General features: G+C 34.6%; 1 long non-coding RNA gene across 1 annotated transcript; it reads left to right on the top strand.

Annotated features, from left to right (window-relative positions):
- Positions 1-29,193: 29,193 nt before the first annotated feature.
- On the top strand, positions 29,194-37,868 carry LOC119864377. The gene is made up of 4 exons (XR_005373757.1): positions 29,194-29,405; positions 29,832-29,984; positions 35,384-35,484; positions 36,909-37,868. It is a non-coding gene; the product is annotated as an uncharacterized LOC119864377 (long non-coding RNA).
- Positions 37,869-72,089: the final 34,221 nt, after the last annotated feature.

Raw genomic sequence — 72,089 nt, forward strand, 5'->3', positions numbered from 1 at the left:
ATGTTTTCATATGTTTCTATTTGCTGATGGACCTGACGATGCATCGCATCGCTGCAGAGGAACTTAGAGTGAATAATGGTTGACCATCTGGTTGCAAACTTTGACAGTCTTTGAAGATAGTAGTTCATAGGGAGCAAGGAGTAAAGAAAATAGAGTTTTACCAACTGTATCAAAGTTATATGGGAGTAAAAGGGTTGCCTACTAATGAAGATAATTACCTCTTCTTGATAAGAGATGAAGGCACAAAGCTACAGCTGGATAATAAAAAATTCTTCTAGAGCAGAACAGCATAAAATTATATTCAATTCAGGTCCCATGCATTATTAACTCCCTCAAAATTAAAGCATTTCTTTTAGTCTCTGGTGAGGCAGAGGCATGTAATGGAAAGACCACAGGCTTTGAAGTCAGATAAACATGGATTCAAAATCCAGCTCCATCATCTATGAGTGTGTGATTTGGAGCAAATCTCTTAACTAATCCTCATGTTGAAAATGAAGACATAGCTACCTAACTCACAGAGTTTCGAATGGTTGGGGAAAAGATGAATATATTATGTGAACACCACAGTAACTTGTATTCAATATTCCTTGAACAAATATCTGTTGAGTGCTACCACGTGTGAAGCACTGTGCTAGTGCTGGATCATACAAAGGTGACTGAACACAGATTAACACCTCCTCCCTCTGTGTGGCTTATAGTCTTATAAGAGAGACAGTCACGAATCAGGCAACTACAGAAATAATGTGAATGTAACTATCATGGTAAGTGCTGCAACAGAAACAAAGATCACGTGACTATTTGATGTGTTCAGCGAGGTCATGGAGGTATCTACAAAGTGACAACTGAGCTGATATTAGAAAGATGCATTGGCGTTCACTGGGTGAAGAAAAGTAAAAACAGCAACAAAGGTATGCATCACACACAGAGACACTGAAGAGATAGGATAAGATCATTAAGATGGGGAAGTCTTATAGTATGTGCATAAGGGCATAAATGAAAGCAAGCACTTTCCCCTTTGTATGCATTGCTTCTAGGATCTTCTGTGTCCGATCAACATGAAAACACTAAACAGAACTTTTCTCTGTCCTTAAGATAGCCTTATCTATGTAATGAGGTAGACTTAAAAGCATTGTGAGCTACTTCTCAAGCATATCAACATGTATAATGACTACTCCTTGTACACCTTGTAATGGGATAGAAATGGGATAGGAACAAGAATGATCTCTGGGCAATGGGCAGGAACTGGATCACTAACCTTTAGGTGCCAGAAACAGCATGGCACAGGCCCCTGGACTAGCTCTCTCTGAAGGAAGTGATTCTCTCTCACGTTCGCAGCCCCTCAAGACTCCCCCACAACTGTTAAGATCCATTTTAACACCGGCTCTTGGCTCCTCACGTGAAGAAAAGGGCAGAGATTCTCTTAAACTTGTGGATAAGTTAACTTCCTTAACTTATTCTATATGTCAGAAGAATCTAGGTTATGTCAAACTAACAAAAACCCATAAAATGGTGTGAGACAACACACATTTGTTCCTTGCTCCTTTTTCATGACTTTCATGGGTCAGCTGGGGATGCTGCTCCACATTATCTTCATTTTGGGAGGTAGGCTGAGGGAATGACCATCACCTGGTACGTAAATGCATGGCACAACCATACAAACCTCATTGGCTAAATCAAGTCACACAGACATATCTGATTTCAAAGGAGCAGAGAAGTGCAATTCTAGAATGTTTCTGGAATGAGGAGACCAAAATATTGATAAATAATCTTATTGACTGCATATAGTTATTATCATTGTGGATTCAAAGAACTAAAAATGACTTTGTCATACCTACTTTCAGGGTTTCTTTTTAACCTGTATTGTGACTTATTTGCCATTTCTTTACTAACTCCAGGGTATTTATTAAACAACTTCCAGCTACTGATGTTTATTTTCAATGATTCTCCTATAGTATACATATCCTGTTCATCTTCTCTTGCCTTATAACTCTCTCCAAGCTAATGCTTCCTGGAACTGATAGAATGCAATCAAATAAACTTACTAATCAAAATAGCATGTTACATGGGTATAGGGAAATATTTAAAAGTTACTTTGACAAATAATTTTTCACTTAACCACAACCAACTTGGAGGTCACTAGTGTCCTCATTTGATAGGGAAAAAAGCTGAAATGCAGATAAGCTTAGGGTAGAGTCAAGCACTAATAAACAATAAAGTCCAGATTTGAAGCTATGTCTAATAACAAGAAATACACTCTTTCCATTGTACTACATGTTCTCAAATCTGACACCTACTTTTCATTATGAAAATCTGTGTATATATAAACTGTTATTCTACAGATCACACAACAGAAAGCAAACAAAAGCTTAGGGGCTGATAAGTTACTGGTTGGTATGCACACTCCAGAGACTCTACTTCAAATTCATTAACTAAATGTAGGCACTCAGAGTCCCAGTGCATTAACCTCATCAGACATTGCAGATAATAACTGACCCCACCCAAATCACAGGATACGGGAAGTATTGACATAAAATAATGGAGTCACATCTTCTAAGTAGTAAAAGGATTAAAATACAGTCAGAGATAAAAGAAGTAAAATACCCTTTCAAAATGTAAATTACTTCTTCCATAGCAACAATGATAATGTACTAATTCTAAGAGTCAAATAAATTATTCAAGGACACTGCCATTTAGTTTGTTTCTTGACTCCATAGGGAAAAAGTAATTATGTCTAGCCTAGCCAAGCCTATGATAACAGATGGCTATAAGGGAACAAAAGTGAAGGTAATATCTTCAAAAATCTACCATGATGTTTCATATTTTAGTGAAAAATGTCTTTGGAAGGACTTTAGAATCAATCAGTCTGAGGTTCTCATTTTATATCTAAAGAAGTTGAGACCTAGAGAGGTTAAATACTTTTCTTGAGGTCACATAGTTTGTGGCAGTACTTAACTTAAAGGCAGAAGGCATATTCCAACCATGAAAAGGCTGGGAAGAAAACTACCAATTACTTAGCATGTTCTTTGATACTTTATTCACATTGTCTCACCTCATGCTCAAATGAGCACAATGGAAAAGGTATCATTTTCTCTTCTATTATAAGTATATCAGGAAGCTGAAGGTAAAATAACTGGCCTGCATTCACATAGGAAAAGGCAGACCTGAGACCAGTTCTTTTTTTTTGCCCCCAAAGATGGGTGTTTTCTCCCACACCAAAAGCCCTGTGAGTGCATGCACTATCTGCTAGTGTGGGTGTTCAAGTCTGGATGACATTTTGCCAATGGTGCTATTTTAAGGGATTACTGCTTGTTTTAAAAGATTTTTGACTAAAGTCTCTTCTAATGTTATCATTCTGGGATGTCTGATTAATGTGTCTGTAACTTCTTGAAGCGCTGTCTTATTTGAGGGGTTAGTTAGATAATTGAAATAATTCAGGGGTCATTAAGATGATTGAAATTGTCTTCCTTGATTACTGTTCCAGGCCTTTAAAATGCATCTGAATGCAAGGGCCTTCTATAGAGGAGTTTCCTGAAGACTAAAGGAGGGATTGTCTTCCAGATTTGTAATGGATTCTCTTAGTGAGAAAACAGTTGCTACTGTGCTTCTGAAAAGTGGATAATCAGGTCTTCCCAAAGGAGCAAGGCCTCTTCCACCTGGCCATGCTCACCATAACACACCCTATCAATATGATTGGGGATAGATATAATACCCAAGAGGCAGCTGAATGATCCAACTACTCCTTTCTTAAGACTGGCCCCTTGCCTTGCTGCCCTCTTCTAAATGCATGTTGGCTTTGTCTTTTCTGTTTTAAGGGGTTGCAGTCTGGTCTAGATTGGGGGCACATGTGAAAGGACAGAACCACCCAAGCAGTCCTGCTGACTCACAGCAAAGAACAGCAACCTGCCTGACACTTTAGGCTTGATTACATTTCTGATACAGTGCCTAAACCTCACTGCATTTTCTGGAGAGGGTTTTTCCAACATGCCAGAGACTACAAACTACCACCCACACCCACAACCTAAATATGACCTTATCACCTCCAGCAGGAGAGCTTCTGACTAAAGGATTAGAGGAATAGAGGATTCTATTAGCCTAGGCATGCCTTTTTTCATATATATATATATATATTTTATTGAGATACAACTTAACTTTTTTCCAGTTTTACTGAAATACAGTTGTCACACAACATTGTGCAAAGTGGAAGGTGTACAATGTGTTGATTTGATATATGCATATATTGCAAAATGATTATACTGCCCTGGCATTAGCTAATAGTCCATCCTGTCACATGATTGTTTGGTTTTTGGGTGTACATAATATAGTGCTACAGTTCTATGTCTTTGGATGAATTTATACATCTAGGTTACTGCCATCCTAATTATACATGAAACATCCCCATCCCAATATGTTTGTTTAGTGCTTCTTTCTGCTCAATTCCAACCCCATGGGTGCTTTTGTGTCTTTTTTCTTTCACAGAGCATGTTTTGAAACGCATCCATGCTGTGCAGGTCTTGTATCTGTCTCTTGTATGGGAATCATTGCAAATCATTACAGTATGTGACCTTTTGTGTCTAGCTTCTCTCATTAAGTTCTTTGTGGAGATGAAGAGCCAAAAGAATTAACAGTGAAGCTTGTCGAAAGAATTTGAGATTCCATAATGGGACAAAGGGAGTAGATGTTAGGATCTTGGCAGCAGCCAAAATGGACTATTTTGTGGCCAACAGAATGGTCTGGGAGCAAAATTGGGGCATATGCTGAGTTGGAAGGAAGGTATTGGATGATCTGTATAAACCAAGGAAAGAGGGTAGGCACCATCATGGGATCCTGGAGGTGCATCCATATTTCTCTTGGAAGAGCTGGTCCTGACTTCCATCCCAGCTAATTGCTGTCGTTTGGCTTTCTTCTTTTGCTCTATGGTTCTAGAACCAAACCCGTAGTACCGTGGGATGTATCTCCAGTTTGAGTACCATGGGATGTATCTCCAGTATGGGTATGGCTCATATCCATACTTGGCTCATACCGAGGAGTATGGGTTCTTACTGAACAGGAATCCCAAATCTGCCCATTGTTTCTCAGTAAACATTGTTCATTTTCTTCGTGAATACTTATGGTGCTTTCCTTTAGGAAGTTCCCCTGCACCTGACATCCTGAGATCTAGGACAGTGCTCTGATCCTGTGTCAAACCTGGGCATGGGTTCTGGATGAAAAGTTATTTACAGCATTCCCAATCTCATTCGGGAACATTCTGAGAATAAATAATGGCTACAAAGCATATGCAGTTATCCAAAGGCTGTTCTCAAGAGCAGCTAGGGTTGCCCTACAAAGATCAGTCTTTGACTATCAAGAAGAGACAAGACCCAATCTATGGTCAACATAAAGATTTCATTCTCTTCCTCTCCCTGCTCCTCATTTGCCATCCCTCGGTACTGATGCCCGATCAGAACCCAGTTCAGATCTCTCAACTGCATTCTTCGAGGGAAAAACAGAAGGTCCATTGGTGTCTGGTACTTTGTCACTGCTTGCAGTGAACTAGGAAGAAAAAGACTAGGGAAGAGTGGTAAGTCAGACAGTGTAACCAGAGACCTATTATAATAAGCAAGAACCAACTGGACCCCTCCAAGTTCCAAATCAAGTTTCACTGAGCTTCACTATCCATATTAAATATGTGAAATAGTGAAAAAGATTTAAAAAGAAAAAGAAAAAAAGAAAAAGATTTTAAAACTCTTAATAATTTTTTTTAGAGATTTGATGAGCTCAAAAAGTAGTAATCTTACATTTGCACGATGCTTTATTATATACAAAGATTGTTCATTCCTTCTTTGAATCCTTTCAGATAGGAAAGATGGGTATTATTTTTATTTAAAAAATTAAGAAACGAAAGGCCACAGAGATGGGAAATGTTTAAGGTCACACAGGAAGTAAATTTTGAAGCAGTCAATAAATGCCTTTTTCTATTTCCTCTCACTCCCTTCCCCTGTCAAGTTGTATTTCATCTACAAAGTAGTCATGAGCTGTGCTTTTCCTTTTGTATCTTTTGACTTTTTTGAGGGATACCTATACTGATCTGCAAGTTTAATAAGAAGCACTGTAATTATTTTCTCCCTTCGTACTTGTCCAAAAGGAAAAGTAACTTATATTTCTGTTTAATTCTGTGGGTGGTCTCATTCTTTAAAAATCAAATGCAGTGTGTTTGAAGTTCTGACCCTTTTTTAAAAGCTAGGGATGTTTTTGTTATTGTTGTAGTTGGAAAGCTGACTCTGACATTTTAGCTATAGAAAAAAATGTTGAGGGATCCCTGGGTGGTGCAGCGGTTTGGCGCCTGCCTTTGGCCCAGGGCGCAATCCTGGAGACCCGGGATCGAATCCCACGTCGGGCTCCCGGTGCATGGAGCCTGCTTCTCCCTCTGCCTGTGTCTCTGCCTCTCTCTCTCTCTCTCTGTGTGTGACTATCATAAATAAATAAAAATTAAAAAAAAAAAAAGAAAAAAAATGTTGATAAATCTGTTACGTTTGTCACCTTACCAAAACCAAGAAAGGTAGGAAACGGAACAGCTGTAGATATCCTAATAGAGACTGTCAGACAGAATAAGTATGAAGAGAACTCTGTTGATGTTAAGGCTTTTGATATGACCCTCCAGGCAGAGGTGGTTCTGGCAAGAGAATTATTCCTTTGTACCACTTTCAAGTAGAAGCTCTAGTGAGTGCCCACATCCAAAATATGTGGATGACTGAAAGGACTTTTCCCCAAAAGAAGTTTCTTTTCCATCTAAAATGCCTATTCTGAATTAATGATTATAATCTCCATGGTACAGAATTAAATTCAGTGGAAGAGAGAGCACATCCTAAAGTTAGCAGTTGCAGAAACAGGAACCAAAATGATGGATCAAAAGCGATCACTTCATGATATTTATATGTTGCATTTTAAACTGGATTTCATATAGCTCTGACAAAAATAACTTGAAAAAAGACTATTCTTGGGTTAAAAAAAGAAAGCCAAATAGTGCCTGTTTGGGGAGTTGATGGGAATTATGGGAAAACAATAAAATTTTCACTTAATATTTATCCCCAGAGAGCAGATACATGAAAAATATTTTATCAAATACGGTGAGTTGAATTCCCTCTGTTATTTTTTCTCCCCAAATCAGTTAACTGTTCTCAAATGATATATGTTTCCTTCCCAGAGTATTCAATTTTTAATTTTCATACTTAAATGCATTTTTAAAATTTGCTCAAGTATCCTAAAGGAGACCATTAACTTGATAAATTGATTTATGGTCTTTTCATATTTTGTAGGTTTTTGTGTGGTTTTTTTTTTTTTTTTCACATAGAGGCACATGAACACTAAGAAGCTATTTAACAATTTAGGTTTCTCAATGTATTTTAGGATATCATTTCCTTCTTAGATAAATGTGCTGATTTGCTTAGCACTGCTTCAGAAAGCACACAAAGCAATTTGAAAAATATGCAAATATTGTGTTGTTGTTGTTTTTTAACATTACAGGAAAAAAAATAAACTATGTCCTACTTGAGCATACTGCCCTTTTTACTTTTGAAGAAAAGAATTCCCAGATCCTTACAAAAAATGCCAGCTAAATAACAGTATAATTGAAAATTTCCAAAGGAAAAAAAAAAGTTATTTCCAGTCAATCTTCAGTGGAAACCACAGGAGAATTTTCCAATAAAACAGACATAGCAATCAGAAGAGCTAACAGCTTTTTTTTTTTTTTAGTAACATTAAAAATATTTAAATGACTGTAGGCAGTTATAAACAATAATTCCCTCAGATATCTATCTTGTTCTCCTGTTGATTCTTCCTTCCAAAGAAGTAGATGGATCAAATATAACTGCCTAAGGAAGTGTGTGACTAAATAAGTACTTTTTACATTTTGAACTCAGGTTTTTACTCTTGAATATCTGTTTCTTAAATTCTGCTGGTTTGTATTATCCTTATGGTTAAAATTCTCCCAGCTCCTATCTCCAATAAGATGGTTATTCACATACATATTTTCATATCTTCATCTTCTCTACCCTTATGAGGACATGTAATATCTGAGCCTACAAAAAAAATTTTTTTTTAAATATCTGAGCCCACAACTAAAAGGTTGCAGGGAGGTGGGGATGTACTTTCCTCTCCAGAAAAGACATTAAACAAGAGCTTACCAAAGAATATTTTGAGACCTAGTTTCTTCATTCAAAAAATGTAAAAATAATGAGCCTGGTCCTCTTCAACAAAGTCTTGCAATTTTGAATATTTGTAAAGAATTAAGACCTAGGAAAGACTAATATCTAATAGCAACATATAAACCTTGATTTTGAGTTTTCTACCTATATGATGTCAAAGCAAAAATTATAACAGAAATAAACAAACAGGCAAAGAAGACTTTATTCAAAGCTATTGAAATAGACAAGAGAGGCCAGAATTAAGTCTGATCTCAAACCTACTGGAACAAAGAGCAGTAGGGCTTTTAAAGGCTGGAGTTAGAGGGAGGGCATAGGCCATCTGTGTTTGCTAACTGGCTTTACTCAAAGAAAAAGGAAACTTCCAGGGATCCCTGGGTGGCTCAGCGGTTTAGTGCCTGCCTTTAGCCCAGGGTGTTATCCTGGAGTCCCGGGATTGAGTCCCACATCAGGATTCCGCATGGATGGAGGCTGCTTCTCTCTCTCTTTCTCTCTCTCTCATAAATAAATAAAATATTAAAAAGAAAAAGGACACTTCCTCACCTTTTGGACAGAAGATAACTTTAACAACTTGGAGCAAGACACCCACCAAAGTTTCTAAAGTAAATATTCTAAGAAAAGTGAATTTAGGGGTCTCAAGTAAGAAAGAAGCCTATCTAAAGTTTAGTCAAGTTGAGGGATGATTATCTTGATAAATAATTACATAGATATAGATATGTAGATATAGTTATGGATGACACAAAATGGCTTATAAATTCAACCTTCTTTTCTTAGACACGAATTTTATCTTGTTATTATCCAAGAGAGTAGAAATATAGTTTACAATACATCTTTCCTGGGGTGGATCTCTAATAGGAGTAAGAACAAAGAGTTTTCTTGTTCTTAAGAACTATAAACAGCCACAGCTTCTAAAAATTTATATTCCAAGTATCATTTAAAAAAAATACTTCAAAATAGCAATTCTAAAGTTCAGCATCATGGGGGCAGCCCAGGTGGCTCAGTAGTTTAGCGATGCCTGCAGCCCAGGGCCTGATCCTGGAGACCCGGGGTCGAGTCCCACGTCAGGCTCCCTGCATGGAGCCTGCTTCTCCCTCTGCCTGTGTGTGTGTGTGTCTCTCCCTCTGTGCCTCTCATGAATAAATAAATAAAATCTTTAAAAAAAATAAAATAAAATAAAAATAAAGTTCAGCATCATGGTTATAGTCACAGACTGAAGAATTAGACTGTTTGGGTTCAAATAGCAATTCAACTATTTATTAATGTGATCTTGGGTAATTACTGTGTCTCAAATTTATTTTTTTAATTCTTTTATTTTTGTTTTTTGGGTTTTTTGGGTTTTTTTTGTTTTTTTGTTTTTTTTTGAGTGAGACAGAGCAGTGGGGGAGTGGGAGAGAGAAATGGAAAGAGAGAATCTTAAACAGGCTCCACGCTCAGTACAGAACCCAATGTGTGGTTCAGTCTCATGACCCTGAGATCATGACCTGAGACAAAATCAACAGTGGGATGCTTAAATGTCTGAGCCACCCAGGTGCCCTTTTATGCCTCAGATTTATAAATAAACTGAATAATAATAATAATAATAATAATAATAATAATAATTCATCACTGGATATTCAGTAAGGTTGAGTTTATAAATGTAAAATACACAGAACAGTGCCTCATATATAATAAGTATGTTATGAGAATGACCTTTCTATTTCTAGTCAAAGAAGATTTGCAACTAGTGTTGCATAGCAGAGCCCTTCTCATCTTTGGTACTACAGAACTCTGAATCAGCTTTTTTCAGGATGGCGATCAATATCTTCAATACTTTCCTCTAACTCTCACTAGGTGTCATTGTATTTATTCATACATCTCTAGGATAGATCATCTTAAATGGTAAATTCATAAATATCCCTGAACAGAGTTCAGCATACTGAATGATAAAATCATACCTATTGGAATAATGAAAGCAAGTCTCATGTTGCTGACATGAAATCTAGAATAATAACAATGGGTGGATTTTGGAAGTGCAAGATACCAACAATTCATCATAGACTAACCCTCATGAGACATCACAAGAGTCTTAAATGGATTCCAGCCAAAGAAACTCATGATGCCTACCTCTCCTTAATGATTTCCTAAGCTTCTGGCATAAGTGAAAAAATAATATAGAGTAGAAAACACTACAAACACTACTTTTTATAGTTGGAATCCTAGTTCTTTCAATTGCTATCTATGTGATCTGAGCAAGTTAATTAACTTTTTTGAACATCAGTTTGATCATATCTGTGTTTAATTTTTTAAGAATTTAAAAATAGTAATACATTTTAAAACATTTAGCATAATGACGTATATTAAATGCTTTCTATTCTGGTGCCGAGTTTTCCTCTCCCTTTGCATCTTTATGAAACTCTCTAAAACAAGTTCATTCGTTCATTCAGTCAGTGGTGTGTTATGCCCTCTCAGCATAAAGTCCTAGGAGTACAAGGGGCAACACAGCAGACAACAGATACTCCTTCACAGAAATTGTGCACCCAACTGGGAATGCATGTAAGTGAATAATGAAAACTGAATGTGATAAATGCCACAAGAAGGAAATGCAGTGTTCTGTGGAGGAACCTAACACCTAATCTACTCTCGGATGGTCAGGAAAGACTTAGACAATGAAATCTTCAAAACTGAGCCTGGGTGGCTCAGCGGTTTAGTGCCACCTTCTGCCCAGGGCCTGATCCTGGAGTCTCAGGATCGAGTCCGACGTTGGGCTCCCTACATGGAGCCTGCTTCTCCCTCTTCCTGTGTCTCTGCCTCTCTCTCCCTCTCTCTCTCTCTCTCATGAATAAATAAATCTTTAAAAAAATAAAAAGAAATAATCAAAACTGAGGTAGTGTTTTTAATGAGAATAAATAATATTCCTGAGGCATACAGTTGGGGAGGAAAGTGGTGAGGATTGAAGCTAAAAAAGTAGGTATTGCCCAAAGGAGGAAGATATACTTAATTTGTGTAAAAAAGTTTGGATATTATCTCATTGGTAATGGAGAAATAAGCCAATGATTTAAGCTGAGAAATGATATAATCATATTTATATTTTAGGAAGATAATTGTAGCTATAATACAAAAGATGAAACAAAAGGGAAGAGGTAAGTTAGAATCATTGGTAATACTTGAGGCTGGACTTTCAGGTTGTCTGAACTAGGGTACTAGAAGTAAATGTGTAGAGAAGTCAATGAACTCAAGACATTTTCTAGAGATGCAATCAAGATGAACAAAGATGGGAAATCAAGGACAACATCTAGGTTTCTAGTTTGAGCAACCAAGGAGAATCATTCTCTACAATGGGGAATGATACAGAGAGAAAAAATGGAGTTGAGGGGGGTCAAGACAAAAAATCCATCTTTTGACACATTAAATTTTAGGTGTAGGTGGGGCAAAAGGTGATAATGACAAGAATTCAAATATATAGTTCCTGAACTCTATGTCAGAATATAGATAAATCTCAAAATTGAGTGGTAGATGAAAGTATCTAAGCCCAAACTACAGAGTAACAGAAGATATGGACACAAGACAAAATACTAAGGAGCTCCAAAATTTAAGAGTCAAAATAAATAAATAAATAAATAAATAAATAAATAAATACACACACACACACACACACACACACACACACACACAATAACCCCTATTGATGGCTAGGAAAGAGAGAGCAAAGAGGTAGGAGAAATACTATGCACATATGCTATCAGAGAGGCAAGAAAACACCATTGCAACCAGACTGAAGTAAAGAAACTTTTAGGTAAATCAATTTTTTTAATTGATCGGGCGTTACATAATGTAATGTAATATGCTTTATTCCTGACAACTTTCCATGCTGACTGCTAAGCTTCTTACTTGCCAGCAGTCAAAAGACAGTTTTTAAAAGATAAAGACCCAAAGTAATAAAATGGAAAACAAAAATAAGAGACAAACAATAAATAATGCAAGACAAAACAATAACCAAACCACAATTACAATGACTGAAATCTGCTTCCTTAGATGTTTGTGATGAGTAGCCAGTTTTCATTCTAACTCATCCCTGGAGAAAGTATTAGTCCTTTAGTTTTTATTTACATAATATTAGAATTTGATCTCACTCCGGAGGATACAGCATAGGCACAGGTACATTTCTAATGTGTGCCAATGTGAAACCATAGCTATTAGGGTTAATTCATCAAGCCCAATGTAGATAAATTCCTAATCTGTCAAGTGTTATGAAAATAAAATTACTATAAAAACAGTAAAATTTTTGAGGGAACAAATTCTGTCAGAGTTTGCATGTTTATTTCAATTAGAAAATCCATGAAGATAAAATAGTAATGCACAGACAGAACAATTTTCTCCAAATCTACTGCTTTTCCCTAAAGCTTTTAAAGTCTTTTCAGTCGTTTAAAATAGCCCCAATATATTTAGGGTGAGAAGTAGGGGAGGGCAGGTAATATATACACAGGAAGCTTTTTGTGACATAAGGGTGATAAATTTTATAAATAAGACCTTTTGGTACCTTAATAAACAAGGATAGTCAGATGGAATCTACGAGAGATAGAAAAAGGAGGCAGACTGTTATAAAGAGAAGAGATTTTAGAGCCAAGCAGACCTTGTTTTCAATCCGTTTTGCCACTTGTCAGTTAGATGGCATTGGCAAGTTTTTTAACCTCTCCAAGCTTTAGTTATCGAACTCTTAAAAAAAAAAAAAAAAAAAAAGGCAGTATCCTCCAGCAACATTCTAGAGATTAAGGGTAATATAAACATATGGATTAAAGATAATGTAAATATTTAAAGATAATGAAAATGCCAATGTAAAGCAACTAGCATGATGATTTGCACTCAATAAATAAGTTATTATATATTTTTAGAATTACTAGTTTATAAATTGTAAAATTTGTGTAAGTACATTACCATATTCAATAAATATTGTCTTGCACTGAGCCATGTGATGGGGATGAGGAGCTAAACAAGGCTGACAAGATCCTCTCCCCGGTAATTTAAGTTCTAGTGTACTCCCCCAGATCTGCACATCACTTCCTGCTCTCAACTAACTAAGCACTTTTCTTAATTTAACATTAAGAAAAATTGTATTTGTTATAAAGACCAAGTTGGAGGGATGGTGCCTGGGTGACTCAGTGGGCTGAGCGGCTGGCTCTTGATTTTGGATCAAATCATGATCTTGAAGTCTTGGGATGAAGCATCACATCAGACTCCCGCTCACTGGGGAATCTACTCAAGGGTCTTCCTCTCCCTTTGCCCCTTTCCCTGCTCCCTCTCTCTCTCTCTCTCTTTCTCTCTCTCTCTCCCTCATAAATAAATAAATACATAAATTACCAACTTGGCATTTATCCAGGAAGTCCAGGAAATCCACTGAAGGGTTTCTGGCCACATGGTGCCAGATCAGATTTGGATTTTAGAAAGATTATTCTGGTGTTAGTACATAGGAAATCAGCTAACAGATCTTTGCAATAGTTTGGCTGGGAAATGATAGGACCATAGGAAAGGGGAGAGTGTACTGATGTAAGGATGTGTCAGACACAGAATCAATAGGATTGGTTTCTGTTTTAGATAATGGATGGCCCATTTTATTACCAACCAATATATTGAATATAAAACAAGGAGCTAGTCGGAGTGAAAACCAGGTAAAAAAAAGTTTTTACTAGCTGAATTTCACTTGGTTTTCATTTCACCAAGCAACTTGCTCTTTTTGTATTATGTGTAATGGGAAATAAGGTCTTTCAAATTCCCATTCAGATGTTCTAACCTCCATGAGGCCAGCTCAACCCTAGAACAGTTGAACTCTCCTCCCTCTTCTGGGTTTCTTGTATATTGCTTAGTTACTGGCTCTATCTCTACATCATACGTTTACGATATCATACATTTACCTGTCTCTACTACTGTGTGCTTCTTGAGATTGGAGCTTATGTTTCAACTATACATGTTTATCCAAGAATGGCAAAATGCCAGGCACATAACAAGCAATGTATAAATAATTTTGAGTTAAATTTCTTAAGATAGCTTCTTATAGATCAAGATCTGTAGAATATAAATATTATCTTTATTATAACCAATTTATTAGTGCTCTCCAAATAAATACACAATGAGGTATCTGTAGACACATTAAAACAATCTTGGATCCATCAATTACTAGCTGTGTGACACTGGAAATAAATATTTTGAACTTCCGGAGTCAGATTTATAATCTAAAACCTAGGTATAATGATACCTGTTTGATCCATCAAACATAACTGTGTGATTAGGATGAGAGGACATCCCTAAGAGCAATCTTCAAAACCACAAAGAATACAAAGAATATAGGTATGCAATTTATATGTTACCCTGAGGAATAGTTTTTTTAAATCATGCATTTTTTTTATCTTTTTATACTTTCTGAAAGCTATGCAATATGTAAATATGCTATTACATTTTTAGGCTACATTTTATGACTAAAATATAGGAATAACAGGAACCAATATTCAAATATACTCTATTCTTCCTCATTTTTGTAGAAAGTCAATCTTTTATCACTGAACTTTCTAAAATTTACATATTTTTACAAAATATAAACTTTATCCTGAGCTGTATTAGGATGAAAAGCAATTAATTATCACTGGAATTTATTCTTGCAAATCATAAAACCAATCATTAGAAACATGTGGCATTCATTCTTTAATTCCTGAGTTTTACATCCTAAAAAAAATGAAGTGTTGAAGAAGAAAAGATATTCAGCCATAAATAAATAAAGTACAGAAGAGAAAATCAGTAGAAAAAAATCAACAAAACTTAGAGTTGGTTTTCTGGAAGGATAAACAAAATTGGCAAACCCCTAACCAGATCAACTGAGAAAAAAGAAAAGACTCAAATAAATATTACTGATACCACAGAAATAAATGTTAAGAGGCAACTATAAACATTTTCTCACCAACAAATGGGATAACTTAGAAGAAATGGTAAATTCCTAAAAAAAAAAAAAATTACAACACACCAAAAACAGGAAGAATAGAAAGTCTGAGCAGATCTATAATTAGGAAGGATATTGAATCAGTAAACAAAATCTTCCAAAGAGGTCCAGGAAAATCTGAGACTAGATGGCTTCACTAGTAAATTCTACCAAACATTTTTTTAAAAGATTAATGCCAATCCTTCTTAAACTCTTCCAAAAAGAAATTAAAGAAGACAAAAGAAAAGGAAAGACATCCTGTGTTCATGGATTGAAAGATTTCATATTGTTAAAATGTCTATACTAACCAAAGTAATCTGTAGATTCAATGCCATTCTTATCAAAATCCTATTAGTATTTTTTACAGAAACAAAAAAATAAAATAAAATTCAGATGGATATCACATAAGAGCCCTGATAGGCAAAACTATCTTGAGAAAGAAGGAAAAGCTAGAGGCCTCACACTTTCTGATTTCAAAATATTTTACAAAGCTAGACTAAACAGTACAGTGCTGACATAAAAACAGACACATAGGTCAATGGAACAGACTAGAAAGCTCAGAAATAAATCCTATCTATAAGGTCAACTGATTTTTGACAAGTCCCAGTAAACCACAGTGGGGAAAGGACAGTCTCTTCAGTGAATGATGTTGAGAGAATTAGATATCTACATGCAATGGAGTGAAACTGGATCCTTATCTGACACCATACAGAAAATTCAACTCAAAATAAATTTAATACTTGAATTTAAAACCTCAAACTGTAGAACTCCTAGAAGAAAACAGGAAAAAAATCTTCATGATATTGGTCTTGGCAAAGATTTCATAGATATGACAGGTAACAAAAGCAAAAACAGATAAATGGGACTACATTAAAGTAAAAACTTTCCTTGTAGGCAAAGGAAACAATCAAAAGGGTGAAAGGGCGAGCTTTGGAATGGAAGAAAATCCTCAAATCATATTTCTGATAAAGATTTAATATCCTAAATATATGAAGAACCCCTCTACTCAATAGCAAAAAAAAAGCTCACAAATGGCCTGATTTAAAAAAAAAAAAAAAAAAAAACCTCAAGACTTAAACAGACATTTCTCCAATAAAGACATGCAAATGGTCAATAGATATATGAAAACGTGGTCAATGTCACTAATTCTCAGAAAAAATGCAAATCAAACTCACAGTGAGATAATACTACACAGTTGTAATAGACGGCTATTACCAAAAATTTAAAAAAAAAGACAATTGTGTGTGAAGATGTAGAGAAATTGAAGCACTAGTAACACTATTGCTGGGAATGTTAAATGGTGCAACCATTATATTAAACAGTATGGAGATTCCTCAAAAACTAAAAATAGAACCACACCATGATCCTGCAATCCCACTTCTGAATATATACCCAAAATAATTGAAATCAGGATCTCAAAGAGACATCTGCACTCCTGTGTTCATTGCAGCATTATTCACAATAGCTAAATAAGGAAACAACATAAATATCTGTCCACAGATGAATGGATAAAGAAAATGTGTTATATACATGCAATGTAATATTATTCCCTTAAAAAGAAGTTCTGAAATATGAAACAACATGCATGAACCTTGAAGACATTATGCGAAGTGTAATAAGCCAGTCACAGAAGGACAAATACTGTATGATTCTACTACATGACTTATTTAGAATAGTCAGACTCAGAATCAGAGGATAGAATGGTAGATACTTGGGGCAGGGAGAAGTGGAAAATGTGGAGCTGCCATAAAAGGGCATAAAGTCTCAATTATGAAAGATGAGTAAGTTCTAATGATCTGCTGTATATCATGCCTACAGTTAACAATACTGCATTGTATGGCTAAAAATGCATTCATGATAGTGAATTCCATGGTAAGTACTCTTTCCACAATAAAATTAAAATTTTAAAAGTTGCCTCATTGATTTTTAAATTATGCCTTCAAAAAATTTGGAATTTGCCATTCTCAAGGATTATGTGGTTCATGTCCTTAAACTAACTCAATAAGCATATCAACATGTTTTCTATTAAAGAAATTTCTTTCATTAAATAGATTAAAAGATACTTCGTCATTGCTGAAAGCAGCTGCAAACTTTTTAAATTATACAATGCCTTCTTACTGAATGAACATTTACTTAGCTAAGAAAGCAAGAAAGAGAGAGAAGGAGGGAGGGAGGGAGGGAAGGAAAGAAAGAAAGAAAAAAGAGAAAGAAAGAGGAAGGAAGGAAGGAAGGAAGGAAGGAAGGAAGGAAGGAAGGAAGGAAGGAAGGAAGGAAGGAAGGAAGGAAGGAAGGAAGGAAGAAAGAAAGAAAGAAAGAAAGAAAGAAAGAAAGAAAGAAAGAAAGAAAGAAAGAAAGAAAGAGAGAGTTGCATATCATCTTGCCCATTTCCTTAGGCACTGTTGATGAGTATAGTCAATTTCTCTTTGTGACCCCAATTTTTCTCTGGTTTTCGCTGACCATTCCCTGTTGTCGGCATATGATATCTATATAAATTTTAACACCATCAGTTAAGCAGAGTACTAATATAAAGAGAATGGGCTTTGGATCTTGCCTTCACCTATTATTAGCTAGGTGACCTTACACAAGTGAGTGACTTCAAACACAAAATATGATGTGTAGGATCCTATAATCAAACCTTAGGCAAAACATATGAAGTCTGTTAGTTCTTCCTTCCTTCTTTCTTTCCTTTTTAAGGAAGTTCTGGCCTTAAGCTGAATAAATGAAAACCAATAGTCTCTTGAAAAAAAAAAAAAAAAAAGAATAAGAAAAAGAATGTTTAGCAATTTCCAATCCTCACTAAAATAATAACCTATCCTGAATCTTTCATATTATATTTTATACTAGATGATTTAACTTTATCATCAAAATATACAAATCAAAGTTATTAGCAAATCTGATTAAAATAAAGGTGTAGCATACTTGATTATATTTGCTCATTACTTTTCTTTATATTTTTTTCTTACTATGTTGTGAAATAAAATAGTCACAAGGCCTGCATATGAAAGCTGCAATTAAAGGTCAAGGCTTCCTAAAGCACCCTGGGTAAACATTGTTATTGTAGTAAATTGTTCTTCCATTTTTTAGAGATTTAAAAGGACGGGTGTAGTGGAGAAATAACGATAGTGGTAAATTCCCTTAAGAGAGACAAAGTGGTTTGAATTTGTTATAAAATTTGATTGAAAATAAGCTTTAAGAGATTATTTTTAACCTATAAATGCATGGTTTCTAATTCCACTTTCATATCTCTAAGGGAAAAAAAACCCTGTTAGATCATTACTTTTACAGTGTGCATAGGGTCCCCAAATAATAATTTTTCAAAGTATTTTTGATGTGAAAGATAAAATCCTGCCCTTGATATTAAAAAATATTATCAGGGCAGTAATGCTGCTCATCTAAATTGAAGGATTATCACTATTAAATTGAACATGTATATTTCTGTAGGACATCTATAATCCCCAATTTTTGGAACAATGATTTTCATCTTTATTTGCCTGTCAAACATCTATAATTCAGATTAACTTGACAGCTTTATGAGACATGATAATTCTGTCCAATTGAATGCAACAGGGTAGGGATTTTTTTTTCTACCAAGAAGCCCTAACAATATTACAAATATCAATGCAACATCTAGCTATCACATTAATGATAGTATTTTGTTCTTAGATGACTAGATTAAAAGTCTTCTATATGTATTAAAAAGTGATAATAATCTCCAATAACAAAAAAAAATCTTAAAATAATTCTTCTTGTCCTTAGTTTTCATTTGGCCAAGAACATAAACTAGTCTTTTATCGTACAACAGCATACAGTTGCTAAAAAAGAGGATCACATGGAAATTTGGGCTGACAAGTTATGACCTAATGGAGGAATTGTGTCAAACCACAAAGAAGCAAATCCACGAAGAAGTCTTCACAAAAGCATGAAGACTGTGTTGTTTTTCTGATTGTAAGTGGCATCAAGGGGTGCTTGGGTAGCTCAGTCCTTTAGGTGGTTTAAGCCATCTGCCTTAGGCTCAGGTTGTGATCCTGGGAATGAGCTCTGTGTTGGGCTCCCTGCCTGGCAGGGAGTCTGCTTCTCTGTCTCCCTCTACTCCTCCCCGCTGCTCCTCCCTGCTGTTGCTGCACACACTCTTTCTCTCAAATAAATAAATAAAATCTTAAAAAAAAAAAAAGTGACATCAAGAGTCTTTTCCAGCTGCTACTAAATTCCCTTCCCTGTCACAAATTCTACTGTTCAGGACAAATTCTTCTCAGTTTATGTCTCAAAGAAGAATGGTGGTTTTTGTTTCTAATGTGTTTGTTACAGATATATATTTAAGAAAAAAAAATGGCTTTGCTTAATGTTTTACTTGAAGTTGATGTAGACAGTCCAGGAAGTTTCCTGGATACTTTCTGAAAGGCAACAGGGCAAAGCAGGCAAGGCCAGGTCTTTGGCTGAAGGGTTGATATACCCCCAGATGATTCTGTATTGTATAAATGTCAGAAGCAAGTTGGTCCTACGATGGTTACTATTCACCTTGGAGACTGTGCATCAGCCAGATTCAAGACACAAAAGGTGAATGGGTATTGAAAGTCTAACAGGGGAAGGCAAGTATCTTGAACACAAATGGTGCCTACTAAATGCCCATCACAGTAGGAGAAAAACAGTGGGTGGGATTGCAGGCCTTTAGAGAACCATGGCTGCAGTTTTGCTTTATTTTTCTCTTTCTCTTTTAGATACTAAAGCAAAAGCATACAGTGTAGGCTTGTTTAATAAAAATAAAAACCTCACAGATAGCATACTGAGGTGCTTTGCCAAAGTAAAAGAACTGTTTATAGAAACTATTTAAGGGAACCTGTCTTGTTGTTGTTTTTGTTCAGAAAAAGGGCATATTTGTAGTTTACTTATTGCTGTTATTGTTAACCATTATTTAAGAATCTAGCTCATAATGTCTGTCTATTTTTAAACAATCCGTAGGATATCTGGTAATGTTTTGAAATAAAATGAAATTTTGTTTATTAAGGAAATTGGGAGCATTTGGGGCCTATTTTGATGAAACAACTAACACCTTACAAAAAAGACAAATGATTATAAGCTAGTGTGAGTACAAGAAAAAGAATACCATTCTATGAACTTATGACAAAGGTTCAATAATCATCATTATTAATTAACTGATAATAAAAGCTCTCATTATTTCAAATGTTCACCAGTTAGCTATATATAAAAAAAAAAAAAACAAGTTTACACAAAGCAACCATACCATTTATGGGGTAGAGGATCTGGTATTTTTAATCTCGTTTACCAATTGATAGTATGTTAATTAAGTAATTTTCATAGGAAAATGGTCTAATAAGGTAACTAACATTGATGATGTATTGTCATTTTGGTCACATAAAGACTTCACAAAATCTAGGCTGAAAGAAGTAATAATAGTTAATTAGCTTTAGTTTTCCACAATTCAAAACAATAACAACAAGTCTTCCTTACAAACGTTTATATATCCACTTAAATAGAAAACATAGCAAGCCAACATGGGTGATGAGAAATTCTAGGAATAAAGAAAGCACACCAAAAAGAAACAAATTCTCAAAATATAAACTTGGGGTAAGGTAATAAATGAAAAACAAGTCTATCAAAGATGTTTGATATAATAATAAATGTTAATATTTGGTTACTAAGAAAACCATGAAAATAATTTCTATCCTGAGATACTATATTTTCTCTCAGGCTGGGAAAGATTAGAAAGAACATTAAAGTCTGGGATTAACTGGCTGTGAAAATAGAAGACCACATGTATATCATTGATAAATAAAACATTCCTGGGCATCTGGGTGGCTGAGAGGTTGAGCATCTGCCTTCAGCTCAAGGCATGATCCTGGGGTTCTGGGATTGAGTCCTACATCGCTCTCCCCACAGGGAGCCTGCTTCTCCCTCTGCCTATGTCTCTGTCTCTCTCTTTCTGTCTCTCATGAATAAATAAAACCTTTAAAAAAATCATTCCTAAAGGAAAATTTAGCAATATGGATCAAAATATTTTACAAAGTTATCTGCTTACTCTTCCTCCAACAATTCTAAGAATTTATCCTAATGAAGGAAAACCAAACATATTTCCTCCAGTTTTGTTTATGATAGAAAAAAAAATCCAACAACAAAGATTTAGCTAAAGAATTTATGATAGTTTAATTTTTTTTGATAGTTTAATTTTTATCAAATACAGTTTTGTGTTAAGAACTGGGCATGTATCTACATAACAGATCATTGGCAGCTTAAAATAATGATATAAGTGAAAATGAAGATCACAAAACCTTACATAATGAGCAATACATATACAATATATATACATATATGTGCATAACATGCATACACACATATATATTTACATATATTAGCAGTGACTATCTCCAACTGTTAAAGTCCAGATTGTTTTGCTTTTTCTTATGACTTTTCTGTTTTTTAGTTTTTTTGCAGTTATTACATATCATTGATGAAATAGGGAAAAAAATAAAGATAATTTTAGTTCCAATTCATAGCTAATTCTAATATATAAATCAGACAAGCATTCATACCATAGATAGGCAGTATGTCTAATAGTTAAGGTTAATGCTTCTGACTACCGTATGGTCTGAGTTCAAGTCCCAGAGTCATGAGTTACCAGCTGCGTAACTTAGCCAAGTTACTTAACATCTTTGAGCCAAGGTTTCCTTATGTGTAAAATATATTAATTGTTCTTTATTAGATTTTGGATGACCAAGTGAGTTAAGGTGCATAGAGACCAATGAACCATAGTTGCTTCACAGTAAGCACTACATAAGGATTACCAATTATTATTTTCCCCACTTGAATAAAGGCACCACAAAGACAAATATTTTTTATCTATTTTGTTCACTGACAGATTCCCAGGACATGGAACAGTACATAGTAAGCAATAAATATACGATGAATGTATATAGGTAGAAAGGAAAGGGAAAAAAAAAGGAATATTTCCTTTATTTTTTATTTCCTTTATTTTAAAAAGAATTATAACTCACATATAATAACATGGCAGGGATATTACTAATATTGAAGATTATGTGATTATTCTGGTGTATTTGAATACCTTTTATCTAATTTGGTTCTTCTTTAAGTTAAATAAGAAAAATATAGATTCTGTACCTTTTTTAGAAATCTCTGTGATTAAAAAAAAAAAAAAGAAATCTCTGTGATTAATTTTTTCTCATGTGTACTGGAACAGATTTTGATCATTGGTTGACTTAATTTTGAACTTTTATATTATCACCTAACTCTAGGTCCATATTTTCCCTTTAACTTACATGGAGATCCATTTATTTTAGAGGAGAACCACACTCTACAAGGACACGGGGGGATAAAAAATATAACATGGTAGTGTTTGGATAGCCCTGAATGGCAGAGTTTGAACAGTGTAAAATGTTTCATATTTTCCTTAAGGATATGTAAATGCTTTGAAAATGTCATGAAGTGATTGTCTTTGCTGGAAAGACCATTTTCATTATTGAGGAGTATTGTGGTAGAATGTTATCAGGTTAGCCAGCCTACTTTTAAGGCATCTTCAAAACAGATTAGTCATCAAATAACAATGACCCTTAGGAAGCCAATTGTGGACTTCCATTTGAGATTAAAGTAAAACTATTTCATAAAATCACTTCTAAAACAACAAGGAGAAAAAAACACAGTATCAGAAACTATCTTTGGTAAAAACAGAAGACATCTGCAACCCTAATCGCAATACATAAGGGCTATAAATGGAAAGAAGTACGACTAGAAAAGAAGAAAATCATACTTAAATGTTGATGGAAATATCAATGAGGAGAAAACTCATTTACCACTACAAAAGTCTAGAAAGACTCAGGATTGTAAACTTAATGAGCTCAGCAGAGACACAGGCAGAGGGAGAAGTAGGCTCCATGCAAGGAGCCTGACGTGGGACTCGATCCCAGACTCCAGGATCAGGCCCTGGACTGAAGGCTATGCTGAACCGCTGAGCCACCCAGGCTGCCCTCTCCAATTCTTACTCGCAGCTACCAGGCCTGTCAACCCCCCAAAGAAACCAGATGTTTATATTCTGGATCTCAAGAGGCTCCAGAGTAGTGCAATTCTGATGTAAAACTACCAGTTATACTTAAGGGTGAAATAATTACACAAATAATTGGAATTATTCTCATGCAAGATTTGTCTATTCTCCATTAATTTATTTTTCCAATTATTTTTCACATTACGGCCTCATAGATATTTATTTTGTACTTTGAGTTATAATCCAGCATTACTTAATCTCTTATCAAATTATGCCATCTTTGATTATTGATAGCTCTTTCAGTTGGTTCTTGTGTCATTTTGATATGTCATCATCATGGTGTTGGTATTATTGTTTTAGCACTTCCTAGTGCTTACTTTCTGTCACTACAAGATGCTCTGGGGTTATTTTGAATATCCAGTCTTGGTCCTACAATCAGCTATTTCCTCCAGAAGTCTTGTTTTCTGTTATCAGAGAATTGCATTAGAAACTCAAATCTGGATGCTAAGTGTGCTATCTTTCTGTTTCTGATTTCTAGCCTAAGTCCCTTGTGGTCTGAGAAAACACAGTGTATTATTTCTATATTTAAAATTTGTTAAGGTGGAGGCACTTAGATGGCTCAATGAGTTCAGTGTTGGACTTTGATTTCAGCTCAGGTCATAATCTCAGAGTTGTGAGATCAGGCCCTGCATCAGGCTCTGTGCTAGGTGTGGAGCCTGCTTAGGATTTTTTTCTCTTCTCTCTCTGCCCCTTCCCCTCAATTAAAAAAAAATATTAATACTAAGGTCTGTTTTGTGGCACAGAATGTGGTATATCTTGGTGAAGCTTGAGAAAAACATGTATTCTGCTGTTATTGTATGCAGTATTCTATAAATATCAATAATAAATAAATTGATAATGTTGTTCAGGTCAGCTACATTCTTACTGATTTTCTGCTTGTTTAATTTGTCAATTACTGTCAGAAGGTGTTGAAATCTAATTGTAAGAATAGATTTGTCTATCTCTCCTTTCAGTTCTAACAGATTTTACCTAACATTTTTATTCTTTGTTGGGTACATACATGTTTAGGATTGTTAAGTCTCCCTAAAAATTGCTTCCTTTATCATTATGTAGTACCCCTCTTTATCCTTGATTATTTTTGTTGTTTTGAAGTCTGCTTTGTCTGAAACTAATACAGCTACTACTCTAGCTCTATCTTGATTAGTGTTTGCATGGTACATCCTTCTCCATCCCTTTATTTTTAACTGATCAGAGTCTTTACATTTAAAGTGGGTTTCTTATAGACAATATATAGTTGTGTTTTTGTCTCCTCTGACAATCTCTGCCTTTTAACTGGTGTATTTAGACTAACCGCATTTATATTGATTTACTTAGATTCATGTAAATAATGTTTGTAACTGTGGTCTAGTTATGAGCAGAGCCTTCTTTTTTTATGCCTTCTCTGGTTTTGATTGAGCATTTTGTATGATTCCACTTTATCTCCTCTTTTAGTGGATCAATTATATTTACTTTAAAAAAAAACTTTTAGTAGTTGTTCTAGAGTTTACAGTATATGTTTGTAACTTATCTAAGTCCATCTTCAGATAACACTATTTCACTTGGTTTTAGTTCCTTATAGCAGAATAAACTCAATTCCTCCCTCTTGCCCCCTATGGCTGTCATTCATTTTACTTATCCACATGCTATACTCACTTAATACATTGCTGCTGTTATTGCTTTTTTTTTTTTAAGATTTTATTTATTTGAGATAGAGAGAGAGAGAGAGAGCAAGAGAGAGCATAAGCAGGGTGAGGGGAAAAGGGAGAAGTAGACTCCCTGAGAAGCAGGGAGTCTGATGCAGGTCTACCTTCCTGGGACTCCAGGATCATGACCCTAGCTGAAGGCAGACACTTAACTGACTGGGGCACCCAGGCACCCTACTATTATTGCTTTAGAACAGTTTTCTTAAAAAAAAATTAAAAAAAAAACAATTTTCTTTTAGATCAATTAAGAATAGGAATAATAAATTATTTTACCCTACCTTATTTCATCTCTGGTGCTCTTCTTTTCTTCATATAAATTCATATTCCTGACTTATATCATTTCCTTCTGCCCAAAGAACATATTTTAATATTTCTTGCAAAGCAGATGTGCTGGTAATAAATTACCTTAGTTTTTGTTTGTCTGAGTCTTATTTCTCCCTCACTTTTGAAGGATAATGTCATTAGGTATAGAATTTTAGGTAGGAGGTTGTTTTTCCATCAACAAGGTAAAGTCTTTCTTCTTCAGAAGTAAGCCTTTATTATGGAAAAAGCCTTAGGTGTTTTCCACATTACCTTTTCTCTTCCCCTGCCAGAAACACTAAGGGATCTTTCCCAGATCATCACTAAGGGAACCTGGTAAGGTTCTTGGAAGTAAAACTCCAAAAGTGTGTGGGTTCTCCATAACTGTGACTCCCAGAAGTCTACCATTGTATGCTAATCCCCAGTTACCCTCTAGCAATTAATCAAAATTATTCTTTTAGTGTTCCTATCAATTTCTGGCTCCAGTGTCTTCTGCTCCGGATAAGTTGATCTCAGATGAGACTCTGTATTTGCCTATTTCCCCAGATTTCAAGGTGATGATTTGCTCTGAAAACTCAGTCCTCTCATGGGTCCAAGAAAAATCATTAATTTTGTTTGTTCCATTTTTGGTTTTGGTAAAGACAGGAGTGACAATTTCCAAGCCCTTTACATATCAGAGCTAAAACCCAAAATGTGAATTTAAAATTTTGATGATAAAAGTTCAAAATTAAAAGTTAATTTTGGAATCAAACAAAAAATTTGAGCAGTTGATTTTTTATCTTATGATATAAAAACATATACAGAAAACAATACTATCTGCCCTGAAAATTATTTACAAATCACTTCCAACTATATTCATCTATTCCACTCAAATATTCCCTGAGGGATAAAGACAGCTGCAATGTTGACTATAACATAGACTTCATATTGGTCATTCACATAATATAGAGGAGTGGAAATTTTTAACTTTTAGCACAGTAAGCATAAAGAGAAATTGATGAGAAATGAGGAGCAATTGGTTGCTTTCATTTTCATATTAACACTTTTAAAGAAAACATTTTATGAAAAATATTCCTAAAGCAAGTCTATATCTTTATTGATGCTATTTAAAAAAAAAATATTTACAACTTTAATCATCATTAGTTAATGTTAATTATCTTACTAAAAGTAGAATAAAAAATGATACTTCCATCATGCAGGTTTTCATGATGCATTGACGATTATTTGAGTAGGAGTTATGACACTAATTGATTAAATGCTATAATTTTTCAATGGGTTATTATAAGAAGAAACAAATACCATAATGAACCATGAGTAATGTATACTTGGGACTAATAGTGGGAATAAATTAAGGCACACTAGTATGCTAATGACAATGGATAATGGTTTGGATGATGTGGACAACTCAGGTCCCATTTCTTCATTCCTAGCCCTGTGAGTTATCTAAATAACATCTAGAAAACACCAGTACAGATAATTCAGCAAGTGTATGTCTTTAACTTTCTTATACAGAATATTCCATCAAAAAATATTTGATTTAGCTAACACATTTCTCCAGACTTAAAAATGCTCTACACAAGGATATACTAAATGCTTAATAGCATTAAGAGTGATAGGAATGTGTAGAATGTCCCCTATTATAAATGACCTACAGTGCTAGGTCATTTATATCTCTATAACCATACTAGTTTATTTTTTTAAAGAAATATTCAATTTGGAAATTTTTTTTCTGAAAAATCACTGGTGGTAACTTTTTGAAATATCAGAAAATCCGACCACACTAAGCTAGAAATTCTACATAGTAACTAACAATTATCTAGAACTGAACATAGGTCCAGATCTATACACACCAGGATGATCAATCAACAAAAAATGAAGGTTTAGCTTTAATTTTTGAGCAGTCTCCCTTAGTGCAAAAACTGTCTCTAGAAGTCTTCCAGTAACTTAAGTGTAGCTTATATTCACCTACTTTTTAAATTATTATTATTATTGAGGAAACCCTGAATTCATTGACCTAAACTGAAAGCAAGTGTTTTAGATTGATTATTTAAGCCTTGGTTCCCAATGTAATTCGTGTACATGCTTTACAGAACTATGCACTAGAAGACCTCAGTTGTTCCTTTCTGAGAAATGTTTCCTACTCTAACTTGTGCCATTCTCTTACCTTACCTGATTTTCCTCTTAGGACATTTGAGTTCAGGATCCCTGATTTATAGTCAGATCAACTTAGGTTAAATCTCATTTCTACTACTTACAGGTTGTAAAACTTGGAGCAAATCAACCAATCTTGTTGAGTCTCAGTATTAGTAAATGAATGAATGAATAAATAAATAAATCTAGGGATGCTGGGTGGCTCAGCGGTTTAGGCGTCTGCCTTCGGCCCAGGGCATGATCCTGGACTCCCAGGATTGAGTCCCGCATCGGGCTCCCTGCATGGAGCCTGCTTCTCCCTCAGCCTGTGAGCAGCCTGTGAGCCTGCTTCTCCCTCAGCCTCTCTCTCTCTCTGTGTCTCTCATGAATAAATAAATAAAATTTTTAAAATAATTAAATAAATAAATAAATCTATCACTCAGTGTACAATCAAGAAAACAGAGCTCCTATGAACCTTATTGGAATAAATACCTTACATAATCTTGGGGCTGCAGTTTGGACAGGCTGGACATCTGGGAAAAGGAGTTGGAGCATCAGAGAAAGTCACTAATTAGTCTTATTCACTGGCACTGTGTACAAGTCAGAGTTTTCTGGAAAATTCAAGAGTCCAAGCCTGTTTAACCACCAAAATAAAGCTAGGAGGAGTCAATTTCTGGAGAGGTCCATGAGAACCCATGGCCTCTGTTTATCCATTTGCCCAAAGTCAAGAGTCTGATCTGGATCTGCTGCTGCTGTTGGCCAGAAAGCAAGTTCAATACAAGGCAAAAAAATAGGAAGCTGGAACCCAGTGGGCACTTCTGTCTCTGACTACCACAATTATCTGTGAGTAATGACCGTTTCCTTCACTTCCATCCTCCAAGTCTCGCATAAGTTCCTCCTTTAGCCTACTCTAACAAAAACTTGATAAGAAGTAATTCAGCAACATGAACTCCAACTTAGCCAAGGAGATGCAGAACAAGAATCTACCTCACAGAGCTATGAAAATTGTTAATATATTGTACTGTTAATCCAGTTAATCAGTTGTCTCTGAGAGGAATGCCATCCCAGACCTGAACAAAACTTCTATACCTCTGAAACTTAGTCTAAAGATTACAATTATTCTTAAACAAGAAGTGCACAATGTAAACTGACCTAGAAATTTCACAGTGAGAATTTACAATGCAGATTCTAAAGCATATCTTTTGAAAGAAATCCCTACTGGACATCCCTTTATCATCCCTGAGTTTTTCTCTCTTTGATTTCTTGCCCTCTTTCACAGAATATTTTGCCTTTGGGCTCCTGTCTTGCTCCATTTTTGGATATGTCCTGTGACAGTTAATTTTATATGTTAAGTTGACCATAATGGGGGATCCAGATATTCGGCTAAACATTATTTATAGGTATGTCTCAAGGATGTTTCAGGTTAAGATTAGTATTTGGATAAGTAGACTGAATAAAGCAGATTATCCTTCCCAAAGTGGGTGGGGTGGATATTATCTAAATCATTGAGAAAGGAAGAATTCATTTACTTTCTGACTGTTGAGCCGGGACACTGGTCTTCTCCTACTCAGACCAAGATTCACACTCTCAGAGTCTGACTGGGACTGACACCATTGACTCCACAAACTTAATTACTTAAAACAATACACAATCTATTGTGGTTTCCATGGGTCAGGAATCCGGTCATGGCTTAAGTGGGTCCTCTGCTCTCATGGCTTAGGTGGGTCCTCTGCTCAGGGTCCTAAAGACTGCCATTAAGATGTTCACTGCACTATTCACCAACCTGGAGGCTTAAGACGGGAAGAATCTGCCTGATGCCATTCAGATAATGTTGGCAAAATCATTTTCTTGCAGCATGAGTCACAGTGGTTTCCTTAATCAAGGTCAACAGGAGAACATCTCTCTGCACAGAGAGAGCCTACGATTCTCTTTTTAAGAGCTTTCACTGGATTACATCGGAGACCCATCCAGGAGAATTTTTCTTTAGATTAACTCAAAAGCTCTCCATGTGAGGATGCAGTAAGTTGGCAGTCTGCATATGGAAGACGGCTCTCACTAGAACCTGCCCATGCTGACACCCTGATCTTGGACTCCCAGCCTTCCAAACTGTGAGAGATAAATTTCTGTTGTTTATAGGGCATCCTGTTTATGCTATTCCATCTGTGCATCGATATGTATTAATCTTTCTATTCTATAATGTCAAAAATTAAAAGCAACATAAATTTTCAGAAGTAGAGAATAGTGAAGTAAATTATAGTTTATTAATACTATGATATTTGTGACTCCGTTATTATACCATGTTTGAGAGGACTATTTACTGTAGAAAAAAAATGTTTAGATATATTTCTAGGTAGAGAATAAAAACAGACTATAAAACAGCATGTATAATATGTAACTATTTTATTTATTTATTTATTTATTTATTTATTTATTTATTTACTATTTTACTTATATATACACTAAAACACACCTCTTTGATTCTTCCATTTGTTTTTGTGGGGGTTTTTAAAGATTTATTTATTTATTTTAAAGAGAGAGAGAGAGAGAGAGAGAGAATCTCATGCACACTCCACATGGAATGCAGGGCCTGACATGGAGCTCAATCTCACAACCATGATATCATGACCATGAGATCACAACCTGAGCAGAAAACAAGTGTCGGAGGCTTAACTGACTGCATCACCCAGGTACCCTTGATTCTTCCATTTGCACAAGGTCTTTTCTCCTACTACTGTGGTGATAGAGGGAAGAGTGAATAGACCAATCCCAGAGTCATACTGCCTCAGTGCCAACTCTAAGTCCACAACCTACCAGCCTATGACATGGGCAAATTGTTAACCTCATTCTGCCTCAGTTTCTTCTTTACAAATTGGAAACCCTTACAGGTTTATTATTGCTACAGGATTATTATTTAACTATGAGAATTAAATGATATAATGCATGAAAAAACAACATGAGGTCTAACACAGAGAAAATAATCTCCAATTTTAACTATTAACTTAGTAAGTGACCAAAAATATACAGAAGAATTAAATCAAGAACATGGATGATAGAATGATTTACAATACCTGAGAGGAATGTTTCACAGTTTGTTCACATAATAGTGAAATATAAATATAAATTCAAGTTACACAGTATATAATGGATATTATTGGCCTATCCTTTCCAACACAAAACATAACAAGTTGGTTAAATCGTTACCTAGGATACTATGTTATAGAGAAAAAAAATGAGTCTTAGCAAATGACATGGAAAGAAGAAAAATTGATGTCAGGAGTAATTAGTCTTGGTAGGAAATAATCAACACAAAATAAAACTGGTATTGTCTAAAAGCCCCTAGTGAAATTTGGTACTCATTTACAAATAGCAGAAGAACCAAAATTTCTTTCAAAACAATAAATTTACAATTATCACCAGTGAACATGGATTGGATAGCAATGATGATTTCAAAAGAAAACTCACAATAGGGGGACCTAGGAGTTATTATTTTGATCTAGAGAAAAAACTGGCTTTGAATCCAAGTCCATTGTTTGACCCACTATAAATTACCACCTCCAAGAGAATAAAACAAGCCAAAAAAATCATAATGACTAATATTAATGTTTCTGTGACCTAAAGTTGTAATCCTAAGGTAGGATATTAGCTGCTGGAAGGTAAGCAAAAGAAGTAAAATGAAGCCTGGAAACCTGCATTGAGTAGGGGGTGATAAAGGGGTAACTGAGTCACTTCCCAGCTGGGCATCAAGAACTCCTTATTGGGGGTCTGTGAGATACGTGAAATTAATGAAAAGTTGACAATATTTTTCTTTCAACTATAGCATTATTAAATGGCCAAAAAAATTGCTATGAAATGAAGAATCAGTGCACAAAAGGAATCTGCTTACATTGACCTCAAAAATCAGTGGGAATATCAGGACAAAAAGGTAGACAACCTCTGAGGAAAAACAGCATTGGGATACAAAAGAACTTATTATATATATATACATATATATAAGATATATATATATATCTTAAGCTATTGGTAAAGTTTTCACCAGCACCAAAATTTTATACTTAATTTAATGTTTCTCTGAAACCTTAGAAATGTTATTATAATTTGGTTCAGAATATGCATTTGAGACTTCATGGATTGAAATAATTCTGTTCATGAGCAACCTTTACAATCCAACAAGACAAATTATGTTTTCCCATGCAAGTACAGAATTTTTTTCCAGTATTACACATCCAGTGAATTGCTTTGTTACCTGTAGTGAATAATGTAAACATCTCTCTCTGTCTCTCTCTATCCCTCCCTCTCTCCCTCTCTTCCCCTTCCACCTCCCTCCCCATGCCTTCACTCTCCCTCTCCATCTCTCCTCTCTCTCCCGCCTCCTTCACTGTCCTTCCTTCTCTCTCTCTGAAAATCCTTCATCAACTTATGGTCACCAAAAATAGATTTGAGGGTGGATACAAATAATAAATACATAAAATAAAAACATAAATTACATATATGTATGACTTCATATGCTTTCAAATCTGGACTGAATTAAGAACATAAGGTAAAAAATAGATGTGTAGGGAAAAGTAATGCCCTGGACTAAAGTCAGAATGCCTTCCATCTTCCAAGAACAGTTCTGAGGCTGATGCATCTACTTCGTGCTCTGTAAATAGATACTGTGAAAGTAGGGGATCATCATGTAACCTAAAATTCTAAGAGATGATGTAAGCAGAGCACTGAGAATTAGTAATAAGGATTTAGAGAAATACAGTACTGAAATCTCAGTAGAAAAAAAAATGTGAGAACAGAGGAAAAATAGAAGGCTTTATGTAAAACCAACTGGCTAATACTAGATCCAAATATCTATCCTCTGGGAAGGGTTCCCAACATTTGCAGTTATACCTTTCCTTGATGTGTCTCTGACATTTTAGACATGTGCCTATTATGGTGCACAACACATTGTCGCCATGGTCTCTTCCATGTTGGCTTCTCCCACTGTGCTGGGAGTGTCCGGGCACAGAAGCACTCTATCATATCCTTACAGTGTCAACACTAGCAATGAACACGTAGCATATAGTCAATACAGGGCTGCATTAATAAATGAATTAATTAATTATTTAGTCTGACTTAGCACAATAAATAGCTATCCATAAACTAAATACATTAATCTCTCTCCCATCCCCATTTTTCCCCAGAAAATAGTAGATTAGGGTTTCAGTAGCATTTTACTTTCTTTATCCAGTTGTAGAATGTATTTTAAGCACATATCCCACATAAATAACCAAAGGTTTCTATACATGTTGATTACACTAACAAGAAATAAGTCATCACTCCTGAAATTCTTTCAGAATCAAATATTCTACTTTTAACCCAGAGTTTTATTTAACCTGCAATCTTCTTTGCATATTTTACTCTCTAGTCGATTATTTTCTACATCTATTTTATAGAAACCCCTAAAACAAGCCATATTAAACATTAACTTAAGAAAAAAAAATACAATCCATGGTAACCTTGGAAGAAACTTTGGAGCCATTATAGTCATATGAAATATAGCTGTAAGAAATAGAGAGTGTGAATTTATCAAATCTGAATTAATAAAAAAGAAAAAATAATAGACAATAAGAATAATCTTCAGTGTCTGTAAACTCCTTTATATTTTATAAGGCTCTTCTGATATATTAACCCTGTATCTTTACAAGAATTGGATATATTATTTCCATTTGCCAAGGCATACACTGAGCCTCAGTAAATTACATGACTTGTTGGATTTTATGCTAATTATAGGTGGTAGAGTTGAAACTACAGCTGAAAGCTCCTGATTCATAGTTCACTTTTCTTTGCATCAAAACCACAGTCCATCTTTGTTACATATCAATTTTGGTAAATAAAGATATTTTAAGTATACGTCCCATACATATTACTATTAATAATATTCCTATTTTAGTACTTTGAAGAAATACTAGAATACATAAATGTTAACTTCTTTAAGTGTAAACCAATATAAGCATAAAACAGTATTATTAAAGCACAATAATACAGCATTTAAAAATTGATTTGTCTCAATTGATGGAGAATCCAATTTAGGTTAAATAACTATGTTTATGAAATTACTTCAGGATTTATTGGCTATAGCATGATAACTCATCAACTGCAGTTGAGCTTGCAGAAATTTGAGCAGAAAACTTAATTAACAATAATTTTAAAACTGCCAAAAGCTGCTGCAGTTCACTCTGCACTCTGCATACATAGCTACATGTGCTGGACTTCCAAAAGAAAGTCATTTCCTTAAACTGTTTACTTTCACGTCATTGAACTCATTATCAAAAATAAGTGAGCAATATTGATTTGGATGGTTTAATAATTCAAAATGGTTAAAGGCAATAACATCAATTGAACAGACAAATATTTCCTATTATTGTTTACTACCAACTTTATACTGTCTCAATTAATCCAGGCATGGTTTCCCAAAACAAATGGAAATGCAATTATCAGACCAAGAAGATACTAAAACCAGTAACTTAAACCTCAAGGAGGAGATTTTATAAAGTGATATAATCAATACTGCATTTGAAGTAGTATATGCTGGTGTTAATTTGCCACAGAAAAAACAGAGATTCTATTACCTTTTAAAAGTTAAAATATTTCAAAATATACTGATATGATACTAGCTGCACTTTGAATAGCTACTTTGCAGAAAATATATGTTTTAAAAAATAGCCTACATTCATACGCTTTGAATAAGGACATCTGCCTCTTAAGTGAGAGAAATTGTGGCTAATAAATGCTTGGAAATACTTAGTAAGAACACAAGTTGCCTTACCAACATACAAACAATTTTCATATATTCCTTGTGTTGAAGAAATAGCTGTACGTGATTTTTGCTCAAAAATCTATTCACAACCATCATATTTATTATCTTATCAAACCTCCCCTCAAAATAATAAGTATTGGCTCTAGAACCAAGTTGTTTCTACATTTGCCCATCATAACTCTTTTTAAATTGAAGAAAACAGAAGAACAGTAACATACCTTTGATAGAGAAAATCATGCTATCTCTTCAGCGGCACCTATTCCAGTTGTCCTTCTTGGGCTAGTTTTCTAGTTTTCTCCCTAAACCTTTACAATCCTCTGATTCAATATTACTGGTTTAAAAGAAGTGAAATGCACAAAGCTAGAAATCAAACTCAAGTAAGGAGAGAGATTATGATCAGGAACTACCTTAAGTAAAAGGAGAAATCTATTATTGGCTAATAGTGCACTTTTTTTTTTTTCTATATGAAAGTACTCTTACATCCATCCAACCACAGAATAAGAATAACTACTAATTGGTTTTCTCCTCAAAGAAATGTATCATTGGTTGGCAACTAAGGTAGCAAGAATAGTATTTTCACCCACTCGCAGCTTTAAAAATGAGAAGAAAATCTGATGTACTGAATATAGATAAGAAAATCTTTCAGATTCAATAAACTTGCTGAGGAAATTGCCTTCTTTTCCTTTAAATTCTGATTGGTATAATGACGACCATTGTCTTTAAAAAAATATAATCAGCATCAAATGCAAAAAATTGCAAAATTATTTTGCAAGTCTTTACAAATGTTAATATTGTTAAAAGTAAGCCTTGTAAAAGATTTAAAAATGGAAAATATATAAAGGTAAACTTAATATTTCCACCCTCATACTCCCAATTCCAACCTCCTGAAATAACAATATGAAGACCCAGGTGTATATACCTCCAGCAAGTTCTCCAAGCCTGTACAAATACACACATATGTCTTAGCGGATGTTGTGTTGCACTACCAGCTTCAGGATAGGCTCACCCCAGCTGTTGGAAGTACAACCGTAAGATGCTTTCACTGTCAATTATCTTCAGGATGGCCTCATTTGAGTAAAACTGCCTCTTCAAAGCTCATGTTTGCTTGGAGGGGCAGTAAACATCTAACGACTACTCATCTCAGGGGTGGAAATGCCTGTTCCCTCATCCCAATTCAGAACAAATCTGAGAGCTATGCCAGCTCTAAAACATGCATAAAGTAAATGGCGGCTTTTATTGCTTTTTTATCATGGATCTTCTCCCTCTCCCCAGACCTGTTTCATCCCTTTCCTCCCACAGGTATGGATGCAAAGAGCACTCCTGAAAAACATCCAGCTTACTAACCATCTCAGACGATTTACAAAGACATCTGATATCATATTATACTGTTCACAAAGAGGGTAAGAGCCTTAAAATAGTGTAATTTGAATTATCCATTCCCTGCCTTTGTGCGTCTTTTGTCTTATATTTTACTGCTACATATGCTATAAACCCCCCACTACCTTCTTACTATTTTTGCTTTAAATAGTCAATATTTTATTAAAGAAATATAATTACACATATACACAGAAGGAGAGAGAGCAGTAAGAGAGAGAGAGACAGAGAGAGAGACCTTTTCAAAGGTACTAAAAATACCCTGACCTACTCTGATATTTACTTAGCGTGATGCTCTTCATTCCTTGGTCAAGATCTGGAATCATATCTGGTGTCATCCACTGTTGTTTGGTCTAAAGAAGTTTTTTTTTTTTTTTTTAAGTTTTATTTATTTATGATAGTCACAGAGAGAGAAAGAGAGGCAGAGACATAGGCAGAGGGAGAAGCAGGCTCCATGCACCGGGAGCCCGATGTGGGATTCGATCCCGGGTCTCCAGGATCGCGCCCTGGGCCAAAGGCAGGCGCCAAACTGCTGGGCCACCCAGGGATCCCTAAAGAAGTTTTTAACATCAATCTTACACAGAGCTCTTAGCTCTTGTCTCTCTGAGAATGCCATTATATTTCCTTCATTTTTGAATATTTTTGTCCAGTACAAAATTTAGATTGACAGATTTTTCTTTTAGTGTTCTAAAGGTGCCCATTTGACATCTGGTCTTCATTATTTATGAGGAAATTTCATTATCATTTCCGTTAATTTTTCCAAGTATGTAATAGGTCGGGTTTTGTTTTTGTTTTTTGTTTGTTTGTTTTTGTTTTGCTTTGTTTTGTTTTTACTACTTTTGAAATTTCTTCTTTATTTATGGTTTTTAGCAGTGTGGCCATAAAATGCTTAGGTGTTTTTGTTGTAATTGCCTGTATTTGTTCTGCCTGGGATTTGCTGAATTTCTTGGACTGTGGGTGAATATCTTTTATCAAGTTTTGAAACACCTCTCACATCACCTCTGAGATTTCTTTGTCCCTGTAGACTCCAGCAATACATATGTTAGACTGTTTCTTATTGCCTCATGTATCTTGAATGTTTTGTCCCTTTCCATTTTTTATTCCTTCTTCATGTTTCAATTTGTATAGTTTCTATTGACCTTTCTTCTATTCCATTGATTTTTCATTTGCTGTGTTCAGTATGCTGTTAAAGACATTTAATATTCCATTTCTAAAATAATATATATATATATTTTTATTTCTAGCTTCTCTATTTGGCTATTGGAAATTTCCACTGGACTAAGTCTCTGCTAAGGTTTCTCTTTATAAAATTGTTACAATTTTCCTTCCAGATTCTTTACCATTTTTATCATAATTAATTTAAATATCCCTATTAGATAATTCTGTTTGGGCTATCTTGTAGTCTGCTTTCATTGACTATTACCTTCTTTTTTTAATTTTTGTATTTGAGAGAGGGAAAGAGAGCACAAATGGTGTGGAAGGACAGAGGAAGAAGAAGAAGTAGACTCCCTGCTGAGCAGAGAGCCCAACACGGGACTCCATCCCAGGACCCTGAGATCATGACCTGAGCTGAAGGCAGATGTTTAACTGACTAAGCCACCTAGCCTTGACTCTTATCTTTCTTGACCTGGAGTTACAACCATCCATCTTTCCTTCCTTCCTTCTTTCTTTCCTTTCATGTGTTGTAATTTATTTTTTATATGCCAGACATTTCTATTAAAGACCAGCGGGGACTGAAGTAGTAAGTCCCAGAAGACTTTTTTTTGTCAATCTAGCTACCATAGTGGTGAATCTAAGCCCATTTGCTCGAAAATGGAGCTGAGTTTTTTAAATTTTACTGATTCATTTCACCTTAGACTTCAAATATGTTGAGAAGGGTTAGGATTTTTCCCCTGTCAGGGCCTTGGATCAGAACATTTGTATGATTCCAAAGATTTACCTGGGTTTCAAAACTGAGCCATCTGGCTGTGGCTACTCCCAATTTGTAATCCAATCTGGCTGCCTGCTTCTTGGATAGCAGAGAAATCACTGTTGCTTTCCAATTCTTGCTCCCTATCTTCTGAGTCTTTCAGCCCCTGCTATCTACCTGAGTCTTCCTAGACAGCAGCCCTCTACTCTTGGAAAGCTTCAAGTGCCCCAGTAGGGTTTTTCTCAGCTACCCTCTAATGCCCCAATGTTGATATCTGATTCTGAGTGTCTCTGGAGATCTGTCTCAGCTCCTGTGTCCTCCTCCCTGACTTAGAGTGATAGCTGCTTTGTACTTACTGAGCTTTCCTTTTTTGTTTCCTTCATTTTGTTCTCATTAAAGACCTATAGAAACAAAATGTCACAGGTGGACACTTGTTCTGTGACTAGAAAGTCTAATCTTTCAAACAGCCCACATGTGGTCATTAAAATTTGATTCAAATTTTGACTGGCTTCTCTTTTCCTGGTCCAGGGTATATTCCTCTTCTTTCAATAGGTCTGCCAAAGATGAGAGGAATTGTGGTTCTTTCCTTTCCTATAATGGGCTCTTCACTTCCTGGATTTCAGTTCATTTAGGGTTTTGTCTCTAATGGGTTTTTAAATCTATTATTTTGAAGTTTATCATGCTTTTATGGGCTGCTGGCCTGAAAATAAGAGACTCCTGATTTTATTTTACATCTATAGAGTTCTTTTTCTATTGAGAATATTAAATCCTATGAACTGATATTTGAACATTGCTAAAAAGTTTTAGTCAATCTATAACAGGTTTAATTTTTAAAATATTAAAATCCCCAATTATTTTGTCTCCTTTGAATTATTAAAGATATAGATAAAAGAGTTAATTCTTCTTCTAGAATAAATTATTTCATCACTCAAGGAAATTCAACTCAACAATAATTGCTGCCACTAAACCGGGCTTTTAATAAATTGATCAAAATGTACAAGTAAGTTGTTCATATTTATACCAGATTGCAGGACATTATTTTGGTATGTATTTTACAGAAATGTATCCTATGATAGAATAAATTTGAAAATTAACAAAAATATTTGATATAAGTCTAATATATTTTGAAATATAACAGTACTATGTGTATCTAACCACTGATAACGATCACTCACCTAGGATATGATTTATACCAACATCAAACAACCTAAGATCTCAAAAAGTTAATTCTCTAGTAGTGCCATTTGCCTTAATGTCTATTTTGTATTATATACATATAGCTATCAGGTTTGGGGGGTTTTATTTACCTAGCTGTATTTCTAATCTTTGAATTTTGAATCCCTCATTATTCCTATTTTTTACATTTTTTATAGTAAATAGCATATAGTTGATTTTTTATCAACTCATCTTTTAACTGAAGTATTTAGTCTAATCATTTATATTATAATTACTAATATAATTTTATTTATTTTGACCATCTTGTTTTATGCTTTTTGTCTCAGATTCTTACATTTTTTTCCTTATTTGTCTTTTGTTGGCTATTTTAATTTTACTCTTTCTCTTACTTGTTTAGAGATAGTCCTAGAAATTTTTATATGCATCATCAATATCTGTATATTCCTCCCAGTTTACCACTATACACTTGATATCCTGGTTTTTGTGTGATTCAGAATATTTATCTTTTCTTTCTGTCCTGACAGGACATTATTATTATTGTGCTATGAATGCAGTATTCTTACATTATTCTTTTTACTTCAATGATAGAAATGACAGAGTAGACTTAGTCTGATCAATCACCTCCCTTCTGGGCTTGGTGAAACTTCTGGAACCAATTTATACATCAGTTGTCTTTTGCTATATAATGAATTACTCCAAAACATACTGGCTTAAAACAAAAGCAAGTTATTATTTCTCACAATCAGTGGGTTGACTGAGCTCACCTCAGATAGATGAAAGTGACAAAAATTTCTCTCCACATGTTTCTTATTGGCTTCCTAAACATAGCAGCAGCATTCCAAGAAGATAAGAACAAACATTTATCTAGCCCACTGCTTGGTGGGCTGATTTCCCATTGGCCAAAGCAAGTCACATGGCCAGGAACAGAGTCAATATGGGAAGGAATACGTAAAGGCACTGCGGAAGAAAAGATTTAATTCAACCAACCTGGATTACTTAAACCCTTCTCATTTGCAAGGAAGACTTTATCTTCAGGATAGGCCCTTGGGAGAAGAACTTTGATCCCTTATAATATTCTGCCTAAAATGAATGTTTTTGTATGCAAAACATACATAGCATACCACTTTGATGACATAATTTATGCTAATAAGGCCTTTTATGGTGAATGACTGCTTTTGTATGCCTCAGGCCATGGGCCAGTTCCATCAGATAGTTTATGCTAACATATGTAATTTACAGAGAAGCCTTGTTTTTCCTCTGGAAAGCAGGAATTTGAGTAACTGAGATCAGTCACATGAGTACTACATGCCTATATGACTGAACCCCAATAAAAACACTGGACACCAAGGCTCAAGTAAGCTTCCATGGCTGTCAACACTTCATATGTGTTGTCATACATTGTTTTTCCCACTCCACTGGGCAAAGACACCTAGAAACTTATATATGGTTTCTCCTATGCTTTGCCTCATATATCACTTTTCCTTTGCTTATTTTAATCTGCATCCTCTCACAGGAAAACACTACAATCAAAAGTATAAGTTTCTGTGAGTCCTAACAGTGGATCACAGAGCCTAAGTGTGGTCTTGGGGTCTCCCACCACAGGCATGAATGGCCATAGGCAAAATTATTGGTGACCTTCAACGTAGGAATCCATTATAGAGAGTGGGAAAGAGCCAGATCTCATACAAATAGATTCTAAATATTGCCCAAAGTTCGAAGATATCCCAATGCACAGCTCATGAAGGAATCTGCTGCTTTTCATTACTTTCCCCACTGGCCAATTTCACACCTCGTGGAGAAGAAAGTTTAATGCCAGTTTTCCCTGTAAGTAGCCTAAGGTTCCATCCATACCTAGTAGCCCATCTGGTTTAGTGATAGGAAGTAGTTTGAATATGAAACTAAATCAGAAGGTAAATAACAGTAGATTAAAGCTGAAAAATCTGTAAGACATACTCTCTCTAGAAACAGAATGTAGGAAACCACCAAAACCAAAAGTAGGGATAAAAACATTCAAAGCCTGGTTCTCATAGTTAAAATAAATGTTAAACATAGCCGAACTCCTAGACTGATTAACATAAATCATCACATTAACTGCTTTTTATCTCAGTACTTATGACTCAATACATATTATGCTTTCACCAAAAATAGGAATCATGCAAAAAAGCAAGAAAACTCCATAAATATAGAACAATCATATTAGAATTACCAGACTGAGAATAAAAAAAAAAAAGTATCAAATATACTAATGGCTCTAATAGAGAAAGTGTAAAACATGCAAGAATAAATGGGAATGTTAGCAGAGATGGAAACTAAGAATCAAAAGTAAATTCTAGAAGAAATAATCAATAGTAACAGAAATAAAAAATACCTTTGACAGATTCATCAGTAGATGCAGTATAGTAGAGAAATGTATCAGTGGATTAGAAGATCAGTCAACATAAGCCTAACAAACTAAAATGCAAAGACAAAAAAAGAAAAGATATTGATGATGAAGAAGAAAAAAAAAAACGAATAGAACATCCAAGTGCTGTGTGACTTTCAAAAAATATAAACATACATCTAATTGGAATAACATAAGAAGACAGAATAGAACATAAGAAATAGTTGAAATAATAATAGCCAAAAGTTCTCAAAATTAAAGAAAAACACCAAACTATAAATTCAAAAAGCTTAAGGAACACCAAAGAGAATACCAAAAACAAATCAAAATAAAACTCTCATTAGGAGCGATATCAACAAAATGGCAAGAGTAGAAACTTCCAGATGCTTGTTCTCCCATAGAAACATCAAATAAACAACTACAGACTCACTAAAATAAGCTTATAGAAGTTCTGGAAATGAGTCACAGATTTATATTAAGCATGTAAATGCCCAATTAAAACACACATAGGATGCCTGGGTGACTCAGTGGGTGAACATCTGCCTTTAGCTCTGGGTGTGATCCCAGAGGTCCTAAGATCGAATCCCATATCAGGCTCCTTGTGTGGAGCCTGCTTCTCCCTCTGCCTATGACTATGCCTCTTGTGCATGTGTGTGTCTCATGAATAAATGAATAAAATCTTTTAAAAAAATCAATCAATCACACATGCACACATTAAAAAGGATGGGAACTTTTTTTGTTGTTTTTGCTTGACCTTGTCCTATCCCTTCCCTGGATTAGTATGGCACAGTAGGAGGAAGTGATGCACTTCCTTGTCCTCTTCCTTGAGATGGAGGGAGCAAAGTAGAACTTGCTTAAAGCTATCTGGTCTTATTGTGGGCTGCCCAGTGGACTTATTTCCATCCATTTGACTTGGAGCTTAGACAGAAAATGGCAACATAGGTTAGATCTCAGGCTGGAATCCATAGAAGGTAGAGATGGGTACCTCAGCACAGGAAAACCACAAGGTGAGTGTAGACCCATGGATGTCTGGGTGTAAGAAATTATGGGCATAGAAATATAATAAATTAGCTAAGTCCCCCAAAAAAGTTGTGAGGGGAGACCCTTTGGCAAATTAAGACATTTAGGGCAGCCTGGGTGGCTCAGCGGTTTAGAGCCGCCTTCAGTCCAGAGTGTGATCTGGAGACCCAGGATCGAGTCCCACTTCAGGCTCCCTGTATGGAGCCTGCTTCTCCCTCTGCCTGTGTCTCTGCCTGTGTGTGTGTGTGTGTGTGTGTGTGTGTGTGTGTGTGTGTCTCATGAATAAATAAATAAAATACTTTTTAAAAAATTAAGACATTTAAAAGCAGTTGGGTAAAATTGGGTAAAAAAGGAAGCTCATACACAGGTCCTGATGGGATATATGCCTAAAAAGACATTAGAAGTACTGAAGTTTTCACTCTGAGTTGGTTTCAAGGCTCAGAGGCTTAATAATCAGTAAAAGTCTTCCACAACTGTCTGTAAAGATTGAAAGAAGTGACTATTTTTGCAAATGCTCAGTTTTCAACAAAATCACAAGGCATATAAGAAAACAGAGAAACTGTCCTATTCAAAGGAACAAAACAATCCTCCAGAAACCATACTTGAGGGAACACACTCATAGAACTTACTAGACAAAGACTTTAAAACAAATGTCTTAAATATAATCAAAGAGGTAAAGAAAAACAAACAAAGAATTAAAGGAAGTCAGGAAAATTACATATGAAGAAAATGAGAATATCAAAAAAGAGAAATTATAAAAATGGACAAATTCTGGAGCTGAAAAATACAATAACTGAATTGAAAAATTCATTATAAGGATTCAACAGCAGACTCAAAGAGAGAAAAGAAAAAAAATCAGCAAGCATAAAGATAGATCATTTGAAATTGTTAGTATGAGGAGCAAAAAGATAAAAAGGATGAAGACAAGTGAACAGTGAATCTTAAAAGAAAACGCAGGCAAAAACTTCCTGAAATTGGATTTAGTAATGATTTTGGATATGACACTAAGGTGCAGGCATCTAAATAAATAAATAAATAATAAATAAATAAATAAATAAATACGAACAAACTTCATCAAAATTAAAAACTTTTGTGTACCAAAATACTATATCAACATGAAAAGATGACCCATAGTATGAGAGAAGATATTTTCCAGTTATATATCTGTTAATGAATTAATATCCAGAATTTATAAATAACTCTCCAAACTCAAGAGGAACAAAAAACAATCAATACAAAAACCAGCCAAAGACTTTAAACAAATACATTCCAAATAAAATATACAAAAAACCAAGGGTCCTTGAAAAGATGTTTAATATCATTAATCAAACACAAATCAAAACTGCAATGAGATACCACTTCACATACATTAGGTGGGCTATTATCAAAAACACAGAACACAAGTGTTAGTGAAGATGTGGACATAATGGAACTTTTGTTCATTACTGTTGGGAATGTAAAATGATATAGCTACTATGGAAAAGAGTATGGCAGTTCTGTAAACAATTAAATGCAGAATTACCATTATGTACCAGCAAGTTTAATTCTAGGTATATACTCCCCAAAAAATTGGAATCATGGACTCAAACAGATATTTATACACCCAAATTCATAGCAACAGGAGTCACAACAACCGCAAGATGACAACTCAAATGTCCATTTAGAGATGAAAGGAAAAACAAAATGTGGTGTAAACATAAAATGGAATATTATTCAGTCTTAAGGAGGAATGAAATTCTGATATATGCTACAGAATGAATGAACCTTGAACAAAATATTATGCTAAGTAAAATAGGCCAAGCACTAAAGATTAAATAGTATGATTCCAATTCTAGGTATATGAAGTACCTAGAATAGTCAAGAGGAAAATAAAAGAGTGGTTTCTAAGGATTGGAAAAGAGTGGTGGGGGAGTTATTGTTTAATAATTATGAAGTTTCAGTTTGGGATGATGAAACATTCTGATAATACATGTAGTGTTGATTACACAGCATTGCAAATGTGCTCAATGTCACTGAATTACACACTTAACAGTGGTTAAAATGGTAAATTCTGTATTATGCATATTTCACTACAATAAAACAATGTTTAATTGTATGATACATACAGCAAAAACATTGCTTAGAAAATAAATATATTAAACATATATTAGTAAATAAATTAGTTTAAAGCTAATAACCTAAGCTTATATCATAGTAGGTTAAGAGAAGGAAAAGCAATTTAAGCTTAAAGGATGCAGAAAAAAGAGATTACAAAAATTACAGCTGAAATTAATAAAATTAAAATAAGAAAACAATAGAAAAAATTCAACAAAAGCAAAGCTGATTTTTTTTAAAAGATCAATAAAAGTGAAAAGTCTCTAACCAGGCAATCTATGAAAAAAAAATTGGAAAGACATAAACTACAAATATCAGTAAGGTAATAGGGATTATCACCACAGAAGGTAAAGAAACCAAAGGGATAATAAAGGAATATCATGAACAACCATTCCCACAAATTTGATAACATGGATAAAATAGACCAATTTCTTTTAAGATATTAACTGCCCCGATATATAAAATGATAAATAGATAACCTGAAAAAGCCTATATTTATCAAATAGATTAAAATTAAAACCTTCCAGGGGCACCTGGATGGCTCAGCAGTTGAGCATCTGCCTTTGGCTCAGGGCGTGGGGTGTGATAGAGTCCTACATCGGGGTCCCTGCAAGGAGCCTGCTTCCCCCTCTGCCTATGTCTTTGACTCTCTCTGTGTCTCTCATTAATAAATAAATAAAATCTTTTTTAAAAATTGAAAAAAATATACCATTTTTCTGCAGCTGATATCATATTTAATGGGGAGAAACTAAACCTTTTCCCCCTGACATCTGGAACAAGGCAAGGATATCTTCTTTTATCATTACTATTCAGTGTTGTACTAGAAATATAATACTAGTGCAGTAAGACAAGAAAAAGTTATAAATGATATAAAGTTTAGAAAATAAGAAAAAACTATTCAGAGATGATATGACTGCCTATTAAGAAAACCCTAAAAATACACCAAAAGGGGGGAGAAACAACTTTTAGAATCTCCCAGCAGGTGTAGCAAGGCTGCTGGATACAAGATCAAATTGTATATACAAAAGTCAATTAGAATTTGACATTAACATCATTTATAATAGCAACAAAAAAAACTGAAGTACATAAACAAAAATCTCATAAAATATACAGGATGTACTCATGAAAAATAAAAAACACTGATAAAAAGACAAAAAAGATCTAAATAGATCAAGAGATATCTGTGTTCATGTATGAAGGACCTAAGATGTCAGTTTTTCCCAACTTAACCTATAGATTCAATGCAGTTCTAATCAAAATCCCAGTAAGCTGTTTTGTAACTAGCAATAAACTGATTCTATGGTTTATATGAAAATGAGAAGTCCAAAATAGCCAACACAATCCTAAAGAAGAACAAAGTTAGAGGAATTACAGCACCTAATTTCAAGCATTACTAGAAGACAGTAATCAAGATAGCATAGTATTGGTGAAAGAACATTCATAGAAATCAGTAGAGCAGAATACAGAGCCCAGAAATAGATCCATACAAAGAAAGATTGTCAATTGATTTTTCAGAAGGATACAAAGACATTCAACAGAAAAAGAATAATCTTTTTAACATATAGTACTGAATGTTTAAAGCAAAAATATAAATCTAGACACGATCTTACAATATATAGAAAAATGAAAGAAGAATGAATCATAGATATAAATATAAAATGATAAAACATATTTAAAAAAGAAATTTTTATGACTGCATTTGATGATGAGTGTTTAGATATATCAAAGGCATGAATAATAATAGGAAAAAATTGATAAATTGAACATTATTAAAATTTAAAACTTTAAGAGAATGAAAAGAGAAGTCACCAACTGTAAGTATTTGCAAAACACATATTACATAAAGAGCTTGTACTCAAAATATACTAAAGTTTTAAAACTCTACAAGAATAAAATTTTTAAATACTACTATTATTTTTCTATTGGGAAGGAAGAAAAGCAATAATTGACACTTGATCAATATCCATAGTTTGGAAGTGTCAGAGAATAAGGAAGATTAAGAAGCAGAGAGAGGGATAACAGGAGAATTTCTATATATTTGCTGTTTATAGAACAATGAACAGAAATTATTAAAATGTTGTACTGGTCAGTTATCAATTGCAGAGAAAGAAAGAAAAAGGAAAGAAAGAAAGAAGAAAGAAAGAAAGAAAGAAAGAAAGAAAGAAAGAAAGAAAGAAAGAAAAGAAAGAAAGAAAAGAGAGAATGAAGATAGACGCGAGAGATCGGTACGGTATGTAGGTCGGGAGTCGGGAAAGGGACTGACTGCAGTAAGGAAGGACGTGCCATGACTTAAGTGAATGAATTGCAAGACTGAAGGAAGCAGGCCCTCCTGGAAGTACCTAAGCTCCCGTCCGTCCCTCCCTCCCGCCCTCACTCCTCCTCTCCCTTCCTTCCGTCCTTCTTCCGTCCTTCCTTCCGTACTTCATTCTTCCTTGCCGTCCGCCCTCCCACCCTCCCCTCCCCTCCCGCCCTCCTCCATCCCTCCGATCCCTACCAGCCCGCACTCCTCTACCTCCTGTCCTTCCTTCACGTCCTTCCGTCCTTCTCTTCCCGATCCTGACCTTCCTTCCTTCCTTCCTTCCATTCCCTTCCTTCCTTCCCTTCCTTCCTTCCTTCCTTACTCCCTCCTCCCTCCATCCCTCCCTCCCTCCCCTCCCCTCCCTCCAGAAGAAGAATGAAAAGAAACCTGAAATGTACCCCATCAGAGAGCATGGATAAATGGCAAATAGCATGTTAAAACATGGTCAACATTATTCATCATTAGGAAATACAAATTAAAACAACAATGATGTACAACTGCACAACTATTAGAATGTTTAAAATCATACCAAAAACTTGAAATGCTGACAAATTTACCTTGTAAAGTAGACTTTGTTTAGATTATTTCCCAAAGCAAATTGCTCAAGGGAAAATTTAAATGCACAAGAAGTCCAAGAAATACTCTATAATATAGTCTCCCCTCAGACATACATATAGTAAATGTTCTGAAAAATCAAGCAGTAAAGGAATTTGCATAATTTTATTTAAATTAATGTTCCCCCATCTTATTGAAACATAGAACTCATTTTTATTGATATTTTTTCTAAATACCTATTAAAATTCTCTGTTACACACTTGAAGAAATGTAGGTCTGTATCCCTGTTAACATATGGATTTGCTTCCTTTTAAAAAGATCTCTAGCTTTTTGTTCTCCTTTTTAATATGTATTACAGATACATCAGAGAATATTTGGTGTTAAATTAAAGTGATAGAGTTCAAATCTTAGTTTGGTTATTTAGCTTTACTTCTGTGATCCTGGAAGAAATTAAGTAAACTTTCAAAGTCTCTGTTTCCTCATCTGTAAAATGGAAAATAATGGCAATGCCATATTATAACGATAAAATGAAAGGTAGAGCAGGGCCCTTGGCCCACAGTAAGCAACCGATGAAGAGAAGCTAATTCACTCAACATTGTCATCAATGCCATCTTCGTTAGTGTTAATATATGTATAAAGGAAGAGCGACTAGCCCGTCACTCCCTCATTCTCACTTTTACTGTCTTCACCCACCAGCTCTAATGTTAGCTCAAGGATAAAGAGGTAATTATAGGAAGAAACCAAAAGGGAAAAACGAATCTCAAGGTCCCTATCTTTTCAGGGAAAGAAAGAAAGAGAGAGAGGGAAGAAGGGACGGAGAGAGGGAGGGAGGGAAGACAGGGAGCTGTTCTTTCTGCTGGTAACCTTGCAGGGTGATATTTCTATGAAGAAAAATAGTATTTGCTTACCAATTTTCAGAACTTTAATATCTGCTTATCAAACTGTAGAAAATTGGACACAAGAGAAAAATAATAATTAAATATTAAAAGTACCCGCCCTCCTGCAAGCACACTGTTGGTTGGCAAGCTCGAGAGTTTTTCTGGTGAAACTTGTAAACTGGCCCCTGGATATGACTCTGAGGGCAGAGAGAGAGCGGAATGAGAGGCCCACTACACCAGATTTATAGGGAACAGGCCTAAAGACAGGAATTGATAGATGAGGTTTGCATGGGGCAGCTACAGAACAAGCAGATCTCTGCACCCCTTGGCCAGAATCTTAAAAGTTTGTAAAGAGGCCCTCATTGGGTTCAGTCAGATATTTGGCCAGATGGCCTCAGCAACCCCTTATTCTCTCAATCCATATTCTTTTTTTTTTTTTTTTCAAGTCAATATTCTTGAAACAGTTGCTAGTGTGGGAATCATGGGCAGAATGTACAATCCAAGGCCAGGGGAGAGGGTGAAGAGCCTCCCGTTGCCCATGTCCAGCTTTGAGGTCAACCAGAGGCCACACACTCTCATAGCGATCTCCTTCCTCAAACACTTTGTGTCATATCTTATATGATGTTTACTTACAATAAACGAAGCCTCCCCCAAGGCCAGGAACTCTTGCAATTTATTCAACTCTATTGCAATTGCTCTATACATTTGGCAGTATTTAAATTTTTTCTATGAATGATAGATCTCTGAGACACATGTTCACTCTTGGAGCAATCTTAGGCAACCTTCAGAGAAGCAAAGCCACAGTGAGTTCAATGTTACCTTAGTGGACAATAAAAAGAAATCTTTCAGCTGAAGGATTCTGACAGCAGCATATTCCAGCTGACCAGGCCATTCCAAATGTGTGTCTGACCATTATTTTAAATTAAAAGATATACCACTGTCAAACCATAGCAGCCAAGAATCAAAAGTGACAAAAAAAAAAAAAAGTCAAAGGAAGAACTGTGGACAATTTTATCAGAACTTCTCATCCAGTGTCAAAATGCAACGTATGCCATAAATAATCTGTCCCTAATAATACAAAAGTGCCAAAATTCGTGGGATAATATACTTTCTGTAAAACATTGTTTTAGCATAGCTCAAGGTTACTCTTATACACCACTCTCCCTTGGTTGCATTCAGTTTGCTTTATTTAACAGGAGAAGAGGGACTGATGATACAGGTTTTAACCTGGAGAATCGCCCTCAACCTCAGTTTACAAATTCATCAGTCAGATATATTCTACGTCATGATGGAGAGCAGGCTAAGAACCTCTGAACTACAGAATGATATATACAGACTAGGATGCTTTCAGATTCCCATGCAGACAACAAATAAAAGAAAACAGAATCTTGCAAAGCCATTTCAATTTATCCTCCATTTCTACTTAATAATTCATAAAATACTTAACACCTTTACACAATTACTCCATAATAGTACCGTAAGCTGGGTAATGAAAGAAACAATTCTGGGTATGATCCACTGAAGGTAATCGAGAATTTGCTTCTCTTAGAAATCAGGTGTATAAAATCCCATTAGTGAATACATCATAGCTGAAGTTTTGACAAACAAGATTTTAAATGTATGCAAAACTTCAACGTTTTGGTAAAGTTTTCAATTACCCAAGTTTTTCAGTTAGTTTTTCATTAAAGCGGAGTTAGATCTAACACGATTATTCACACAAAATATTTAGCTCACATTGAAGAAACAAGAACTACGCAACATTTCGAAGTAGCTGTAGGAATACTTACTAATTGTCATATAAGTTCTAGATAGCAACTCGATTCTCAGTATACCAAACATTTACATATAGAGCAGAGGAGTTTGGGTATCCTAATGAAAAGTATGCTTTCTGGTGTTTTGCTAAACTTGGTTTTGCATTTTTAAAAGAATGCACAGAGCTAATCCCTAAAAGCCTTGATATATTCTTCAAGCTGAATTACCAGGATGAGCATTAATTTCTTCCTCTATCCATAGGTAAAATATCTTTAAAACTAAACTTAAAGACTCCATTGCTTTCTCCTGCTCCCTCCCTCCCAGTGAGTTATTTACTCCAGATGAAGATAATCTTCTACTCAAATAGAGCACTTGTCAAATGGATAAATATTAATTTATACAATGCAACAATTTCGATTTCCAACTGTGGGTCATCTATAAAACATAAATCAATGTAATATTCACTAATTGCATATTCAAAGTTAATGTAAACAAAAGTAATTTAAATATTGAGTGTTATTTCTAGGTTTTTAAATAACAGTTAAATGAAATCGTAAATATCTCATTTAAACAGCTGTATCTTTAATCATATTAAGATATTTTATACTAACATGTCTTTTTGGATAGCTTTTTGAGCATCCTGGCTTGATTTAAACACCTTTTTACTATTTCATACTGCTGCTCACGTCTCTGGCTAGGGTTGCACAAAATATAAATCGCCACTTCAAATGTCCCCAGCTGCTCTTTTATATCTTGATAGGTCCAATCATTCTCAACAGGAATGCCTGATAGCTTTGGAAACCTCAATAATACAGTGCCATATTCTTGACTTTTTTTATTATTATTTTATACTATGGCATAACAGATGCCTCATTTTTATTGATTAAATCAAAGAATGAAATTTTCAATCTTTCAACTTTTTCTTGTTTAGGTAATTCTCCGAATTCTTTCTAAAGTTTATAATTTACAAATCTCTTTAGTTTATGAGTATGTACACATATGTGTACCCTACACATAAGCTATTGGATAAAAGAGAATTTTTAGCAAAAGCTGTTGAATTGTAAGTTTGAAAAATGGACTGACTGCAGGACATAATATCCAAAGCCACAGATTCAGGCATTATAACTAATGAGAGATCCTATTTTTAAAAATTCCTATTGAGTAACAGTTTTTCCTTATAAATAAAAAAAAATGCATCATCTATTGTACCTTTAAAAATAATGTTCTGCTTCAAATGGATTTCAGAATTTGAGAGTTTTCAGCTGAATAAAATATTGGAACCAAGAATAATAGAATTGTTATTATTAACTTATTTTATATTCAGGTGTGTTTGTTCTTTATTATTTTGATTTTAAAAAGACAGTACAGAGGCACCTGGGTGGCTCAGTCAGTTAAGCAGCAGACTCTTGATCTCAGCTAAGGTCTTGATCTCAGGGTCATGAGCGGGCGTGGAGCCTACCTCAAAAAAGTAAATAAATAAAACTAATAAAATAAAATAAAAAGACTGTACATGGTTACAAAAACATCAGCACTGTTACATGGAATACACAATGTAGAGTCACATGAATAAAAGATTTTTCTAATAATCATACAATTTTATACATCTGGATATGGTTTTTCAATTTAAAAAAATGTTTTCACAAACACAAAAAGATAGCACATGGAAGATGCATGTTGAGTTGAATTTTCTAAATGTAATGCTATGTATCCCTGAGTCCGACTGTTTCACCATGTCCTTCTGCAGCCAGCAAACCTAATGCCAGCAAAACATGAGGACACGTAATTCAACCAAGATTTTTTTCATCAGAAAAAAAAAATTAGCAGGTGAACTTTGTGTAGACTCAGTCACACCACTGTCTAAACATATGAACTAACTTACCCTTAAAAATATCAGTCATGGGGATCCCTGGGTGGCGCAGCGGTTTAGCGCCTGCCTTTGGCCCAGGGCACGATCCTGGAGACCCGGGATCGAATCCCACGTCGGGCTCCCGGTGCATGGAGCCTGCTTCTCCCTCTGCCTGTGTCTCTGCCTCTCTCTCTCTCTCTCTCTCTGTGTGTGTGTGACTATCATAAATAAATAAAAATTAAAAAAAAATATCAGTCATGTTGAAGTGAAATTTTCTTACACTCTTGGTTTTCCTGCTATGGCTATGTAATATCTCTTTACTGCACTTAGAAACTTGCAACCCTGTGATTCTATGGTTTAGAGAAAGATTCTAATACTCTTACTTCTCATTCATGAGTCTATCTTGATAGCTAGTAAGGCTCACAGATACCCCAAACAATATCATGGCAGGCACTCATTAGTAAAGTGTTGAGTAGCATTTCTTATCTGGAAGGAAAGAGCTCTGTAAAGACCAGACTCAAAGAATGGGTGAGATGTTATTGACAACACCGGATTATCCCTTAAAAGCCAATCACCTTTCTTCTCTCCCCAGAACATTATCCGTTAAACAGTTTTACTTTGTAACGACATCTATCATAGTAATACAGCTCAGTAGGTCACGTGCACACAACAATGACCTTTCCAAAGAACATTTGAATTTGACATAAAAATGTGGGGTAGTCTAATTGCCACACACATCCTATTCTTAGAAAAATATCAATGCTCAGCAAACCTTTACATTGAAAAGAACAGATTTGCGATGCTCAGAACAACAGATGTTAGTTTGCTATTACATTAAAAACAGAACATAAAAGAGAAAGATATTCACTCGTATCATATGCTGTGAATTGATCATCTGCATCTGCCTGGCATGTTTGGGTCTAAATGAAGCAAGTTGAGTTTCCAAAGGGAGTATCCATTTACTGCCGCATAGTCAAAGCAATTACGTCTCTTTCCTACTGCACTCATCAGTCATAGAGCAAGCCAAATATACACGCTGCAGCTGAAACAGGAAGACCAGAAGGAAACAGGTATCACACACAAGGTATTAAGTATGTGAGTGAGATACTAAAGAGAACAGACTGGGCATCGTTGCAAACAGAGGGTAAAGGGAAAGGCTTGGAGCACTCAGATTGCTCTCAATCATCCTGTCACTTTTCCACAGAATTAATTTAATTAGCCTCTCCCCAGTATTGGGTATTGCTCCTAACCTTGGATAGTGGCTGATGGAAGTATGTGTCACTGCTGCCCCTACTAGCTGAGCACTCTTCTGCTCTGTAATGGTGATTTGCCTCAGGTGAAAAATAGGATCACTCTCTTTTCCTATTGATTTCTGAAAAAGAAAATGCTTCCTCCCAACCAGCACTGCACTATTATTTTTGTTATCACTTTTCATGCAGCCACACTCACTCTACGTAAAACTGAAGAAAAAAAAAAAATCAAACCCTTGCCCATGCCTAGAGGTAGGAACTAAAATCCAATTATCTAACTGATAGAAACTCTTACACTCTATCTTTAAAAGGAAGAGGGTTATTGTTTTAAAAATAGAATGTCATTGCCAATTTCTAATGTGTAATTTAAGTTTACAAAGGAAATATACAATCACTGAAGTATAAAAATGAAGTAGAATGTAACATTTACATCTAAACTTAAATTTGTATTGTTAAAAAATACTTTTAAACATTCACCTTTCTGTTCATTCAGTTTATAAAGCAACAGAATTCTTGATCGGTGAACCTCACATAAGAAACTTTCATGAGAATAATCCAATTTCCAGGCCCTACATTGCTTGTTCTTCCTTTATTCCTGAAACAAAAATATAATCTATTTTTAAGGTAAAAAATACTATTACTTCAGAAATTTTGATTAGAAGAATCACTCATTAAAAGATTTATTTATCCATAACTACAATGTTTAACTAAAATAAATTACAAAGTTACAAAACAATATATTACAAAATAAAAGTAGTATGCAATGCAATTAAATTTTCTTCTAAGAACTATAGAATCATAATCAGTAATTATGTGGGGGGAAAGCTATATTAAAACTAATTCAGTTGGAATTTGATTTTAAGATGGAAGGCTGGTAACCTCCTTTTTTTTCCTCAATACTAACTGAAATGAGAGAAAATAAAAATTTGTAAGTCCTTATATATAAAGATACAGAATGGTTGAAAGCAAGAGAATAGAAAAATACAAATAATACAATAATAATAAATATGAGAGCTCAATTACAGAATCATTACCCTCAATAAACTCAGTGATCCATTATTTCAAAAATTTTACAGTAGGTTTTGATGATGTTAAAACTTGCAGAATGCTCCTATTCTACTACCACACAGCAAATAGACATAAAAAGATGTATTCATTATTATAGAATCCAACACATAATATGTATCTTGGAGCATTCTCAGTGCAAAATAAATACACCAACCTTAAGTCCCCTACCACTGAGCAGCTGAAAGAATTGAGAATTGACCACATATTAAAAGCTCTTTGAAGTTCTTACCTGAAAATATTCTACACATTCATAACGATGTGTGCTCTTATTTTATAACAATGTTGATTCCATAGTACCAAATGTATTGTGCCTTTTTTCTAAGATTTATATTTTGACATTATGATGTAAGAGCCTAATAGCAGTTCGTTTTAAAGAATAACAATGCCTGGAATTTTATAGGGAAAAATATAACAATGAAAGAAATGTATCCCCACTGGAAAACAAATAAAAAATGTTAACAATATTGAGCATATTCTTCTTAGCGACTGATTGTACAACCAGTGTTCATTGAAAGTAAAAAGAAAAAACTACATTTATTTTAACAGAAATAATGTTATAAATAGTTGTGTAAATGGATATTTAGGACTAAAGGACCAAAAAACACTGAGATAAGATTTAGATAATATGTGCAGGAAGCAGCTACTTTCCTTAGGGCTGAGAGACAAACGGAAGAAGTTAAGGCTATCCAAGCTTAGAAGCTTGGAGAAACTTGGAGAAGGGTCTTATGCAGCTGGATTCACACCTTTGAGGAGAAGGCATTATCAACTTTCTGTTGGTACTTCCAGAGCTTTGAAGGGCATCCCAAAATTGAGACCTACTTCTCTCAGGAATGAGTGCTATCCAGTGGCAGGGGTTACTCGGGTACTTTGAGGAGGGCTTGGGAGCAGGGATTCAGCCTCTTGAGGAGAAGGTAGCCTAATTGTGCTTGCAATTTCAGACGTGGAGAGATGTGGAAGGCTCTGGGAAGTGTGGGGAAAGGGCAGAAATTGCAAGCAACTACTGCTGGAATCAATTTCTGCTGCTTTGATAAAAATCAATCAAGGGAACACGCTTTCAGCACAATTAAATAGGAAGTAGTAGTTTACTTCCACTATTTCCTACCTCCCAAATTCCTTTATTTGAACCCATTGGAAGACTCTAAGAGAAAGCTAGCAATGACAAAATGTAGCTTGAAGAGGCTTAGCCTAGCACCACAGAGCAAAGTTCAGCAGGAAGGTTTGAGGATGAGAAAAGATAGTTTAATAACAGAGTCATCAACTCCTTTAGTTAGCATTTATAAACACTCTTCTTCACATATTTGACCTTCAGTACAACAACAATAAAATAATACTTTTGCTGTATAAGATGCAACTACCTTTTACACTATCAAAGTCAGTCTCACCTTCTTCCTATAAAGGGGAGACAAAAATTCTTACAATCATTGTATCCATTTCTATGAGGGATAATCACAGTGTCCATTCTGTGGCAATGTCAATTAGTCCTCAAATTCAGCAACATGTACATTTGAATATTCTGAAAACCAAAAGCTATGAATAACATCATTAAATAAGAATATGAAAAATGAGGGAGGAAAAAAAGAAATATGCAAAACTGCCTCAGGCAACAGCTTCGTAATGGGTCACATAGTTGATATTTATGATTTCTCTTTCTGTATACATTTTATGATCCCTTGGCCTGGAACCAACACCTCAGCTGACTAGGATTCTTTGCCTTGTGAAGTAAGTCAGTATTCCATTTATGGAGGATACTAATCTTCAATAGTTTTGCTGCTTTTGGGTTATGATAATGTTTCCTATCTTGTACAACATGAGAGTTAACACAGAGTACCCCATAGAATCACTTGTGTTCCACAGAGTATCATTTCTGATATACTATTAGCAATAATTCATTATCCCTTTGGTATTCAAAATGAATCACTCAAGCCAATACAATCACCCTGGTTGGTTGGTTGGCTGATTGGTTGGTTGATTTACTGATTGATTGCCTTTTCAGTGGCACAAAAATCCCTCATACTGGATCAAATACTCAGTGGTTATCTCACAAGCAAGAGAGAGAGCATTTACACCTACAAGAAACTTTGCAAGTGCCCTTCTAGAGATCAAGGCACAGTGCAAATATCTCTCACCATTCCAGAAGAATAGGTAAATGAGTAACGTGTAGATTAGGGAGATTTACTGCAGATGGATTAGATAATTTTAGGTTTAGCAATCATGTGTTGAATAGGCTATGGCTGGTTGATTTCCACTTACTAATGCACAGTGGACTCAATGTAACATGGTTGACTGCAGGTCTTGAGTCCACACACACACACACACATAAACACTGTATCATTGGTCTAGCCTACTTCCTCTATAGCTCATTTTGCTTGGCCCCCAAAAGGTCAAAGAAGAAATCAAAAGGAAAATTAGAAAACATTGAGACAAATGAAATTGAAAACACTTATGGGAAACAACCAAAGCAGTACTGGGAAAGAAATTTACATAAGAGGGAAGTTCAAGTAAACACCTACATTAGGAAAGAAGAAAGATCTCAAATAAACAACCTAACTTTACATTCAAAAACAAATAGAAAAAGAGAACAAACTAAGGCTAAAATTAACTGAAGAAACTAAATAATAAAGATTAGAGTAGAAATAAAAGAAATAGAGAATAGAAAAAAAAATCAGTCTGAGTATTTTTGTAAAAAACATAAACAAAATTGGCAAAACTTTAGCTAGACCAAGAAAAAAGGGAATACTCAAATAAATAAAATCATAAATGAAAAAGAAACTACAACTGATGCCACAAAAATAAAAAGGATCATTTGAAATTACTATGAGCAGTTGCTCACCGACAATTTGGAACCAACAAAATCTGAATTGATCTATAGCTAGTAAGGAGACTGAATTAGTAAACAAACTTTCCAACAAGAAAAATCCTAGGAAAAGATGGCTCTACTGGTGACTTCTACCAGATGTTTAAAGAAGTAATGCCAATCCTCCTCAAACTCTTCCAAAATATTAAAGAAGAAAGAACAATTTAAACTCACTTAGGAAGGACATTATCCGGATACCAAAGCTAGAAAAAAATACTACAAGAAAAGAAAACTGTAGGCCAATATCCCTGATAGATAGATGTAAAACTCCTCAACAAAATAATAGCAAAAATCAAATCCAGCCGCACAATAGAAAGATCATAACCCAGATCAAATGGGATTTATCCCTGGGACCCAGGAATGGTTCAACATGTGAAAATCAATCAATGGGACATACCACACTACAGAATGAAAGATAAAAATCACATAATCCAGAAAAAAACATTTGGCAAAATTCAACACCCTTTCATGATAAAAATAACAAACTAGAAATAGAAGTTAATTATCTCAGCATAATAAAGGACACTTATGAAAAGCCCACAGCTAAAATGATGCTCAATGGTGCAAGTGTTTTCCTTAAGATCAAGAACAAGGCAAAGAAGCCCACCCTTACCACTTTTATTCAACATAGTTCTGGAAATCTTAGCTAAATCAATTAGACAAAAGAAAAAATAAATAAGGCATCCAAACTGAAAAGGAGGAGGTAAATCACTTCTTTTTACAGATGACAAAATCTTATATGTAGAAAAACTTGAGATTCTACAGAAAAATCAAAAACAAAACAACTACTAGTACTAATAATTGAATTCAGTAAAGTTACAGAATACAAAATAAAAATGCAAAAATTGATTTGCATTTCTATACACTAAGAACAACCAACCTGAAAGGGAAATTTAAGAAAACAATCCCATCTACAATAACATCAAAAAGAATAAAACACTTAGAAATAAACTTAACCAAGACAAAATGCTTGTACACTGAAAACTATCAAACATTGCTGAAAGAAATTAAAGATTACACAAAAAAATGGAAAGACATTCCACTTTCTTGTACTGAAAGATTCAATATTGTTAAAAAGTCATGAAAGTAATACAATGTAACCTACAATGTGGCCTATAGATTCAGTGCAATCTATATCAAAATCCCAATAATGGGATGCCTGGGTGGCTCAGTGGTTGAGCATCTGCCTTCAGCCCAGGGTGCGATCCTGTAATCTCCAGACCGAGTCCCATATCAGGCTTCCTAAATGGAGCCTGCTTCTCTGCCTCTCTCTATGTGTGTCTTTCATGAATAAATAAATAAAATCTTAAAAAAAAAATCCCAGTAACATTTTTTGCAGAAATAGAAAAAATAATTCTAAAATTTATATGGAACCACACAAGGGTGACAAGACTACACAATAGGAAAAGAATAACCTCTTCAACAAATGGTGCTGATGAAACTCGATATCCACATACAAAATAATGAATGTGGATGCTTATTTCTCCCCAAATGGAAACTCAAAATCAATTAAAGACTTAATTAAGCACAATATCTGAAACTGTAAAACTCATAGGAGAAACAGGGGAAAATCTTGATAGCGTTGGTCTTGGAAATGATTTTTTGGATATGACACTAAAAGCACAGGCAGCACAGCAAAGGAAACAGTCAATAAAATGAAAGGTAACTAACACACGGGAGAGAATATTTGCACATCACATATGTGATAAGGGGTTAAGCTCCAAAAGTATAAAGGACTCCTACAACTCATTAGCCAAAGACAAAAAAAAAAAAAAAAAAAGGTGTCTAATTTAAAAATGGACAAAGGACATGAATAGTCATTTTTCCAAATGAATACATTCAAATGAATAGCAATTATATAAAAGTTGCTCAACATTAATCATTAGGTAAATGTGAATCAAAACCACGATTAAATACTACATCACATCTGTTACTATGACCATTAAATAAAAACACAAATAAAACAGAAAATAATAAACGTTGGTGAGGATGAAGAGAAATTGAAACACTTGTGCGCTGTTAGAAAAAAATGGAAAATTCGGCAGGCACTCTGGAAAACAGTATAGAGGTTCCTCAAAAAATTAAAAATAGAATTACCATATGATCCAGGCATTCCAATTCTAGGTATTTACTCAAAAGAATTGAAATCTGGATCTTGGGATCCCTGGGTGGCGCAGCGGTTTGGCGCCTGCCTTTGGCCTAGGGCGCGATCCTGGAGACCCGGGATCGATTCCCACGTCGGGCTCCCGGTGCATGGAGCCTGCTTCTCCCTCTGCCTATGTCTCTGCTTCTCTCTCTCTCTCTCTCTGTGACTATCATAAATAAATAAAAATTAAAAAAAAATTAAAAAAAAAAAAAGAAATCTGGATCTTAAGGAGATATTTGTACTTCCACATTCATTACAGCATTATTCACAATAACTAAGAAAGAGGTAGAAACAACCTCTTGAGTTTGAGTGTCCACTGATAGGTGGCTGGATAAAGAAAATATAGTTTATGCATGCAGTGGAATACTTGTCATCCTTAAAAATGAAGGAAATCCGGTCACATGTGACAATATATATGAACAATGAGGACGTTATGGTGTTTCATAAGCTGGTCACAGAAATTAGAAATATCCCATGATTCTACTTATAGGAGGTATTTAAAGTACCAAACTCTCAGAACTCTTAAAATAGGAGTAAGTCCCTTACCAGGGGACTTGATAAAGATTGATAAAGATAAGTCCCTTGCCAGGGACTGGAGAGAGGGAAAAATAGGGAGTTGCTGTTCAAATAGTGTAGAGTTTCAATCATGCAAGACGAAAAAGTTCTGGGGGCCTGCTATACAACAATGTGCATTTGGTCTACAATATTGTGCTGTACATTTAAAAATTTAAAAAGGCACACTCCACGTTATGTTTTTTACAATGAAAAATAATCCAATAATGACTCCTAGAAATTTTTAATCACAGCTCCCTAACTACTGCATTTTGAGAAAGACTGCTTGTTTTAATTATTTATCAGGACTTGATGGTTTATTTGGAGGCAAATGCAATTACTACCTGACACCTTAATTACTATTAGCTTGCTTTGCTCCCTGTTACTACTAAAAGGAAAGTTAACTTTCTATGGATATTCTGACACACTTATAATTGGTTTCTCTGTATTCTTTGAGACATTAGATGATCCATAGTGTTAGGTATGTGCAAAATATCTGACTTTAAATGTAGTAAGACTGATAATAAGCTCAAAGATAAACTTCACACTGTCACTGAAAGTTTTATTTGTTAAAGTACTCATTTTTATTATAAATGCAATCCTTTTTCTAGATGATAATATCTAAAAGTGCTTTATAATTCTAGAAAAACAACTTTTTTAGGAATTGCACAAATGAAACTGCAACTAATTTTGTATTTATGGTCCAGCATACTTCCAAATTAAGACTACCAAATCTTAAATCAATTCTTTACCTGCACATAATTCTTAAATCACGAATCAGCTTTTTGTTTTTTCTAATAACTGAGTTCTGCATTAATATTTAATTATCAACTTTAAAAGACCAAGAATAGTGTGCTAACTTCCAATTTAAAATGGTGGAAATAGGGAACCCTGGGTGGCGCAGCGGTTTGGCGCCTGCCTTTGGCCCAGGGCGCGATCCTGGAGACCCGGGATCGAATCCCACGTCGGGCTCCCGGTGCATGGAGCCTGCTTCTCCCTCTGCCTGTGTCTATGCCTCTCTCTCTCTCTGTGTGACTATCATAAATAAATAAAAATTTAAAAAAAAAAATAAATAAAAAAAATAAAATGGTGGAAATCTCAAAACTACAAGGAGAATTAGAAACAGAAATGCATATTTAACTTCAGTGAAGCAAGGAGCTATCTAAAATTCTAAACCACAAAACAGTAGGAAAGCCTTCCAAAAGCAGTAAAGATAAAACAAAAGAATAGCATCTTATTGTTTCAATTTGTATTTCCTTGATTATTGCATAAAGTGGCTAAATTTCACATATTGTCCTTGGCAATCATCACTTTGTGTATTTTGTTATATTTTTCAACAATTTTTTATCAGGCTATTCAAAATTCCATAATTGATAATTTCCTTAATTTTCTGCACAAGTACCTTTTATGCACTGGATGGCAACCTCAATACTATTTAGAAATTAGTCTGTCTTTTTTCATTCATTTAAAAATCTATCTTCATTATTTATTCAATCTCTATATTTTGATGCGTTATTTCCAGATTCTTATATATGTGTGTGGTTGCATCAAAAACATTACAATTATATAGTTTTACAAAATATTAGGTTTTAGTAGGGCATGCTTACCAAGCACCAAGTTTATTTGCTTGTTACTTTGACTACTATTGCATATTTACTGCAATGTGAATTTTGGAATCAATTTTCAAGTCCTGTTCTGACTTTTCTGGGAATTCATCATACAGATTAGTGTCTTTAAAATAGTGACTTATTCTCTCTGTGATGATAGAATACCTCTAGATTTACTCAGAACTTCTTATAGCTATCAGTAAGAGTTTTCAATTTTTCCTATAAAATTCTTGTACATTTCTTGTTAAGCTTACTCTTAGGTACTTTAGAATATTTGTTGCTATGGAGGATGCCATGCTTTTCCACTGTGTTTCTTGATTTATTATTGCTACTATGTAAGAAAAATTGATTTTGTGTGTGTGTTGATGTGTCTTGACAAAACTCTCTTACTGAGTTTGAGAGCTGTGGATCAATTCTCTAAGTTTTCTTCTTAGCAGACAATAAAGACATATGCAAATAATGATTTTTTTCTGGTCCGATCCAATATTTTTATCTACTGTTACTCTTCTTTGTGTTATTTCATTGGCTCGAATCTCCACTCTAATGTTGGACTATGGTAATTTTATCAAAGATACTAATCTTATTTCTTTTTTTTTTTTTTTTTTTAAAGATTTTTTTATTTATTTATTCATGATAGTCACAGAGAGAGAGAGAGAGGCAGAGACACAGGCAGAGGGAGAAGCGGGCTCCATGCACCGGGAGCCCGACGTGGGATTCGATCCCGAGTCTCCAGGATCGCGCCCTGGGCCAAAGGCAGGCGCCAAACCGCTGCGCCACCCAGGGATCCCTCTTATTTCTTACTTTAATTGAAATTCACATTGAAATAATGTGCCAGAGTATGTTCTAGGGATAAAAATCCAGTGATAAAGGAATAGAAAAGACTGATGAAGTCCCTGCACTACTTGTAGTAGAGAAGATATGATATACAAGTAAAGAAACAAATAAATTTAAAAGTTAATATACCTTCAGATAATGCAAAGGGCTGTGAAGAAAACCAAACATCGACTCAAAGATGAAAGATCTGACAATAGGAATTGCACTAAATTAAAAAATACAGCCAGATGAAACGTCTTCATCTAATGACACTTGAGTTCAGACATGAATTGTGAGGTGAACTCTTTCATGTTAAGATCATGTGACAAAATTTTCTTAAAAAATAACAATACAAGGTCATGTAGAAGAGAGTTCCACAGAAGCAGAAATAAGAGCCAAGTGTCAGGGCTCAAAGACATTGATACATTTGACAGGGAGAGAGGTGAGAAGTGATGGTTGTTATTTGGTGACCATTTTTTGTTTCTTCTACAATTATTAATCTATATAGATTCTGAAATTTTGTTATTTTTACCTTCCTACAAATTTTTACTTTATATTTTCAAATGCACCATTGTAAGTTCAGATGGTATATTCTAATATTTTAAATCTGCTCTACATTTATTTCCCTTTTGTAGCCCTAATGTCTTCCTTCTTTCCTGTTTTATGTTAGTCATACTTGCTGAGATGCTAATTTTATTTTATTGAGCTTTTCACTATCTTCTCACAACTTCGATGATTTGAAGATATCTGACAAATTTTCTCAGAATCTTTACTCTTACTGAAAGAATTGGTCCAAATTACTCATTTCACAACTATTGAAAGTAAAAGTCTTAAATCATTTCTGAAATGCTGAAGCCTTCTAATCTCTTTCAATGATTTCTGATATAATTTGAGGAATATGATTATAAAATAATATCATGTAATAAATCAAGTAGTTGGTAATAAATAGATAAGATTAAAATTGGGATTTTTGTTTGTTTAAGATTACATTCATTCAACAAATATTTATTCATGAAAAGCTGACTTCTATCTTTTAGAAATTATACCTTGAGGAATAGTCAAAGATAAGTAGTCTATAGTTTCTCTCCTCAAGGTATTCAGAAATGAGAAACCTAATATTACCTCTTTAATGTGGATATGAATCATGCATTGTCCGAGGATTTAAACAGAATTGTAGGGCATGCAGATGGAAGGAAAAACTTTCCAATCTTACCTCTACCTAAAAGGATTTAGTGTTTGCATAATAGCTTGCTTTCTTTTTTTAACACCTTTATTTTATTGATATCTCAACTATAACCTTCCTTTTAATTTTCCATGTTTTGTCTCCTCTGATATAAAACAAAAGGTAACTTTCCTTGAACCATATGCAAAATAGGTATTTCCATGTCTTCAAATTATTTCATATGTCAATCTGCCTGAAAGTTAAGGGAATGGTAAGCAAGACGACAATACTAAGGGCCATTCAAACAGTAATAAGTTCACCTTAAGTCTCCCTGGCATTTAACTGGATCAGTTACAATTTGGAGGAATTGTGAAACTGGGAGAAGAACGGAGCCTGTCTTGTGACATTGGAACAAATGAAATTTTTGTGAATTTAACTTCTTCAAACTAGATTTAAACTATGATGCTGTATAATCACAAAGCATAGCGGACATCATGAAGTCAGTAAAATTCTTGTCTTTAACTTCTATTTTACCTAAGACCTAGAAATAATTCTATTAAAAGGATGTTCAATTCTGGTTCACATAATACATGTAAACTAATAACCACAATATAATGTGATTGAGAGTAAGGAGAAAGCTCTCTCTGGTAGGATCAGAAGGCACTTTTTAGGTTTATGAATGCCATGCTTTATAGGCTGGATCTTTTACTCAGTAAAAGGGATCAGTTCCCTCTTCCCAACATCCCCTAGAAAGGCACGTCGTGAATCAACTATAATAATTAAACACTGGAGGCAAGGAGTTTCTTAGGAGATTGTTGCAATTATCTAGGAAATAGTAGTGAGGACAGAGAAAAGGAAAGGGATTATAAATATTTACAAGTTGAAATTGATGATATCTCTTTAAATACAGAAGCTATTATTTGCTTGCATTAATTTCAAGTAACTAAATTAACCTGAATGATTTCAAAGCATTCTAGAAACAAGAAGGTATATTCTATCAAGTATGAGAGAATATCACTGAATATATAAACACTAAAACTAAAATACTAACATCAGCTTTTAAAGTCACCAACTAAGTATATTATATAAGTATATAAATATTTAAAATATACTCTATAAATGCCAAGACATTAAGCAAATTCTTAGGTATGTAAATTTCTCATAAACCACTTTTTAAAATAGGGCTAGAATGTAAAGCACCTATAGGACTGATTTCCCGGCATGTACTGAGGACAGTGTTAACTGGTACACCAGTTTTACCGGAGAGCATTTTAAAGTACAGATTTTAGAGGTCTGTTCCTTGAGCTGCTGCCACCAAGGAATCTGCGCTTTGTGCTCTAACAATGAGAAGTTAGGTTGGTTTGTTTTTTAACTATGAAGAATTAATAACAAATCTGTTCCTTAGAAATATAATTCTGATATCCAATCTATAACTGCCTCTTCTCCAATCTAGGTACACATAAACAGGAGTCGCACCTTTGTCAACTACTTTCAAAAGATTGTCAACCTAAGATACAAAATTGTTGAAATAAAGAATGGAAATAGGTATATAAAACCTAATAAATCATCTATCTTGAAGAAACAACAATCACTATTTCTCTGAAATAAGTATTTTATCACATTTTAGAGATTTTTCTGAGGGGGCTAAATTACACCATAAGTCATAATTTTTTTTCACTATTTAATGAGCCTCAAAAGAGGTACCATTGTAAGACATTTAGATTGATCAAGTACATAAAAAACAATCAGGATATTTATTTGGTAGAAGTTAAAAATGGTATGTACTAATCATGGAGCTCTCAATCTCAGATGTCTGAAAAGCTCAGAGGTTTTCATAAGCTTTCTGTCTTCCTGATCTTTTATGGCCCTCTTACAAAGATTAAGAGGCCATGCAATTTCACTTATTTATTTTCTCTGTATTTTAGACTCTTATTCTATACCACAATATTTTATCCTGCTTATCCAAATTAAAACAAATGTTTAGTTTCTCTTAGCCTATGGTACTTTAGTTTATGAAAAACTTCAGACTATTGTTCAGAATTGAGCAAATTCTAATTTTTGTTTTGAAAAATGTTTATTTATGTGTGCATAAATGTGATATATATATGTATATGTACATTATTGTGAGTAAAATCTATGTGCTTACTTTTTAAATTACATATATTTTAAAGTGATTTTAGCTTTCCTAGAAGTATTCATTTTAAAAAGAAATGATAATGTTAAGCAGTGTGTTGTGGTCAGCAGTTAGCAGCTCAAAATAGCAGCTGCAAAAGGAGTAACAGAACTTCTTCAATCATGCACTTTATTTCAAAGAATTTTCCATTATAATATAAATCCTTCAGAACAAAAACAGAAAAACAGAACCTAAACCTTTTCTTATTCTTCATGCTTCCTATGTGAAATCTAGTTGAAATTTAAAAGCATAACAGCTTTCACCTAGTGTAAGATAGATAACATAGATTAGATCAATAATATTAAAAATTCAAACTTCCCCATTTTGGATTTGAAAGATCATCTTAACATTCCTTGTTTAGATTGTCATTTATGATTATTAGTTATTTCTATTTTTATTATTTCATGGTTAAATGTCCTTCTCACAAACCCTCATGTATATTTTTTCTAAGACCTACAATTACAACTCTCATCTTTTACAACTTTCTCTGCATATATCATAAGTGCTTTAAGTATGATAATGTAAAACTATGATAATGACAGTATTGAAACAAAAATGGGTATGATGAGGAATCTGAGTGCAATCAGAATACCAATTATGACATACTCTCATACACACTCAATTAGATATGGAAGGAGAATATTTTTAGACATTTCTTTCACCAAGAAGATATGACATCTAGGCAGAAGGAAAAGGACAACTTCATTTTAAGTAAGTGTTTAAATATTTCATAATGACTATAATAAGGGTATAGAGGTTACCTTGATAGAGTTTGCTGTTCTTATACAATTCTCTATAGCTTTCTAAAAAAAAGATAAATTCATATAATTCTGTAGTTAACAATGACCTATATTTATAAATGTTTAGAATATTTTCATTTTAACTTTAAAAAAAGAAAACATGTATTTCATGTAGTAATATAACTTACTATCTCATCACAAAAATAGATTTAAACAATGTTTTCTAGTGCAGTAAGTTGTGCTCAACTTGAAGTCAGATTTAATTGCAGGATAGGAGGTATTTTTAGATTACTTTAGAGAAATAATTGCAATATTTTGGTAATACTAACAAGCATGATGAAAACAACTTGTACCATTTCATCAAAATTTATCACAAAATGTGCTAGTAATATATTAATTTCTAGCCTTAGACTGGTTGATTTTCATTATGTTATATATATTCCTGTTCACTTCAATGTTTGTTAAAATTTCAATTTAAAAATATCTCCTTGGCTTTGATCAATAGTGTTAATTGAAGTAGTATAAACAGTTGTTCCAATATACAGATCAAATCAATCTTTGACCATGCTTTGAGGACCAATAGTATAATAGAGGAAAATTTTTCCGTAGATTTTAAAAAGAACAAATTTCTATGCTACTATTGGTGGGATTATTCCTGCAGTCTCTCATTTATGAGTAAAGTTCAAAAGCTAGGGGTGCCTGGGTGGCTCAGTCAGTTGAGGATCTGCCTTCAGCTTGGGTCATGATCCCAGAGTCCTAGGATCTAGCCCCCTGCATTAGGCTCCCTGCTCAGTGGGGAGTCTGCTTCTCCCTCTGCCTCTGCCTGCCACTCCCCTTGCTTGTGCCTCTCTCTCTGTCAAATACATAAATAAAATCTTTAAAAAAATCAAAAAGATAAAAAGCTGAAAACAAAAGACACTAGGTACCCATATTCTAAATTATATAGTATATCTAAATTATCATAGTAGCTTCCTATAGAGTTTAATTGATATTTTCTATCCTCTTTATCAGCATTATCCAATAGAAGTATAATGCAAGCCACATATGTAATTTAAAATTTTCTTAGTCACATTAATAAAGGTAAAAATAAACACATGGAATTAATTTTAATATTGTAGTATCTAAAATAATATATTGAAAATATTTTCAATATATAATATCTTTAAATGCTGTGTTTGAAATCTGATATGAGTTGTACACTTACAGTACATATCAGTTAAACCAGTCAGATTTCAAGTACTCGATAGCCACATGTAGCTAGTGGCTACCATAACAGACACTGCAGGATCAGAAAAGAAGAGGTCTCCTTTCAGGGGAGTAATGTTCAGAAAAAGAAGCCATCAAAAGGTTAGAGAAAAGAGCTATAACTGATGAACATTGGGATGTCAGTGTCCTTGCCAATCTTTCCCTGGACACACAAGAAATGGATATAGGTATCTGTTTCCTTATTAGCCATCTAAGGAACATCTGGGTTACATGCCAATCTCCCTCTACTACCAAAGCAAGAGAAGAAATAAATGAAGAAAGGTGATACAGGGGAAGACTGCCAATCAGTGAGTGCGCCAGGCCACTCTCTTCCTTGAAATCCTGGTTCCCATAGATGCCCACAAGCCCAAGAATTGGCCCTGGAAGGCAGATCATTTTGAGATCACCAGAGTAATGAAAGAAAGAGGCTCACATATTGGAAGAATTTTTTGATGATGATGCCAGCACCTGGAAGTCAATCAGAAAATTTGTTCCAACCTTCAAGGAACTGTGGCAGCATAAAGGGCTCTTCTGAGACCCTATGGATGAAGCCACCACCTAACAACAGCATCCTAGAGACACTGAGCAAAACAAGGAGAGGCTGAAGACTTCTCCTAAGCAAGACTCTATCTTATACTAGGAGAATGAAAAAACTGTGCACCAGGATTAAGTCCTAAAATGAAACAGGACTATTTGAAAACTGAAATTACTTCATGTTTTAGATGCTAGCCAATGTCATTAAAAGAGGTGACACTTTTGAAGCAAAGATGGTTTGGTAGAAAAATGTTGAGATCATGACTAGGGAAAAAATAAATAAAGCTATAAAGCTGTTACATGTTTATATCCCAGTGAGTGTGACTTCTCAATAAACTAAGTAAATATATATCTCTTCAAACAAAATTTTGTCACTGAAATGTTTAAGACAATGTGTATATAAAAGCTGGGGATGCGACACGGAGCATGGAAAGATTGGAAAGATTGCTGCAAGATAACCTAAGCTAGATTTGTAACGACAGATGGTATAGGGCCTCAAATACCAAGAAGAAGGAGCATGTACTTTTTCTTGAAAACGAAAGTTTTTGATCAGGAAAGTGACCTGACTGGATCCGTTAGAAAGATTAAAATTTTGCAGTCATGGTAGAGTTTAGAGTAAAAGAAACATAAAAAGTAGAAAGACAAACTATCCAACAGTGATAACAAGCGGGAGAGAAGGGATAATTGCAAAAGTAATGGAAAGGAAAAGTTAGAATTGAACAACACTCGAAAAACATTTCTGACGGACATGGTGACTGATTGACAGTCGGCAGTACTGCTATGGGAAAGAGAGGAGATAAAAAGAACTTTTATGGTCTCCAGGTTGAATGTGGGGGGATAAGGAATGCCTGAAGTAGCGTGAAGAGTAGTGAAAGGCAAATTAGGCATGACAGCATATAAACTTTGAGATGCTTGCTGGACATTCAAGAGCCCATATCCGTCAACTAAGCATTGGAACTATTGACCTGAAATCCCAGAGATATATCAGAGATAGAGATTTTTAAAAGTCTGGAATCAACAGAATATAATGAGAGTTGAAACATGGCAATGGATGAGATCTCCCTGGAGAAGACTAAAAAGGGGGGTCCCAGGAGGGAAAACCAGTGTCACTGAGGCCAAAGGGAGATGGAAGGGAAAGAAGAGGTTGTCAATGTCCAGGGTACATAGATATGAGAGGGTAAGAATCAGGAAGAAGCCATTCGTTTTGGCAAATAGAAAGTGACTTGTAGCCTTAGTGAAACAGTTTCAACAATGCTATGGCAATCAAAAGATAATGAACCAGGTCAGAAAGTGAATGGGACTTAAAGCGGAGGCAGTGGTCATAGAATAACTCAGAGCTGGAAAAGTCCTGAGCTAGATTCAAGGGATAGTTGTGAAGTTTCTTAAGAAATTGATCTGGGACTAATAGAGGCCATGAATTCTAGAATAATGATCGTCTGCAGTCCAGGCTAGCTAGATATAATCTTGTTTAGAAACTGGACTGAACAACCTTTATTATCCTTTCTAAAGGAATGGTCATTTGGTCAAATAGCCATTCAAGCTTTATTATTACAAACATGCTACGTTAAAAAAAAAAAAAAAGAGAGAGATGTCAGATTGTATGGTGAGCTGCACCAATCAGAAATCCTGAGAACAATTTAAATATATTCAGAATCACTAAGTAGATGGGAAAAAAATTGCTTTACTTTAAATTAAGTATATTTCAATAAATTAAATAATTTCCTTTTATTCTGCCTAGATAATTATTACTTATTACATGTCAGTCCTATAACCAAAGTACAAAAATTGTTGCCAAAATTCGAACAAAATTATTTTTTCTTTGTGTTACAAGAACTTGAAAGAGGTGAATCATGAATTATTTAACCCCTTATATTTTATTTCATTTATAATATGTCGGTTTGACTATTTACTACAAAGATTACAGTTTTTAACTTTTATTTCTTTATATTAAAGTTGTTTTTTTTAAGAATCTCTACATTCACTCAGTTGAGTTTGGATGTAAAGTTCTGTAGATATCTGTGAAATCCATCTGGTCCAGTGTATCATTCAGTGTGGGGCTTGAACTCACAACCCTGAGATCGAATTGTACACTCTACCAACTGAGCCAGCCAGGCACCCCTTAATTTTGTTTCTAACAGGTATTATTTTCACTAATATTTCAGGTTCAAAATATTAGAGATTTTAATATGATTTTCTTTATAACTTCTGTTTAAGAGCATACTCTTCAGAAGAATGCCATGAATATAATAATATCTTGAGTTGTATTTGTTAATGTTTTTTACTGCTGAAAAGCTAAAAGAATAGCATGGAGGATTTATTCTAACTAGGATATACCTGCATTTGTAATAATCATGACTATCATTCTAAAATAATCCCAAGGTGGAAGAGAAATGGAAACAATCAAAGAAAGCAATTTCACTACAAATTTGAATCCATTTTTAAAAAGTCTTTCCTCTTACACCATTTAATGTTATGATTTCATAGGTACCCATCTTAACATTTCTTTATAAAGATATGTTACAAGGTAAGACTGCTCAAAATGGAAAAAAAAAATGAGTAAAGTCCAGTTCCCCAGTAAATGTGATACTTAAAGCTAAAAGATAACAGTGCACAAAAATGGGTAATTGCCATCTGTCTCATAAAAACACAGAAGCCTACGCAAAGCCAACCAATATGTTCTGTCAAAGAAGTGACTTAAAATATGTTCTGCTAACACTAAAATGGCAATAAGCAATTTGAAGAAAAACGTATACTTGACCAAATTGTCCCCTACAGCTCATAAACACCTCTGTTTGTGCCCTTGGAGTTTATCAGGGCTGTGGGAGACATTTATTGACTTTTACTTGATCTCCTATTGCCAAAACACACCAAGGTTAACACAGTTACTCAACACCTTTGATGCAGCCAGGAAAATGTTTGACTGAAAAATGTGTGCAATTTAACAAAGCAAGCAGCAACTGCCTGCAGGAAGTTCTACAACCACAATCATTTCAAAATGTCACAGTTAACCCAGTGCCGTGACAGCTCCACTCTGTGAGCACCCCTCAAGACTGTCTGTTAAGAAGAGAGAGGTCAGCTTTTAAGTGGAGATTTATTTTTACTCCTGAGTTATCCCTTGAACTTGGATTAAATATTGTGTATAGAAATTCTTGAAATAAAACATATACTTCTAATTCTTCATATCAGATATCTAAATAATTTAATTTTTTTTTCAAATGCTCTAGAATAATTCATATAGTGTTCTCTATTTGACCTGAAAGGAATACATATGAACCCAATTCAAAATATGTATCAGAATATACACTAGAAGACCAGCTAACATGAAAAATTTGGCTACAAATCTGGGTTCTACCAATCCTAGCAAGCAACTCAGCATAAAACTGAGTTTTATAAAACAAATACACCACCCTCCCCATTGCTAATTAAGAAATCACAAAAATGCATGATAAATTAATATTTTTTTTGAACCTTAAAAGGAAAACAGCTAATTATTTTACCAGGTAAATAGGTTTATTTGGGAATAGCAGAGGAATTGCAATTCAAGACATGCAGGCTATGGCAAATCCTAGGCAAATCTGAAGATCAAAGGAAAGGAAAGTTATTTTATAGAGAAAAGGAGGAAGCTGGGAGAGGCTACTTTGAATTAAAGTCCATTGAAGGAAGAAAGTAAGAGTTCGTGGCTCATTGGCTGAATTGTCTTTTCTTATTGGCTGGGTTTGTTGCGGGCAATGGGGAAATTCCTCTTCTGTCCTGTTGGGGTAGTAAAGTCAGCTTCTTCCTGTTGGGAATGTAAGGTACCTCTCTTCTTGTTTGGGACTACAGTTGATGACCAGTGGCAGAGTATGGGAGCTCCCCCTTCTGGCTTCACAACTCCAGTTTTGAATTTGGTTTCCTTTATTCAGTTACACGCTTTTTAAGAGAGCATAGTTCAGAAAGCAGAAGCAACAAAGAGAAACTCAGAAGCTATGAATTGAAAACCTTTGTTGCCATTGACTTAATAAATGATCTTGGGTAAATCAAACTAAATTGCACTTCCAGGCAATATCCCTGACTGAAGATGATGTTGTGCTACAGTATTTTCACAACATTGTTAAATGTGCTATTTGTGTTGCTACAGGCAAACCATTAATGAACAATTCAGCTTGCCAGTAATTAAAGTTGATTTAAATACTAAATGACCCTATGCCAGCCAACAAGAGGTGGTTTTCCTCTATTCATGCTTATTTGCTTCCATCCACATTATAAGCAAGATAACTTGCTACTCAGATCACTTTCATTTGGTTTGATTGCCTGCATTTTGCTGAATAAATTTAGTGTTTTTTTTAAAAGGTATAAATGCTTTGGGATAATACAAGAGAACTGGTAAAATTGATATGAATTATAATCACTTCTTTCTCCCTTACTCCCCATTAAAGCTCTACTTTGCGAAGAAGACCAATTTCTAAAATAAATATTATCATTGCATAATGCATAACCTAATCCACTATACTCTAATTCCAGCAAATATTGATACAGATCCCTTACCAGTTTTAGATGAAAGATGCTTCTGCTAAACCATTTTCTCTATTTGCTGATGCA

This window comes from Canis lupus, chromosome 19 (genome assembly GCF_011100685.1).
Source record: "Canis lupus familiaris isolate Mischka breed German Shepherd chromosome 19, alternate assembly UU_Cfam_GSD_1.0, whole genome shotgun sequence".
Classification (NCBI taxonomy): Eukaryota; Metazoa; Chordata; class Mammalia; order Carnivora; family Canidae; genus Canis; species Canis lupus.